The sequence below is a fragment of the Ascaphus truei genome, chromosome 3 (genome assembly GCF_040206685.1).
Source record: "Ascaphus truei isolate aAscTru1 chromosome 3, aAscTru1.hap1, whole genome shotgun sequence".
Lineage (NCBI taxonomy): Eukaryota > Metazoa > Chordata > Amphibia > Anura > Ascaphidae > Ascaphus > Ascaphus truei.
Genome location: NC_134485.1, coordinates 137,945,962 through 138,018,050, shown reverse-complemented (window position 1 = coordinate 138,018,050; position 72,089 = coordinate 137,945,962).

Here is a 72,089-nt window from a genome sequence, read left to right as displayed (position 1 = left end):
TATTCACTATCTATAATAGCAGGTGTGCCAGTATCCTATGAAATATATGACTAGCACTAGTAATGCTGCTGGGAAAATTGCCCAGTAATGCCCCAAAAGGATAAGATGGCAGCCACTGCTTAATAGAAGATGTACTAGATAAATGTGTAAAACAAGCAGTGTATTAGCTTGCAATGTCCCTGGATAAGTGTACTGTTGTCCTAAAGAGATATGTACAACCAGCAGTGTGTGAGCTGGTGGGTAAAATAACCCCAACAGTATCTCTAGAGGATGATCACGCTAGAGCATACTGTATGTCTGTAAGCAGAAAGGGAGGGTGAGCTGGGGGGTGTTATGAAAACATTCCCAATATATTGAACCCTAATTTAACCCTACACACAGGGGGTGGGACAGAAAATACAAGTCCCTAACATCTAAAACTGTGGTAGTTCTGCTGATAGTGAACCATACTTGAGCACTACCTAATAGGAGGCATACTTGAGCACTTCCTAATAGGAGGCTCACTCTCACCTGCACGCCCTGTCCCTCAAAAAGTCCTAAAACCACCCAGACCCCATACATAAGTCCCGCTTCTATATATCAACCATGTCACCTGGGGAAGCTCCAACATTGAAATAGTGGTAATAAATTACTCACTCGGTCTTTGAATTCCTCCCGTTTTTTTTCTTTTTTCTTTGCTTTGCGTGCTCCAAGCTGTTATGAAGATACAGGAGAGATGTCCTCACTGGGGAGGAGGGAGAACCAGTGGGCACTGCCGCGCAGCAAAAATAGCAAAGGCTGGACTGTGCTGGAAAATACTTTATTGTAGCATGGATTTAAAAAAGAGAGAAGGGAGAACACCCCCCGCAACTCTTACGCGTTTCACCCACCTGCATGGGTGAAACGCATAAGAGTTGCGGGGGGTGTTATCCCTGCTCTCTTTTTTAAATCCATGCTACAATAAAGTATTTTCCAGCACAGTCCAGCCTTTGCTATTTTTGCTGCGCGGCAGTGCCCGCTGGTTCTCCCTCCTCCCCGGTGAGGACATCTCTCCTAGTTCTGCTGATAGTGAACCATACTTGAGCACTACCTAATAGGGGGAACACTCTCACCCGCACACCCTGTCCCTCAAAAACATACCCCTATACACAAGGGGGGGGGGAAGGGAGAGAGATAGACAGAGGGAAAGAGGGCCCTTTTCACTTATCTGCTCTATCCCTGCAGGGGAGAGATACATTCGGGCTGCGTTGCTAGTTTGGCGTGGCTCCGTCAGACCAGGCAGAGACCTCTGTCTGGCTCTACAAACTGTCGCTCAGTGTGTGACATGGTAGCACCTCCCTCTGATGAGCATTTCACATAAGCTTCTTCTTGAGAGGGTAAGTACCTCCCATTCAGTGGAAACCTATATTTATGTGGATTCGCTGTGTGGGAGGGGAAAATTGGAGGTGGAGCCCAGACAATTAGAGCAACTAATGCTGCTGCTGTGTCAGTGGGAATGACATGCGCAGTATGAGGCTGCTGAAATGAAATCACAGAGAAACATACTGTGGACTATAAGTTTGAAATCATGGTTTCTACGCAAACATAAACATAAATAAAGCGGGCCAGAACACAATGTGGATTACATATCTGAAACCATGTATGCAAAAACAAACATAAACATGGATAAATAGATGTATAAATATATAAAGCGGGCGGGCAAAAATACAGGTGTGGGGGAGGGGCAGTGTGGTATATGAACCACATCAAGAAAAAGGCGTGGAACAAGATAAAAAAAAACGGTCCACAGGGGGCCCCCAGGCACGATCAATGCTAAGGGTTATACAGAGTATTTGTATGTGCGGAGTGATGTTGTGCTGGTGGTTGTCTACAGAAAAGAGGTGAACGAGAATCCCTCATTCAAATCATAAGGAAACAGTGTGTGGAGATTGTAAATTCACCTACTCTCCCTCTGCAGCAGACACTTTTCCCAGTCTCCCCTTCTGGGTTCCATACTGATGAGATCGATAATGCAAAAAAGAAGTCCACTCATGTCATCACCGTGGTGTGCCTCATTGACATGGCAGGCTAGCGGTGTCTCGAGATGATTCCGTATGGAACCAATGTACTCGAGAATCCGACGTCTAAATTCCCGACGTGTCTTTCCCACGTATTAATTTCCGCACACACATTTGGCCAAATAGATCAAACCTGTGCTTTTACAATTGGTGAAGTATTTCATATTGAACTGACGGGAGTCATTACTATTTGAAAAGGTTTGAGGGAATGATAGATTTGCAAGCCCTACATGTACCACACTTGTAAGTGCCTGTATGGTGTTGTGGGACCCATGTTCTGTTGACTGCACTGGCTAGATGACTACGTACCAGGCAGTCTTTCAGATTGGGCACCCTGTGCCTAACCAGTTTCAGGTTGGTTCTTAATACCGGCCGAAGATCTTCATCTTCCAAGAGCAAGTGCCATTTATTTGGTTTTAAAATATTACCAACACTGGTCCATTTCGTGTTGTAGGTTCCCAAAAAAACTTATCAGCTTCTGTTCAGTTTTTTTTTAACGATTGCTGTGCAAGAGATCAATACATTTTGACCATTTAGCTCTCGCATATGCTTTTCTAATACAGGTTTTACTGAAGCCTCCCTGCTCGAAACAGGTGGTCATTAATCTAGACTGATCCTCAAAATCTTGGTCATTGGACCAGTTCCACCTAATGTGCAGGAACTGTCCTACTGGTATATTTTTTACCAAGTGAAGAAGGTGGTGTGTATTAGCTAGAAGGCTGTTCATAGCCATTTCCTTGTGGTACATACTGGTACCCAGGTTACCATTTTCATCTTTAAAGACCGTAATATCCAAGAAAAAAAGTTTCTCCGTCTGGATATCACTGGTCAGCCAGAGATTTAAAAAAAATGTGTTAACACCAAGGAACTGCAGGAGGGACTCTCTGGTGCTTCTCCACATGATGAATATATCATCTATGTAGTGGCACCAGAGATCAATATGTTCAGTATATTACACCATGTCCTCACTGAAGACGACTGTCTCTTCCCACCAGTCCAGGTACAGGTTGGCATAGGATGGTGCACAAGTTGTGCCCATAGCTGTACCCTGGGTCTGGTGGTAGATTCGGACGTCAAATAGGAAATAGTTGTTGGAATAGTTGTTGGATCACACATAGTACCGCATCCTCGTAGGAAATCTGCTATGGCGTGGAGCCCTCTGTCATGCAGAATACTTGTGTAGAGGGCCTCAACATCAAGGCCCACAAGTAAGCACTGATGGTCGGTGGATATACCCTCCAGTTTCCATAGTACATCCTTCGTATCTTGTAGGTACAAAGGAAGACTTTCAACAAAAGGCCGTAGGATTTTGTCAATATAAATCCTTGCCTTTTCTGTCAAATTCCCCAGGCCAGAAACTATTGGTATACCCGGGAAAGGTCTCTATTGTTTGTGAACCTTGGGGAGGCTATAGAAGGTTGCGATGTGTGGTGTCCCCCCAAGAATGTATTCATATTCACGCTTAGTTAGAACTTTTAATGCCAGACCATTTTTTAAGATGGTAAATAGTCGAAACAAAACCAAAGGGTCAGAGGGGAGAACCCTATAGCAAGAGTTTTCTGAGAGTAGTCTAATCAAGATTGTCACTTCGGATAAGGACCACGATGTTCCCCCCCCTTATTGGATGGTTTGATTATTATGTCTGTGTTATTTTGTAGTTCTTAAAGTGCCGTATGTTCAGAATTGGCAATGTTTGATTGTGCAATCCTATCTGAGATTGTCAATGGAGTCACTTGAGATTTCGAGTCAAAGACTTCGATGTCGGAAATCGTGGTAAAGGCTGGGGTGAAGGTGGAGGATGGTTTGCCGTTTGTTAATGGTGCAGTATCCATGTCACATTCATTCTCCTCGAGGAGAGCAATGGCATCTTGCAAGTGTATAAGTTCCTCTGACTCAGTAGATGATAGGGCTGTGTTTCTCATCTCCAGTATATGTGCAAAAAAGCCCGGGCGCTACCCTAATGGGATAAACTAAGGGGTGGTGAGAATCTAAAAATAGAACAATACAACCTTAAATAGTAATTAAGGGTCCCCTCTCCTTCCGAAACTTCCTGTTGCTCGAGACCCCAAATAGGACCTATCCAGAGTCCTTAATGGTACAGAAAAACGAACAAAAATGGGGGAGCACAGGTTGAGGTACTAAACAAATATATCGATACTAAAGTGGTTAATAACTGTGATGTGAAATAAAGTGTAAAATAACATAAACACTTACACGGCCTTGTGTAAATGCTTTCATATCAAGGTATCTTTTCTCTTGCTGTTGTATCTTCTGTTTTTCTTCCTCTTGTACTTGACTTCTCCGCTGGTCTGAAGTGGAACTTTTCTGGTCTTCTCTGTAGGGATAGCTTGTAATGTCATCCTCGAAGTGAAATGAGATAAAAACAAACACGTCAGGGATAAAGCAGAATATACTTATGAAGTAGACGGTTGTATTTAAATCAAAAAAGCGCAGAGATATACTGCGTGCACTCACACGGGCAAGCGTGAGTGGTCTCTGGGGGGAGGTATCTTTGATTATACCTCACTCCAGGGCTGTCAAAGTGCCCTTCCTAATTTCCACGCTATAAAATAGGGAAAAAGAGGGGGGTGAAGGGACAGAAGGTGAGTTGATATGTGACTATGGTAAGGTAATTAAAAACTCACATGGCCATATGTGAGTAAGGGCTATGATAGGTATCTTTTCCCCTCCGTGGTGCTCCAAAACCAAAGACCTTCAGCTGAGTGTTGCAGTCACTCAAATATTCCCTGAGCCACACAAAGGTGCACAAAGTTGAAAGGGTGAAAAAGTCCTGATCTTTATTACACCAGCAGGAAAACGTCCCAAAAAACAACTAAAAAACAATTAAAAACACTTAGTCCAAAGCGGCTAAGAGTTGGAATGGAATAAAAAGTGCCAAAACATCAGAGAAAGTTCGTGCAGGATACTCAAGTGCGCAGCTAGCTCTCTGCGTCCGGATGGTGTGCTGTGCTCCTGCTTCCTGCTTCTGACGGTGGCTGAAGTTAGACAAAAGTACTCAGGGATAGTAGCAACGCGTTTCGCCCTTCTTGGGCTTCCTCAGGCTCCGTAGAAAGGAATGGTTGGGGTCATGGCCTTTTGTAGAGATCCCTCAGCCAATCCGATCATCTCCCTGAGTCCCTCCCTTGCTTGCAAACTGTGTCGTCACTCTCCCTCCTCGGCTGTCAGTTCTTTGGTGGCAGTGAGCGTCCATGCATCGCGCTCCCCCACTTGAATCATTAAATCCTACCACATCACCTAACAACAGTGGCATGGTACTCATATCCCTATTTGATAACGACATGCATTATGCCAGGAAAATCCTTGTGTCATGTGGACATGGTCTAACACAGTTCATCTATGTGGTTGATTAAGTAAATAAATAAATAAATAAACCTCTGCTTGAATGCAGTGTTTTGCTGGTTACTTAAAACAGCATAAAAGTCCATATTTGGTAAATAGAATTAAGTTTTAAAAGCATGTATAAATAGTTAGAATAGACAGTTATTTTTTAAACATATTGCTTATTAAAATTCATGGATAAAAGTCCTGCACATTAATACTACTTTTTTCTGTATAAATACTCAATCACATATTATTAAAAAAAAAATTCAACACATAGAGCATAGATATGGTCATATATATATATATATATATATATATATATATATATATATATATATATATATATATATATATATATATATATATAAAAATCTTATAACACATAAATTATGGTCATATGTACATCAAATCGGTGATTCTGATTAGACGTGTCATCTGAAATAGATCATGATGGAAACAGAAAAGAATCAATATTACATTTCTGAATAAATGCATAATCTTGCTCAAATTTTATTCTGAAATAACAGCTAAAGGCATTTAGAACATATGGTGACGCTTAAAGATGGACGTGTCCCCAAATGTTATAGGTCTCTCGAGACATACTGTCTACTAAATGAAGGCCCCGAGGTCTATGTCTATGTTCAGACCTTTGGGGGTCAGGGTCTTCAACCTATAGATCCAGTATGTCTCGCGCTGGCAAAGTTTCAGAAGTCTGTCCCCTCCTCTCCAATGTGGGTCTACTCTCTCGATCCCCTTGTAGCTTAAACCTTCGGGATTACCTCCATGACATAGGCTGAAATGTCTGGAAACGTTGTGTGTCATTACCTGCCTGCGTATATTGCCCAAGTGCTCCAGTATTCGGACCCTAAGAGGTCTTGACGTGCGTCCTACGTACTGGAGACCACATGGGCAAGCGAGCAGGTAAACCACAAACTCAGTTCGGCAGTTTATCATTTGCTTTATTTTAAAAGCCTTTTTGGTGGTGTTTGAGCTAAAAACTGTTCGCTCCCCCTTTGCTACTTGTCTACAGGCTTTGCAATCATGACATCCAAAGAAGCCCACCGGAGGGGGTAACCATTGCTTCTCATTTGGAGTCTTTGTGCTCCTAAATGTGCTTGGCGCTAGTTTTGCTTTGATAGACTGTGCTTTCCTGAATATTTCTCTAGGTATGTCAGGTATGTGTCCAGTTAGGATTGGGTCTTTCTGGACCACATGCCAGTGCTTTCGTATAATGTCCCGTACTCTATTAGCTTCCATACTGTAAGTAGTAATAAATGCTGAATTAAAGCTATTCTCGCTTGTCTTTTTTTGTTGTGTTTTTAGCAAATTCTCTCTTGGGATTGCTTCCAGTTTCTTAACTGCTTCGCTTATCACTCTAGGTTGGTATCCCCTCTCCAGGAATTATCCCTCTAATGTCTGCGTTTGTTTTTTGAAAATCTCGTGGTCTGAACAGTTCCTTTTGATTCTCCTGAACTGTCCAAAGGGGATGTTATTGAGCCACTGTGGGTGATGGCAATTTGTGGACAGCAGAAAATTATTCGCGTCAGTAGGCTTAAAGAAGGTCTTTGTTTTAATTTTACTTTGTTCTATATAGAAGTTGATGGAATCTTTGCTATGCTCAGAAGTGAATTCCAAATTGATATCGTTTTTGTTAATAAAATTAATAAAATCTCCTAAAAGTTCCTCGCTTACTTTCCACAGGAACAACACGTCGTCAATATAACGATGCCATGTTACTAAATTCATACTGAAAGGATTATTTGCCCATATTGTCTTCTCCTCCCAATTTGACATAAAAATATTCGCAAAACTTGGGGCGAACCGCGTGCCCATCGCGGTCCCGCAAAGTTGTAAAAACAGATCGTCATTAAACCAAAAGACATTATGGCCTAAAATAAAATTGATACTGTCTAAAATGAAGGTGCCCTGTTCTTTTTTAATGAGAGTATCTTTAGACATTAGTATCAATTTTATTTTAGGCCATAATGTCTTTTGGTTTAATGACGATCTATTGACGACGTGTTGTTCCTGTGGAAAGGAAGCGAGGAACTTTTAGGAGATTTTATTAATTTTATTAACAAAAACTATATCAATTTGGAATTCACTTCTGAGCATAGCAAAGACTCCATCAACTTTCTGGATCTGACGATCTATATAGAACAAAGTAAAATTAAAACAAAGACCTTCTTTAAGCCTACTGACGCAAATAATTTTCTGCTATCCACAAGTTGCCATCACCCACAGTGGCTCAATAACATCCCCTTTGGACAGTTCAGGAGAATCAAAAGGAACAGTTCAGACCACGAGATTTTCAAAAAACAAACGCAGACATTAGAGGGAAAATTCCTGGAGAGGGGATACCAACCTAGAGTGATAAGCGAAGCAGTTAAGAAACTGGAAGCAATCCCAAGAGAGAATTTGCTAAAAACACAACAAAAAAAGACAAGCGAGAATAGCTTTAATTCAGCATTTATTACTACTTACAGTATGGAAGCTAATAGAGTACGGGACATTATACGAAAGCACTGGCATGTGGTCCAGAAAGACCCAATCCTAACTGGACACATACCTGACATACCTAGAGTAATATTCAGGAAAGCACAGTCTATCAAAGCAAAACTAGCGCCAAGCACATTTAGGAGCACAAAGACTCCAAATGAGAAGCAATGGTTACCCCCTCCGGTGGGCTTCTTTGGATGTCATGATTGCAAAGCCTGTAGACAAGTAGCAAAGGGGGAGCGAACAGTTTTTAGCTCAAACACCACCAAAAAGGCTTTTAAAATAAAGCAAATGATAAACTGCCGAACTGAGTTTGTGGTTTACCTGCTCGCTTGCCCATGTGGTCTCCAGTACGTAGGACGCACGTCAAGACCTCTTAGGGTCCGAATACTGGAGCACTTGGGCAATATACGCAGGCAGGTAATGACACACAACGTTTCCAGACATTTCAGCCTATGTCATGGAGGTAATCCCGAAGGTTTAAGCTACAAGGGGATCGAGAGAGTAGACCCACATTGGAGAGGAGGGGACAGACTTCTGAAACTTTGCCAGCGTGAGACATACTGGATCTATAGGTTGAAGACCCTGACCCCCAAAGGTCTGAACATAGACATAGACCTCGGGGCCTTCATTTAGTAGACAGTATGTCTCGAGAGACCTATAACATTTGGGGACACGTCCATCTTTAAGCGTCACCATATGTTCTAAATGCCTTTAGCTGTTATTTCAGAATAAAATTTGAGCAAGATTATGCATTTATTCAGAAATGTAATATTGATTCTTTTCTGTTTCCATCATGATCTATTTCAGATGACACGTCTAATCAGAATCACCGATTTGATGTACATATGACCATAATTTATGTGTTATAAATTATAAGATTTTTATATATATATATATATATATATATATATATATATATGACCATATCTATGCTCTATGTGTTGAATTTTTTTTTTAATAATATGTGATTGAGTATTTATACAGAAAAAAGTAGTATTAATGTGCAGGACTTTTATCCATGAATTTTAATAAGCAATATGTTTAAAAAATAACTATCTATTCTAACTATTTATACATGCTTTTAAAACTTAATTCTATTTACCAAATATGGACTTTTATGCTGTTTTAAGTAACCAGCAAAACACTGCATTCAAGCAGAGGTTTATTTATTTATTTATTTACTTAATCAACCACATAGATGAACTGTGTTAGACCATGTCCACATGACACAAGGATTTTCCTGGCATAATGCATGTCGTTATCAAATAGGGATATGGGTACCATGCCACTGTTGTTAGGTGATGTGGTAGGATTTAATGATTCAAGTGGGGGAGCGCGATGCATGGACGCTCACTGCCACCAAAGAACTGACAGCCGAGGAGGGAGAGTGACGACACAGTTTGCAAGCAAGGGAGGGACTCAGGGAGATGATCGGATTGGCTGAGGGATTTCTACAAAAGGCCATGACCCCAACCATTACTTTCTACGGAGCCTGAGGAAGCCCAAGAAGGGCGAAACGCGTTGCTACGATCCCTGAGTACTTTTGTCTAACTTCAGCCACCGTCAGAAGCAGGAAGCAGGAGCACAGCACACCATCCGGACGCGGAGAGCTAGCTGCGCACTTGAGTATCCTGCACGAACTTTCTCTGATGTTTTGGCTCTTTTTATTCCATTCCAACTCTTAGCCGCTTTGGACTAAGTGTTTTTAATTGTTTTTTAGTTGTTTTTTGGGACGTTTTCCTGCTGGTGTAATAAAGATCAGGAATTTTTCACCCTTTCAACTTTGTGCACCTTTGTGTGGCTCAGGGAATATTTGAGTGACTGCAACACTCAGCTGAAGGTCTTTGGTTTTGGAGCACCACGGAGGGGAAAAGATACCTATCATAGCCCTTACTCACATATGGCCATGTGAGTTTTTAATTACCTTACCATAGTCACATATCAACTCACCTTCTGTCCCTTCACCCCCCTCTTTTTCCCTATTTTATAGCGTGGAAATTAGGAAGGGCGCTTTGACAGCCCTGGAGTGAGGTATAATCAAAGATACCTCCCCCCAGAGACCACTCACGCTTGCCCGTGTGAGTGCACGCAGTATATCTCTGCGCTTTTTTGATTTAAATACAACCGTCTACTTCATAAGTATATTCTGCTTTATCCCTGACGTGTTTGTTTTTATCTCATTTCACTTCGAGGATGACATTACAAGCTATCCCTACAGAGAAGACCAGAAAAGTTCCACTTCAGACCAGCGGAGAAGTCAAGTACAAGAGGAAGAAAAACAGAAGATACAACAGCAAGAGAAAAGATACCTTGATGTGAAAGCATTTACACAAGGCCGTGTAAGTGTTTATGTTATTTTACACTTTATTTCACATCACAGTTATTAACCACTTTAGTATCGATATATTTGTTTCGTACCTCAACCTGTGCTCCCCCATTTTTGTTCGTTTTTCTTTCTCATCTCCAGCCTGAGTTCTCATGAAGAACTTATGCAATAGCAGCTTGCGGGCAAAGAGGTTAGTGTCCTTGACACTCGATCTGGTTAAACCGGGCGGTGGGTGAAAAGGAAAGCCCTCTCTTGAGTATTTTGTTGTGCATATCAGTGAGGGGGAAGATAGAGAAGTTAATGACCTGTAGGTCATGTGAATCACCCTCCTTATTCAATACCTGCTCTAGGAGGGGCGCCTGCCGTTGGAGTTGGAGCCTCCTTTCTTTTTCTCTTTTGGCCTTGTGCCCTCCCAGTCTTGTGGGTCTCTTGTGTTTGCCCGAGTGTTGTACCTTTGGTGCCCTAATAAAAGGAACCTGGGGTGCTGAGAATGTGTGCTTGTTAGCCCCTTGTGTGTAGGGGTATGTTTTTGAGGGACAGGGCGTGCAGGTGAGAGTGAGCCTCCTATTAGGAAGTGCTCAAGTATGCCTCCTATTAGGTATTGCTCAAGTATGGTTCCCTATCAGCAGAACTACCACAGTTTTAGATGTTAGGGACTTGTATTTTCTGTCCCACCCCCTGTGTGTAGGGTTAAATTAGGGTTCAATATATTGGGAATGTTTTCATAACACCCCCCAGCTCACCCTCCCTTTCTGCTTACAGACATACAGTATGCTCTAGCGTGATCATCCTCTAGAGATACTGTTGGGGTTATTTTACCCACCAGCTCACACACTGCTGGTTGTACATATCTCTTTAGGACAACAGTACACTTATCCAGGGACATTGCAAGCTAATACACTGCTTGTTTTACACATTTATCTAGTACATCTTCTATTAAGCAGTGGCTGCCATCTTATCCTTTTGGGACATTACTGGGCAATTTTCCCAGCAGCATTACTAGTGCTAGTCATATATTTCATAGGATACTGGCACACCTGCTATTATAGATAGTGAATAGTAAGAACCGCTAAAACAGCTATGTGCGGTCCACTTTATTTTAACATATACTGTACCAATATATGGAACTTTTAATTTTATCAACAATACAATATGCTGAGGACCTTAATCATTACATACGTATCTCTGTGCTGACATACTTGTAAAGTTTCTATCCCATACATAGACAGTTAGTGCGTGCTAATGGACCATTATCTGTTGATAGTGTCTTTGCTACAATACTGTTCTCTTCCTTTTTTGCTCAAATGTGTAAATAGTAACATAGCTGTTTGGGTCAGAAGAGAATGGTAAAAATCAATTTAGATTTTATGCTGGATTTGAAGGACTGAAGGTCAATGAAATGCATGTTACGAGTATATAGTACCAAGGAGAGGCTGGAGAGATGAGATCAAGGAAATGGCTGCCTTTGTGGGTGCTGGAAGCAGTCCTTTGTTAAAGACCAAAGAAGGAATTGAGATGTAGAAGTTGAGATGCCCGTGAAAGAGAGGGATCATCAATATGGCATTTAAAGTCTCCTAAGAGGAGAGTTGGTGAGTCAGAAGTTGCCACCAGTTTTTTGACACTCAACAACGTGATCCCTTGGTGTAGTGATAATGTGGTTCACTGACAGCCCCCCAGGATGTAAACGTAACTCGATTTCCATTCCGATCACGTGACATGGGGAATGCGCTCTCCCTCTAGACAATTTGAATTTTTAGTTCCGGCCCTTAAAATGTGTTCAAAGGGTTAAACGCTTGCTTGATCAGTGCAAGAACTATAGCAATTGAGATTTAAGGATTTAAAACTTGACTAACAATTTCCAACATAATTGCACAAATTTATGTATGTATTGACAGCTTCTGCAAAACTGGTGGAAAAAAGATTTGTCAAACATAAAAATTGCATTATTTTCAATATATTTTTTCTTTGATTAATCTGGTGATTTATTTATTTTGCACAAAATTTGAAGCTTAAAGACTTTGGGCCAGATCAACAGAACTGATTTATTGTTGAGTTAACCTAAGTTACCATCATGTTATGGTTAACGTGTATCTTTAAAGTTGAATAACGTAATGTTAAGTCCTGTTTTAGGCCGTAATGAGGGATAATTATATGCAAAAGAGTGGAAGAGGGCGTCTTATATTGCTAGAGTGCACAGTGACTTACATTTTACCCCACCAAGAATACCTTTATACAATACATTTAGGTCATGCTTAATGCCAAGTTATTTGAAGCTAAAGTAAGGTAGTGCTAACTTAAAGCCAAAGCTAATGATATATGTAACAGTCTTTGCATATAATTCGTTTTGTTGCTATGCATTAACTTCAGTGAAAATATCTTCCCTTATTAATTTAGGTAATGTGACATTAGCACCGACTTAATGGAGCTCTGTAGATCTGGCCCATGAGACAAATTCGATTTTTAGGGGACATGTCCTCCCAATGAGGGGTATTCACTCAAAATCAATTATATGCTTGCCTTAACCCAACAAGAAACACAACTAAATGACATGGTCACCCCAAGATGCCTGTTAACAGTACAGTATTATGGTTTTGAAGTACCATTTAAACGCCAATTCTAATTAGGTGCTCATCTAAAGGTTTGAGGGTATTCTTTGCACTACAGAAGAAAAAAAATGAACAAAACAGCACAGATACTTCACATGGACTCCCCACAGGCATTTTAGATCTACTTTACTATAATATTGTGATGGGATATACACTCTTATCATTCTATTAATTCAAATAAATGTTTGTAGACATACAAATAAACACAAAGGCACTCCCTCAAAAACATACTGTAAGTACATTATCATCAATTATACAACATTTACAGTTAACCCTTGGGAAAGTTCTAGTATTAATCCAGGGCCTACATGTAGCCTTTTTTTTATAAGCCTTCTCTTTACAAGTTACACATTTTTTTGTTTGTTTTGTCACACAGTTTTGTTTTATAGAGACATAAGACTGCAATCAACACATTTTCCACCCCCTAAAGAATGGCTTTTGATTTTCCTAAAATAAGTCTTTCAAGGTAGTAGCTAAAGGGCTGGAAAATGTACACATTATGTAAAGTCGCAAGAAAGTCATTTGCACCAACTTAAAAAAACACAAATATTTTGCTGAACTATATTTTATGTAATATAGATACCCATAATTCTGTATGCAGATCTTAACATTTATTATGTGGACTTTATGAACTTCTAAGTTAAGCTGCCTTTTTATACTACATACAGAAAACAGTTTAACATAAGCGTACCATATCAGCTTGTCTTCATTTCTTTTTCATTACTGAAAGCAAATTCGGAGGTTCTACAAATTTTTTTTTTTTAGAATATGAGAATTAAATTAAATCAGTCAAATTACTGCAACAAAATTTAAAATGAATACACAAATAAAAGCGCTGTGATCTAACTAAACACCAAATGTGATAATGTGCTGTACAAGTGTTTGTGATAAGATGACCAAAAGTTGGGCCAAACTAATTAAATTAAAGTGATTAATTGATCCCTTGGTGAAAGAAAATCAAATAATTCAGCTGCCAAGAGGATGAAGCATACAAGTGCTCTCTCGTGCACTAGTGAGAAATACATGAATACAAAATTACTATATTTTTGGCGCTTAGATAAAGAAATACCACTTATCAGTCCAAATGTCACGTGGCTGTCCAAAAGCAATTTCCCAACAATGTGGATTAACCCATCAAAGTCCAAATTGGTAGGGTTCCTTGGGAGATTTCAGCAGCAATTATCCTCCTATTATAGAAGAAGAAAAACAGCAGAACGTCGCACAGCACTTGGGCTTGCTGTTGGTATATTCAAGCAGGAAAATAAATTGCCTACTTACAGGATGGTTTTTGGTACATTCAGTGGAGAGAATCTGTGCTTTAATTCCAGGATTTTTCTCCACAGACCCCACGTGGTGTTTGAAATCTTCTAAGACGCTGAACTCCACACTTTTAGTGCTCAGAATCAATAGAACATCCACCGTAAATTTACCCAGAAAGAAATAGGCAACAATAGTGCAATATAGCCACACACTTTACTAAAACAATTTAAAAAAAGAAGGTGAGATACACTTACAATGTATCCCTCCTAACCGTATAGTTACAATGTGCCGTCCACCACTTGCATACAGAAGCACAGCTCACAACAGTGCAGGTTCAGCGTCTTTCTCTCACCGTGGCCGCAGGTGGATGGGCACTTCCCAGATGATGCCACTGTCTCTTGTGTGCGACTGCTACACCTGACATCAGCACTGTTACGCTCCGCCCAACTAGTTTCATGACACACCTGTCACTTCCTCAGGGGTTTGGAGCTTATTTGTTCATGCTTATTATTTATACCCATGGATCCCAAATCAATTAACCCCCTCATGTCCTTATTGGTCAGTATACCCCCACATAATTTAAAGGGATTTAAAGGTCTATCTGGTCCTTAATAATGAAAATGTGTAAAGTCATACCATTAGCCAACTCCTGGTACAAAGAACACTTAAAATACTAACAATGAAATTAAAACTAAATAAAACTTTGGAGAATTCATATAATGCAATCAATATATAAAATATATATAAAATTAATTAAGATATTTACAAGAGACATGCTCATACAAATCTGAAAGCACTTTCACAAAGGAAAAACGAAAGATCATATTAAAAGTTACTTAATTTTGTAAGAAAGAAGCCAAATCAAATTCTATATTTAACCCTGCGAAAGTTTTTAGGGTGTAGATCCAAATGCTCTCCCTCCTTGATACCTCATTGAGCCTGTTCCCCCCTCTCCAGTTAGCCGTGGGACTCTCAATACCCTTGCAGATGAGACCTTCTGGGCACTGTCCATGCTTTCATTTAAAATGGTTGGAAACATTATGTGTCTCCAAACCCCTTTTAATATTATAGACATGCTCCACAAATCTTCTTTTTAAAGGTCTCCCTGTCCTCCCAATATATTGGAGCCCACAAGGGCACTCTAATAAATATACAGAAAAACTGGTTTTACAGTTAATAAAAGATTTGATGTCATATGATTTTTGAGTGATATTTGATATAAACTTGGTGCATTTGGTGCTATATTTCGGTGGATGTTCTATTGATTTTGAGCACTAAAAGTGTGGAGTTCAGCGTCTTAGAAGATTCCAAACACCACGTGGGGTCTGTGGAGAAAAATCCTGGAATTAAAGCACAGATTCTCTCCCCTGAATGTACCAAAAACCATCCTGTAAGTAGGCAATTTATTTTCCTGCTTGAATATACCAACAACAAGCCCAAGTGCTGCGCAATGTTCTGTTGTTTTTCTTCTTCTATAATAGGAGGATAATTGCTGCTGAAATCTCCCAAGGAACCCAACCAATGTGGACTTTGATGGGTTAATCCACATTGTTGGGACATCCACGTGACATTTGGTCTGAAAAGTGGTATTTCTTTATCTAAGCGCCGAGGATATAGTAATTTTGTATACTGCAAAATGCTGCATGTTTTCCGATTTTCAGAAGCCTATAACCTCTATTACATTTACACATCCTGTTGGAAATTTGTATATTTTTGCTAAGGCATAATCAGATTATTTTAGTGTGAAAACCCTTATCTGCTGCTGTTGTTTTTCAGCAGTGTAAGCATCAAAGGGAGTGCAAGAAAATGTTCCCATTTATTTTTTATCAGAAAGACTCTTTGAATCTACTTTTATTTTTAGAACAGTGAAAATAAAATCTTGTATGGAGTGGATTGAAAAAAAAAATCCTTTGTCACGTCCTGAATAATTTGTAATATTTGTGGTACGTTTTGAAACTATGCATGACTTATATTTGAATGCAAAGCTGGTGTGCAAAGTAATAATAACCCCATGTTACCTATATGTCTATCTATAATGGAGGTCTGATGTTTACAGTAATTCAAAACATTTAGGACTACATTAATGGAAAAAATGAAATGCTTTTGTAAAAGAAACAGATGACTAAGTTAATTTGCTGCACGCCATTGTGCGCACATTATAACCTTGCAGCGTCTTTTTTGCCATATGGGCTTGCATTGCATTTCTCTACTAAGCATTTAAAGTTTCTGTGGTAATAAAAGAGGTTTAAAGTTGTATTCCCTTCTGATCCAATGCTGATATTTTTGGAAGAGGGGATTTCTGCTTCAGAGGTTTTTCCACTTTCTACTGGAGCCTTTTTTAACCGAGTGTACATACCAATGCATGCATGGTGTTGTTGTTATGCAATGACTTGTTAAATGTTTGATACTAATGTTTTGCTACAATATGAAGGCTGCAGACATATGTCAAAACTGCATCCCACAGACTTTTGTATTTCAGTATTATCTACCCTGAATGTGTACTTTTTCTTGTCTGTTTTGTTAAAATATTTATAAAGTCAACAAAAAATAAATGTAAAAAAAAGAATAACATTATCTTGTTTTGTTTCTGTTTCATGTTCATTTTTATATACCGGCAAAAGCAAAATTGTTCTTTGAAAGTGTTGCTGAGTCTTGTTAAGGGAAAAAAAACCACTGTATCAGGCTCGTAAACTATTTTAGTTGATAGTAGTTGGTGTGCGCTGACCCTTAGTCCTTCTAATGTCCCTTACATAATAATACAAACAACCTACCAAAACAAATTTAAATTAAACCTACAAAGCAGGTTAAAATTAAGGGTACTAAAAACATACCATAACAAAAAAACAATACAATAATACCCCACATAACCGATAATAAACATAATAATAACCTAATGGGAAGGGACTTACTGACCTGTGCCGGCCACCTGTAATCTGCCGCTCTGCTTTCCCTTCAAAATCCAGCGTCAAGTGACGCCGCGGACGTCACCCACGTGACATTGCATGACATAGCATTACCATGGTAACGTGACATCATGGTTGCCATGGCAACGAGACACTGTATGATGTCGTTTGTATCTTCTGCAACGTCATTTGATGCTCGATTTTGAAGAAGAAGCAGGGCAGCAGAACGGAGGTGGCCGGCACAAGCAAGTAAGTCCCTTCCCATTAGGACCGATAGGCCGAGAGCGTGGCAATTGCAAATGGGGGCGGACATTTCTGCTACCCCCAAATTTTGCCACCTTAGGCCTGGGCCTGCTAAGAAATCTGACACTGCTCGTGACTTTGACGCGGCTGCAAAATGGCATTTTACAGCTGCCATAGTACTCTGCAGAGATGGAGATAGTGTGTCTTTAATATAACTGCAATGTAACCCACCCCTTATTCTCATACACTCTTTCAATGTGAAAAAAATCTTCAGATGACTAATAAGTATTTTTAAAGTATGACATTTTTATTAGAGTAAATTAGAGTGTAGAGATAAATAACAAAGACTTTGGGAAATAATAGAATCTGTCTACAATAATACAATCTTTTTCCACCAACATCATCTTCTGGCTAAATTGTGTACAGTTTCACCTGTAAAAGAATCAAGAAGAAAAAATGCACTAATTACACTGTACTGCTGTGTCGGTGTGTATGCAAGTTCTATGCAAACTATGGAATGCATGCATACTGTATGTGTTTCATTGAATTTGTGTGTATGCATGCTCTACGTGAGCTGAATAGAACGCATATGCGTCTCATTGGATTTGTGTGCATGCACTTTCTGTGTGAGCAGTATGGAATGCATGTGTGTTTGATTTAATTTGTGCTCATGCGAGGTAGAGGTATTGTCAATTGAATGGAACACATACATTACCTTAATTATCCATTATCACTGAATGTGTTTCCTACTCGAAGAAGGTGTTGACATTGATAAGCCTTCCAAACATTTAAAAAAAGGATTAAAACAAGGATTAATAGATAACAAAAAATTACAAAATTAAATTAATGTATTAAAAACTGTATGTATTCAAAAATTTCATTTTTTTGTCATCAGTTTCATTCGCTGCTTACTCCAACACACAGTTCTCTGATGCCATAAATGTCCATTGATGTGTCTTTAACAGTCTTGAATTCTGCAGTAGTGCCTTTATACTGCTTCTCATGACTATCTAAAATAGCTCTTCTCAAATTGCTAATAGCCTTCTTACCCCTGGAACCATCAAAGTTTATATGTCTGGCCCACACGGCATAACGTTCAAAATTCACATGGTGTTGGAAGATTAGCTGGGCAAATTGACTTGGCTGTCCCTGGCTATGTGATACATAGCTATGCAAAGTATCACCTGGCATTATTTAAAGCAGGAAGTCATCTACAGGATCCCCATGGACAGCGATCTATGTGTGTCTGCCTTCGTGGGGCCTCAGGTGGGCTTTGGCCAGCAGGCATAAATAACTGCTCTGAAATGCTACTTTCTTGCAGGTCAGTACCGTAGCAAAGGGGAAATATCCACAAAATCATCATCGCTGGATTAGTGCATCCTACCATCTAGTTATTACATGGTGGCACATGGGGGGAAGGTAGGGGAGAGGTATCCTACAGATGTCATGCTCTCTCTTTCTGCTGTGCCCATAATTGAACAGAGACTCATATTACTCGCCATTTGGCCCATCCTCTCCAAATGAAGGTTCAAATTTTTGGTCCAATGTGTTCAATCTCTGCTCCAGATGCAATTGCAGAGCACAATCAATGGCAGACCTGGGCACAGGCAGGAGTGGATTGGAAGTGAAATGTGTGCCAAGCATTTTACTTACATGCTAGCCTTCCTCCTGCAATGTCATACCAGTGTGTGTGTATCTTTATTCATTATTGCATTGGTCCTGAAGAGGGGTTATCCTGCAGTGCTAGGATCCCTCTCAGGTGGAGGTGTTGTATACTGATAGAAAACGATCACCCCAGGCTCCCAATGGCAGAAGATTAGGTCTCCTGTACGCCAAACAGGTATTCAGCATGCGTAGTTCCCTGTTTCACGGGGAAAGGTGGCTACACATATAAAATAAAAGTGTTGGTGCAGTGTTCAGTTAAATTGCTCTCTCTGCTTGAGAGGTTTGTTACCAAGTTCAATATAAAGTGTATAATAAATACAGAACCAAAGATTATATGTTTGGAAATCCTTTTTAATAAACGTCTTTCAGAAGTCTTCAGGGCAATGAAGAGGGAATGGATTCCAGCGTGCAATGTACAGGGTTCTTTGGGGGTCTCCGCTCGGCAGGTTCTAGTCCAGTCTTTTCCTCTTTGGTCCCACACTTTCTCCTCATGAGTCTGTAGAACGCTGTGGATGCCGGCACACTCACCCAGCATTCACTTCATGCTTCTGACATTACGAGTCACGCGTCCCGCGGGAAGTGGGTTAGGTGATGCTGTAACTGGTATGCGGACCTCCGATCGCCTCCCTCTCCTCTGCATGCAAAGGCTCCTGGAGTCTAAAGTACATGGGGATAGTTAGTATTTATATACTAATATCTGGACAACAGTAGTCCAACAGTTAATTGCTGTTAATTGGCCTATTGACCCAGTAGAACTGGAAAGATCAAAAAATAATAATACAGTTTTATTAAATTCATATACTGGTTAAAAACATATATGTACATTAAAAATCCCCATATTGAAGTGGCTAATAGAGCGGCCGTCAAAGGTAAGTATATCTCTCTGAAATAGATTCAGGCCGCTCTATATATACAACCAAGTGTATTGCTTAAGTTGCTGCTCAGGTCAGCAGATAAACAGTTGCGTAGTTGATATAGCTGTGAAGGCTTTATCCGTGATATGGTACATATGTTACATGAACCTTGAACAAAGATTATAATAGGGAAATATCATCTCACACACAGTCAATAATCAGCTAATGCGTGTATCCCATACTCATCAGACGATAACCAATTCAATGTCAAATACAGGTGTTTCATGATACATCCGATGTTAGAAACCTGCAGGGTGATACTCCTATTCAGTATATCTTACTATTATATTAATAGGTAACATATACTGTACATATAAATGCGGAGGGTGTGTGATGTTGAGAAGTAAGGTAGTATCTTAATTATATACCAATCTCCGTGATGTTAACCCACAATAAAACAGCATGTGCTGTACATAATATCTGTGTATATATAATTAGACTTTCACAGCTACAATGTGCCTCTCAGTCAATGACCAGTTAGAATATCATACCACAATCAATGTTGCAACATCTGGTGACTTAGTTACATATAAGAATGTAACCAGTGTTGCATATAGTATAGTGGTGTATCAATTACAAAGGGAGACCACGGCGGGTAATGAGTAAGAAAAGCACAGCTGCTGATACAAGCCTGACTGCAGCTTGAGTCGGAAGATGCCGCCACTTCTGATAACGTCACATGCGTATCCCGATGCACGTTTTGCGTGTACACAACGCTTCTTCAGGGGGAGGAGTCTACAATCCCGGATCTTGCCGGTAAGTATATATGTACTCTTCTTAAAGTATGGGTGCAGCCCTCAAATGACTAATGAAGGCGGAGCACAGACACGTGATCCAATTAGGTCAATGTGAACAAATCATTCACTCCTTTTTGTATCAAACAGAAGGTTATAACATAAGATAGAAAATTACCGCACATTTAGCGTTGGGCAATGCACCATAAGTAACATATATAGCCATTTAGAATTGTATCCTTGATCGCCTATATACATATATACATATGTGTATAAATAACCACATAATGTGGTCATTTGATGTCAATAATGACAACTATAAGGCAGACAGCCAATACATAGGTAAATATAGATTTATTTTGCTTCAATGTGTAATATTGTGGTTGTGCAGTGAAGGTGATCAATATATATGTGTGTGAATTATAATAAAAATAAACGGTGTTGTGTAAAATTAATAAATATACAGATATATATTCATAATGTCCGTGATATCTACATATAAAACCTCATGTATAAAGGGGTTAATAAAAAATGGTTCATTGTTTATATATCTCTATGATATATACTTATGTAGTAGTGATTCGTGAAGGAAATGATCTGCCCATATTGGTAAATACAGATCCATTAGAACATTAGAACTATATACTTGGATCCCCTATGTATAAAACAGATAATGCTCTCATTAGTGATAAATATAGGTTAAGTGATATTGTGAACAGATTAATATACAACCTTAATAGGGAGGTTTTATGCTGCAGTTTCTGGGGGATGGCTCAGCTGTCCAACTAATACAGAAAAAAGAGAAAAACAGCGCAAAAAAACCTCATGGTGTAGTATTTAAAGAATATTTATAGAATAAAAAAGGTGATTATTGCACGTACATCAGGATAAAGCATATAACAACAGGACATGTTTTGGACATGTTACCACTCTTGGAAACTGCTCCGTGTAGGCTCACTGTCTCTCTGGATGGTCCTCTTATCTTCAATAACCGTCCCAGCAAGGGGTGCGCACCTCATTAGGGATTCACCCCACAGTGTGAGTCTCTGGTCTCCGGCGGGTCACTCGGCGGGAAGTTCAAACCTCTGTGAGGGATCTCCCGTCAGCTGTGATTGCAACAAGCGCTGTGTTCACACAGGCCGTTCCGGGTTGAGCCGCAGTCGTCCTGACGTCATCAGACGGCGTCCTGGTCTCACTCCCGCCTGCTCGCGGATGTTGTAAGCGATGTAAGCGGTGAAAGTCCAAAAACATGTGCAGAAAATATGCTCTATGTATAAACCTCAGTGGGTATTGATAGGAATATAGATGGAACGCGCCCTTCTCCTACGCGTTTCGTAATCGATACTTCTTCCCAAAAAATAAATAAATAAATCTAAATAAATAAATAAATACATGAATATAAATAAATAAATTTAAAATACATTTTTATTCATAGTGTAGATGTGCAGGGGGTCTCCAGAGCTGAACCGCGTTGGTTTCAGGTCCGGGTACCCCCTGCTCCCCGAGATACAGGCCCCTTTATGAGGTGCCGGTATCCCTCTGCATTTGAAGGTCCCGATCACGTGACCGCGGCATGTAAACCAAGCAGAGGGATACCAGCACCCCATAAAGGGGCCTGTATCTCGGGAAGCAGGGGGTCCCCAGACCTTAAACCAAAGCGGTTCAGCTCCGGAGACCCCCTGCACATCTACACTATGAATAAAAATGTATTTTAAATTTATTTATATTCATGTATTTATTTATTTATTTAGATTTATTTATTAATTGTGCTGCTGCTGTGTGTGAATTTTTTTTATTGTGGGTAGCGGGGGTGGGTGAAGGGGGTATTAGCCCCAACGGTGGTTGTTTAGGGATTGCGGGGGGGTAGCGGGTGCACTTAACCGCTTCACGACCGTAGCGGTATTAACTGCTACGGTCGTGAAGGGGTTAAGTGCACCCGCAACCCCCCCTCAAGTCCTAAAATCACACCAAGGGCCAAATACCCCCTTTATCCACCCCGCTACCCACAATAAAAAAAATTCACGTACAGCAGCCCCACAATTAATAAATAAATCTAAATAAATAAATACATGAATATAAATATATATATATATATATATATATATATATATATATATATATATATATATATATATATATATATATATATATATATATATACAGTATATACACACACATGATGAACCAATATACAAATAAATGTAGAAGGGTTATCAAAATCATACTGTACTACAAATAACACTTCTCCATACAGACACACTACATTACAATGAATTTCCTTTAATAATCCTAACTGATCTTACAATCTAAATCATCAAATGCCAATGAAAAACCTCACATTCCAATCAATACATTGCATTTACATTGTATTTATGGTGCATAAAATCTATGCATCATATACATTCTGCAAATGAATGTGAAAAATATCATTGCAAGCTAAATACAAATACTGTACCTCCAAACAAGTAAGCTATTTTAACCAATCAAGTAAACAAAAATCAATATATAAGTACCAACCAGAAAACAAAATTTAAAACCAAGGCTAACCCTTACAATACCAAGGATTACATCTATCTAATTGTAAAAAACATTATACTCTACACACATTGAAGCATTGCAATAAACAACATACAGTACAGTACATCCCCTGTATCTCCCTGCCTTGAGTGTAATCTGTGTAAGGCCCCCTCCCCTAATGTTTCTGTTAAATCTCCCTTCCTTGAGTGTAATCTGTGTAAAGACCCCTCCCCCCTAATGTTTCTGTTAAATCTCCCTGCCTTGAGTGTAATCTGTATAAAGCCCCCTCCCCCTAATGTGTCTGTTAAATCTCCCTGCCTGTGTTGCTGTGAGTGCAGTTTATGTAAATGTGGGGAGGGGGAGTGGGTTATAACCCCACCTCCTTGACTGTGATCTGTGTAAAGCCCCCTTCCCCTAATGTGTCTGTTAAATCTCCCTGCCTGTGTTGCTGTGAGTGCAGTTTATGTAAATGTGGGGAGGGGGGGGGACCCAATGTGCATACTGTGATGTCTAACCACCCTCACCCACTACCCACATACCGTTACCCCCCCCCCCATCCTGGCCATGACCCCTCCGCTTCTGAAAAACAGACAAAAAAATTAAAACATCCAAAGTAATGTTCCCTAACCCCTTAATCACCATAGCGGTTATTAACCGCTACAGTCATTAAGGGGTTAACCCACCCTCACCCACCACTCAGGATGCCTACATACCCTCCCACGCTAACCCCTCACCCCGTGAGGCCTAACCACCCTCACCCAATACCCACAAGGGAGGCCTACCCACATACCATTGGGGAACCCCCACAACCCCCAGTACCCACAATAAAAACAATACAGTGACCCACAATAAACATCATTATATTTATTAAATACATTACCCACCCCCTGTGCCCCCCATAAATACAAGATTTATCCTTTTACAAACAGGGTTCATAACGCAGCCCCACGCGAGTTCCCGGTGGGCTGGCGGGGCACCTGACAGACCTACAGGGTACCAGCAGGGTATATACAGTATATACACACACATGATGAACCAATATACAAATAAATGTAGAAGGGTTATCAAAATCATACTGTACTACAAATAACACTTCTCCATACAGACACACTACATTACAATGAATTTCCTTTAATAATCCTAACTGATCTTACAATCTAAATCATCAAATGCCAATGAAAAACCTCACATTCCAATCAATACATTGCATTTACATTGTATTTATGGTGCATAAAATCTATGCATCATATACATTCTGCAAATGAATGTGAAAAATATCATTGCAAGCTAAATACAAATACTGTACCTCCAAACAAGTAAGCTATTTTAACCAATCAAGTAAACAAAAATCAATATATAAGTACCAACCAGAAAACAAAATTTAAAACCAAGGCTAACCCTTACAATACCAAGGATTACATCTATCTAATTGTAAAAAACATTATACTCTACACACATTGAAGCATTGCAATAAACAACATACAGTACAGTACATCCCCTGTATCTCCCTGCCTTGAGTGTAATCTGTGTAAGGCCCCCTCCCCTAATGTTTCTGTTAAATCTCCCTTCCTTGAGTGTAATCTGTGTAAAGACCCCTCCCCCCTAATGTTTCTGTTAAATCTCCCTGCCTTGAGTGTAATCTGTATAAAGCCCCCTCCCCCTAATGTGTCTGTTAAATCTCCCTGCCTGTGTTGCTGTGAGTGCAGTTTATGTAAATGTGGGGAGGGGGAGTGGGTTATAACCCCACCTCCTTGACTGTGATCTGTGTAAAGCCCCCTCCCCCTAATGTGTCTGTTAAATCTCCCTGCCTGTGTTGCTGTGAGTGCAGTTTATGTAAATGTGGGGAGGGGGGGGGACCCAATGTGCATACTGTGATGTCTAACCACCCTCACCCACTACCCACATACCGTTACCCCCCCCCCCCCATCCTGGCCATGACCCCTCCGCTTCTGAAAAACAGACAAAAAAATTAAAACATCCAAAGTAATGTCCCCTAACCCCTTAATCACCATAGCGGTTATTAACCGCTACAGTCATTAAGGGGTTAACCCACCCTCACCCACCACTCAGGATGCCTACATACCCTCCCACGCTAACCCCTCACCCCGTGAGGCCTAACCACCCTCACCCAATACCCACAAGGGAGGCCTACCCACATACCATTGGGGAACCCCCCCAACCCCCAGTACCCACAATAAAAACAATACAGTGACCCACAATAAACATCATTATATTTATTAAATACATTACCCACCCCCTGTGCCCCCCATAAATACAAGATTTATCCTTTTACAAACAGGGTTCATAACGCAGCCCCACGCGAGTTCCCGGTGGGCTGGCGGGGCACCTGACAGACCTACAGGGTACCAGCAGCCCTTTTCAAACAGGTTCTGGAGGCCTGCTGGTGGGTCCCGCCAACACCATGGCCCCCAGGTGGTCTTCTTGGGTCACCGTGGGCCACAATTGTGTCCCCACGGTAGGCCCAAGGATGTCTGGGAGCACCGGGTCAGACCCACAGGTGTCTAAGGGGCCTCGGGTGGTTCCCACGGGGGTTTGGGGAACTCACGGGTGCTCACTACGGGTCCGCGGTGCCCCCACAGAAGTGGGACCAAACAGCTTCATCTATGACACAATGAACTAGACAAAATGCAAAAGACAAATAGCAATAGACAAAAACAAAAAGCACACTCACACTCTATAGCAAATTCTATGCCCAGCATCCGCCGCTTGGTACACTACTGCAAGGTCTCCTCCTCCGTTCTGGCTCCCACTGGCGCGTCCGGCAGTGGAACCGGAAGAGGGGATCTGTACCGGATGTCCTGCAGTGTGCTGGGTCCCTCTCTCAATGACCCAGCACACTGCAGGACATCTGGTACAGATCCCCTCTTCCGGTTCCACTGCCGGACGCGCCAGTGGGAGCCAGAACGGAGGAGGAGACCTTGCAGGAGTGTACCAAGCGGCGGATGCTGGGCATAGAATTTGCTATAGAGTGTGAGTGTGCTTTTTGTTTTTGACTATTGCTATTTGTCTTTTGCATTTTGTCTAGTTCATTGTGTCATAGATTGTTTTATACTTTTCACAACATGTATGCATGTTTTATGCTCATGTCTTCCATGTTTACTTAATAAAGACCTGTTATATTGTTAACCCTGGTTTGCACACATTCTTTTTGGTCTTTTGGGAAACGGGGAGAGGAGACACTCACACACCACACCTATCGGGGGATATTTTGCTGAGACGACCAGACACCATCCATACAGGACACCACCCTCTGAGGGCAAGAACTCACATTAGGCCGTGTGAGTTTTATGTATATTGAGACTCCATTATATGAGTCTGCATTAACCCACTACAGTCTGCGTTGAGGGAGAGACACCACACAAGCCCATGTGAGTCACTGAATCCATATATTTATGTATTCTTTGATTAGATAGTGGAAAAACATCACTAACCCTTCCAGCGTATCCTCCTTCCACACCTATCCCTCCCCCCCCCCTCCCATCCCCCACACATGTGGATATGATGCACTAATACTGTGTTTTATTCCCCTTTTTTATTCGTTTTTATTCTATAAAACTCCATCCGGTTCCATCAATATCGCGAGGTCCATGAGGTTTGCGCTGACCATCTTTACACCACCACTGCTACGCTAAGAAGGACACGGGGTTACCTTCTTCAAGGTCAAGCGGCAACCACAAAACCATCAAAAAGGGCCAGTATATATTTCTATATACTTTTTTACATCACAAACACTACTTCATATCTATATTTTTATCATTTTTAATAGAGTTAAGGCGTTATAACTTTTGTTAGCCACACAATCTAGGGAGCGCCCCAGTCCAAACATCCTCTAGGTTCCACGGGTGACACATGCGGGAATGAAGCGGTGGCCTCACATCTGTGGGGGCACCGCAGACCCGTAGGTGCGGGGATGAAGATGTGTGGTCCCACTTTTGTGGGGGCACCGCGGACCCGTAGTGAGCACCCATGAGTTCCCCAGACCCCCGTGGGAACCACCCGAGGCCCCGCAGACACCTGTGGGTCTGACCCGGGGCTCCCAGACATCCTTGGGCCTACCGTGGGGACCCAATTGTGGCCCACAGTGACCCAAGGAGACCACCTGGGGGCCATGGTGCTGGCAGGACCCACCAGCAGGCCTACAGAACCTGTTTGAAAAGGGCTGCTGGTACCCTGTAGGTCTGTCAGGTGCCCCGCCAGCCCACCGGGAACTCGCGTGGGGCTGCGTTATGAACCCTATTTGTAAAATGATCAATCTTGTATTTATGGGGGGGCACAGGGGGTGGGTAATGTATTTAATAAATATAATGATGTTTATTGTGGGTCACTGTATTGATTTTATTGTGGGTACTGGGGGTGGGGGGGGTTCCCCAATGGTATGTGGGTAGGCCTCCCTTGTGGGTATTGGGTGAGGGTGGTTAGGCCTCACGGGGTGAGGGGTTAGTGTGGGAGGGTATGTAGGCGTCCCGAGTGGTGGGTGAGGGTGGTTTAACCCCTTAATGACTGTAGCGGTTAATAACCGCTATGGTGATTAAAGGGTATGGGGACATTACTTTGGTTGTTTTAATTTTTGTGTCTGTTTTGCAGAAGCGGAGGGGCCATGGCCAGGATGGGGGGGTAACGGTATGTGGGTAGTGGGTGAGGGTGGTTAGACCTCACAGTATGCACATCGGGTCCCCCCCGCCCCTCCCCATATTTACATAAACTGCACTCACAGCAACACAGGCAGGGAGATTTAACAGACACATTAGGGGAAGGGGGCCTTACACAGATCACATTCAAGGAGGTGGGGTTATAACCCACTCCCCATCCCCACATTTACATAAACTGCACTCACAGCAACACAGGCAGGGAGATTTAACAGACACATTAGGGGGAGGGGGCTTTATACAGATTACACTGAAGGCAGGGAGATTTAACAGAAACATTAGGGGGAGGGGGCCTTACACAGATTACACTCAAAGCAGGGAGATACAGGGGATGTACTGTACTGTATGTTGTTTATTGCATTGCTTCAATGTGTGTACAGTATAATGTTTTTTTTACAATTAGATAGATGTAATCCTTGGTATTGTAAGGGTTAGCCTTGGTTTTAAATTTTGTTTTCAGGTTGGTACTTATATATTGATTTTTGTTTACTTAAAATAGTTAAAATAGTTTACTTGTTTGGAGGTACAGTATTTGTATTTAGCTTGCAATGATATTGTTCACATTCATTTGCAGAATGTATATGGTGCATAGATTTTATACATCATTTATACAATGTAAATGCAATGTATTGATTGGAATGTGAGGTTTTTCATTGGCATTTGATGATTTAGATTGTAAGATCAGTTAGGATTATTAAAGGAAATTCATTGTAATGTAGTGTGTCTGTATGGAGAAGTGTTATTTGTAGTACAGTATGATTTTGATAACCCTTCTACATTTATTTGTATATTGGTTCATCATGTGTGTGTATATACTGTATATATATATATATATATATATATATATATATATATATATATATATATATATAATAGGGATTTTTTTGTGCGTGATTTTTTTTTATTGTGGGTAGCGGGGGTGGGTGAAGGGGGTATTTGGCCCTTGGTGTGAGTTTAGGACTTGCGGGGGGGTTGCGGGTGCACTTACACTGGCGACACACTTTATTCGAGCACGGCTAGTCCCGCGAATTCGGGTATACTCGGGTGTATTCAGGTTTCTGATATTTTTCAGCCAGAGTGCATTGCGTTATTTTCCGGCAGGAATTTAAGCTTTTTATTCCGGCTGGTTACAATACTGCAATGCCGTCAAAATACACATGGTGGCGCTTGCGAGGTATTCTCTGTGAAGCCGTCCCCTATAATGAATTGTAATGCAGTATATATATATATATATATACTGTATAACAACAACCCCTGTAAGCCCTAACATACAGTACTGTACAGTACTGTACTGTACTGTATATGCACATACATAAATGATACTACAGTACTGTATGGGCGGCGGGGGCGAGATGTGTTTGCAGCAGAGAGAGATCCGCTGCTCTCTCTCTGCGCAAACATCCACACATTAAAAATTATTTGAAATACATTTTTATTGATAGTGTAGGTGTGCAGGGGGTCTCCGGAGCTGAACCGCGGTGGTTTTAGGTCTGGGGACCCCGTGCCCCCCGAGATACAGGCCCCTTTAGGGGGTGCCGGTATCCAGCTCTGCGTTAAAAGCCCCGATCACGTGACCGCGGCCTGTAAACCAAGCAGAGCAGAGGGATACCGGCACCCCCTAAAGGGGCCTGTATCTCGGGGGGCACGGGGTCCCCAGACCTGAAACCTGTGCGCTTCTGCTCTGGAGACCCTCTGCACATGTACACTATCAATAAAACACATACAATATACAGTATAAATAAACACTCGTTCTTTACCTTAGCGTCTATGCGCTATGGTAAAGAAGCATTATTTTAATAATATTGTAAAGTGAGCAGGGGGTTCCCTGAGCCAGAAATTAATGATTAATGCTCAGGGAACCCCCCCCCCCCCCTGCTCCTGATCAATATTATTAAAAATACGGAAAATGCTGCGTCATTACCATAGCGGATAGCCGCTAAGGCAATGAAGGGGTTAACCCACCGTGCCCGCTTTATTGTGTGTAGTGGGGATGGGTGAGGGGGGTATTTGGCCCTTGGTGTGAGTTTAGGACTTGCGGGAGGGGGGGGGGTTGCGGGTGCACTTAACCCCTTCACGATCGTAGCAGTTAATACCGCTACGGTCATGAAGGGGTTAAGCCCTCCCACTACCACCCCCCCCCCCCGCAAGCCCTCCCCAACCATCGTTGGGGCGAATACCCCATTCACCCACCCTCCCGCTACCCACAATAAAAAAATACACACACACAGCAGCCGCCAAAAAATAAATAAATAAATGACAATAAATACATTGGAAATACATTTTTATTGATAGTGTAGATGTGCAGGGGGTCTCCGGAGCTGAACCGCGGTGGTTTTAGGTCTGGGGACCCCGTGCCCCCCGAGATACAGGCCCCTTTAGGGGCTGCCGGTAGCCCTCTGCTTGGTTTAAAGGTCCGATCACGTGATCGCGGCCTGTAAACCAAGCAGAGCAGAGGGATACCGGCACCCCCTAAAGGGGCCTGTATCTCGGGGGGCACGGGGTCCCCAGACCTGAAACCTGTGCGCTTCAGCTCCGGAGACCCCCTGCACATGTACACTATCAATAAAAATGTATTTCAAATGTATTTATTGTCATTTATTTATTTATTTATTTATATTTATTTATTAATTGTGCTGCTGCTGCTGCAAGTCGTAAACTCACACCAAGGGCCAAACACCCCCCTCACCCCCAATAAAAAAAATTCACGCACAGCAGCCCCACAATTAATAAATAAATCTAAATAAATAAATAAAATCTATGTAAAACCCCCTCCCCCTATTCTCGCTTTTAAAACGCCCTGCCTTCTCTCTAATCTATGTAAAAAAAACCTCCCCCTATCCCCCTATCCCCCTATTGTGTGTGTGCGTTAAGCTTCCCTGCAAGCTATGTAAAAAAAAACCTCCCCCTATTGTGTGTGTGTTTAAATCTGGCTGGCCTGTGTTTCTGAGTGCTGAGTGCTCTGCGTTTAAAGGTCCCGATCACGTGATCGCGGCCTGTAAACCAAGCAGAGCAGAGGGATACCGGCACCCCCTAAAGGGGCCTGTATCTCGGGGGGCACGGGGTCCCCAGACCTGAAACCTGTGCGCTTCAGCTCCGGAGACCCCCTGCACATGTACACTATCAATAAAAATGTATTTCAAATGTATTTATTGTCATTTATTTATTTATTTATTTATATTTATTTATTAATTGTGCTGCTGCTGCTGCAAGTCGTAAACTCACACCAAGGGCCAAACACCCCCCTCACCCCCAATAAAAAAAATTCACGCACAGCAGCCCCACAATTAATAAATAAATCTAAATAAATAAATAAAATCTATGTAAAACCCCCTCCCCCTATTCTCGCTTTTAAAACGCCCTGCCTTCTCTCTAATTTATGTAAAAAAAACCTCCCCCTATCCCCCTATCCCCCTATTGTGTGTGTGCGTTAAGCTTCCCTGCAAGCTATGTAAAAAAAAACCTCCCCCTATTGTGTGTGTGTTTAAATCTGGCTGGCCTGTGTTTCTGAGTGCTGAGTGCTCTGCGTTTAAAGGTCCCGATCACGTGATCGCGGCCTGTAAACCAAGCAGAGCAGAGGGATACCGGCACCCCCTAAAGGGGCCTGTATCTCGGGGGGCACGGGGTCCCCAGACCTGAAACCTGTGCGCTTCAGCTCCGGAGACCCCCTGCACATGTACACTATCAATAAAAATGTATTTCAAATGTATTTATTGTCATTTATTTATTTATTTATTTATATTTATTTATTAATTGTGCTGCTGCTGCTGCAAGTCGTAAACTCACACCAAGGGCCAAACACCCCCCTCACCCCCAATAAAAAAAATTCACGCACAGCAGCCCCACAATTAATAAATAAATCTAAATAAATAAATAAATAAATAAAGACATGAAGAGAAATAAATATATACTGTACAGTATATACACTGTATATATATATATATATATATATATATATATATATATATATATATATATATATATATATACAGTATACATATATACACTGTGTATATATATATATATATATATATATATATATATATATACATACTGTATGTGAGTGAAAAGAGAAAAAAGTAACCCGTATGGGAGCACTCAGGTATGCAATTGATATATTTGTTTATTTATTTGACACAGTGCAAAAAGGGATGAATAAACAGTACATGATTTAAAAACACTTAAAAAAGAGGCATGGACCCTTAAACACTAATGAACAGCACTAGGGAATGACACACACTGTCAACCCTAAACATGAAAAGGATAGTGACTCAAAAAACACTAGGGAGAATCAAAGTGAATCACAATACAGTAGGTTACTGGGTTTAAAGGCACCTACAGTATACAACGCTAAGGATAATGCACACTACAATACCAAAAAGTATTTTAACCAAGCAAGTAAACCAAAATCAATATATACTGTAAGTAACAACCAGAAAAGACAATTTAAAACCAAACTAACCCTTACAATACCAAGGATTACATCTATCTAATTGTAAAAAACCTTATACATTATACACAGCATTGTTTAAAAACCCCTTCCCCCCTAATGTTTGTGTTAAGCAGATTACACTGAAGGGAGAGAGATATAAAGGCCTAAAGCCCCTTCCCCCCCTAATGTTTCTGTTAAGTAGATTACACTGAAGGGAGAGAGATATAAAGGCCTAAAGCCCCTTCCCCCCCTAATGTTTCTGTTAAGTAGATTACACTGAAGGGAGAGAGATATAAAGGCCTAAAGCCCCTTCCCCCCCTAATGTTTCTGTTAAGTAGATTACACTGAAGGGAGAGAGATATAAAGGCCTAAAGCCCCTTCCCCCCCTAATGTTTCTGTTAAGTAGATTACACTGAAGGGAGAGAGATATAAAGGCCTAAAGCCCCTTCCCCCCTAATGTTTCTGTTAAGCAGATTACACTGAAGGGAGAGAGATATAAAGGCCTAAAGCCTTACCTGCATTGGTAAACCCTCCCTGCATTGGTAAACCCTCCCTGCATTGATGTCGTGTAGTGTACAGTATGTAAATGTGGGGAGGAGGGGGGCCCAATGTGCATAATGTACTGTGAGGTCTAACCACCCTCACCCCCTACCCACATACTGTACCGTTACCCCCCCCCCCCCCCCCATCCTGGCCATGGCCCCTCACGCACAGCAGCTCCACAATTAATAAATAAATCTAAATAAATACATGAAGAGAAATAAATATATACTTTACATATAAATGTGAGTTTATAACTAAAATAAAGAATATTATTTCTAGGGGCCCTAGAACAGAAGTTCCCACGCCAATTTCGCGCTCATTGCTCTTTTTTTTGCTCTTTTTTTACAATTTTGCTGGTCTTGCGGCTTTGCAGTATGCAAGCAAAAAGCGCAGTGTATGAAGTCTGGGTGAGCGCTTTCCACATTTGATGCCTACGGCACCTTCCCATTTCTACACACTTCAATACCTGCACAGTTGGTAGCGCTTTCCATCCCAGCTACCATTCTGGATTTTCACCTCTCACAGGCCATTCTTGCCCGAGTCTGTCCTATCAGACAGGGGCATTAACCTGTATCCACACCACCTGGACAATTTCTCTCTGTCAGAGACTTGTGCTATTTATTTTATATATTTTTGTGTAATTATTCATGCAAATTTATGCTCATTTCATATGTGGTTTTCAACATAAAGTGGCTGCTGGGCCTGATCCTAACTCATACAGTATACAGTAGCGCTTCCCTGTTTGTTTGTTTATTGCAAGCAAAAAGCAGTTTGTAGTACTGAGTGTGAGATAAATTACTGTACTGTATTTATCAGTGTTGATCAAAGAGAGTTGATCAGAAGGATTCCCCTTATATACAGTACGTAGAATTAATAAAATTGTATTATTTTCCGATATCCGCAGTGATTCTGGTCAACCTGACAGATTTTTAGTAATACAGTATACTGCAAGACCATGTGTTGTCTACCCTTTACTACAGTATACTGTACTGTATGAATGACAATAGAGTGCTGTATACTTTATAAGGGGAATCCTTCTGATCAACTCTCTTTGATCAATACTGATAAATACAGTATCATATTTATACCCCTTTAGCACCTGTCGTTCCATCCTATGCACCCATTTACTGTACAATGGTGATTGCGGTCGTATTCACGTACTTTATGTGAGATAAATTAACCAGTTCTTTTATTGCTGAAGTCGCCACAAAATACTTTTATTTACAAATACAGTACAATACAATGGTGAAACATTTCAAGTTAACAGCAATTCAAAACATCAACACACAATAATACATACTTTACAGTACTGTATACTGTACTAGTATATTTGGGCCTTGTCTTTGGGGGTTTATTAATGCAATTATTAGGGTGACCTGGCGTTGGAAATACTGACACAGTACAATCCTTTCTGTGTGTCTCCCTTTCTGAGTGTTGAAAGTCACCAGGTCCTCATCTAGTAGAGTACATTCTCGAATACCTTTAGAATAAAAATACAGTATATATAAATATACAGTATAAATATTGCACAGTATACTGTAATGTTAAATAACCCATCCTGTTCTTTTTCCCTTCATACTGTAACAGTATCCTCATTGTGTCTGCGGTACAGTAGTTCATTGAGAGAGGAGAGGTTTTGTGTACATCATTACTGCTGTTTATATACTGTACATTTGACTGCACAAGCAGATTTGACGAACACAAGGCCCCCCCTCCCCTCTGGTGCACCCTTTTTCCTGGAACGACAAGAAAACAAAAACTTTGTTCAGTTACTGTACTGTACTGTATGTGCGTACTGTATTATGGTAGACCTACTGTACAGTAGGTGGCTGGTGCAGCTTTCTCTGGAAAGAAAAAATGGAGCAGTTAGTAGGCAGTTACTGTAGTATGTCAAACTAGTCTACTGTACTGTATACTGGAACTACTGTAAACTCTGACTATTGGGAAAGCTAAAATCTGTGCCATACTTACCTGTATCATAGTGTACCTACTGTACAATACTACAGCACTGTACTACTTTCCTGATGCTTGTCCATTGCGCGCGATGACAATGGGCAACACAGTGGCAATATGGTCTATATATTTATTGCATCGTTCCTCGGTGAGTACATCGTTCCAAAAACTCATTATGGCTGTATACAACTCGTCCTTCTTGGAGGGTTTCGCCACTTTACGGATGTGGTCCTTCAGCTGATGCCAGACCATTTCGATCGGATTGAAGTCTGGTGATCTGTGATTGGAAAGAAAGGACAATTAGTTTAAGAGATACAGTACACAGTAAAAACAGTGGGGAACATATAAATGGGACACGGTCTACTACACTTACTCCGCTGGCGTCTTCACCCAGTTGATGCCGCGCTCAAGGATATGCGCCGTCGACGCGGTGTGCTTGGGATCATTGTCCTGGTAAAAGCGATGACCATTGGGAAAGTCTTGTGTGATGTATCGCACTATCACGGGCACAATGTTGTCTTGGAAGAAATCTTTATTCATGATTCCTATAGCAAGAAAAGAAAAGTGCTCAATAGTACAGTACAGTGCATACGGTAAGGCAACACTAGTCAAGTACAGTGCATTAGGCGGCATTATATTTGAGAAATTGTACCTTCAAAGACGACAATGCATCCCGGTCCACGCCTAGAGATGGCACCCCACACATGCAGCTTCACAGGGTGTTTTGGCCGTGGCTTCAAAGTTATGCGGCCTTTTTTGTGGAACGCAAATCTTGCAAATCTCTCCAGCGACACAGTAGACTCATCAGTGAAGATGCAATCCTGGAAAGTCTCACCGCTGTCGATCCATGCCTGGGCCTGGAGCACTCTTTTGATTTTGTTTGCGTCCCGTATCATGGGGTACGCTCTGTAATGACAATGAATAAAAAATGTTAGCGTCACAGCGCAGTACAGTTTGCAAAACAACATTTTTACTTTACAGTACAGTACCTCCTGTACTGTCCACTACTAACCTCACACGTCCATATTTCCATCCAATTCTGCGTCTCATCTTCTTTATGCTGCTCTCGGATACAGTCAGATTGTGGTTTTCCTGAAGAGTGTTTTTAACCCTTAATGCGCTCCTCTCATCATTCTCCTCACTTATTCTGTCCACCAGAAGAGTAGTCTCCCTACAATGCAAAGAAATTATATTGTGTTATTAATATGCAGCAATATAAAATGTATACTGTATACTGTACATGTAATGTTGTAATATACAGTAAATATAAATATACAAAAAATGTATACTGCTGTACTATAAATATAAATAGACAAAATATACAGTATACAGTACTGTTGTAATATAAATATACTATATAAATATACTGTTGTTATACTGTATCATAATAAATACACATCATATACTGTATATTCCGTTGTCAGATGAATTGCAATATACCAAAAGTGTATACTGCTGCACAAAAAATATAAATTGACCACACATACAGTACACTACAGTATATACTGTTGTAATATAATAAATATACTATATAAATACGGTATACTGTTGTTATATCATAATAAATACACATCATATACTGTATATTCCGTTGTCAGATGAATTGCAATATACCAAAAGTGTATACTGCTGCACAAAAAATATAAATTGACCACACATACAGTACACTACAGTATATACTGTTGTAATATAATAAATATACTATATAAATACGGTATACTGTTGTTATATCATAATAAATACACATCATATACTGTATATTCCGTTGTCAGATGAATTGCAATATACCAAAAGTGTATACTGCTGCACAAAAAATATAAATTGACCACACATACAGTACACTACAGTATATACTGTTGTAATATAATAAATATACTATATAAAACAGTTTTCTATATTTTTTTTGGTTAAGTTTTATAAATACAGTATACAGTACTTACGCATTTGTTACCCTTGGTGCCTTTTTGCGGTCTCTGTTTTTTCCTTGTGCATGATAGCACACAGTGCTTGATGGCACAACGAGGCCAGAAGCAGTTAACCAGCGCTGGATATCTGCAATTCGTTGTCCGCTCGTGTACATCTCCTTCATTCTCATGCTGAGATCCTTTGAAATCTTCTTAACAGGCATTGCTGCGAGTACTGTAGAAAGAAATACAAACACAAGAATGTGTATTCGATGTTTAGTCGATGTGTATTCAATGTGCAGTGAATCCACAAAATGGATGGTGTATTTATATGTTAATGACTCACATAACAGACCACCCACTTTCAACACCTGTACCTGGCCACCATGCATAAAAGGTTGTACACGTTGCATAGCCCACCACTTGCTGATCTTTATCTGAGGCATTGTCCAGATACTGCATTGTGCCTCCCGCTTACATGGAGCATCCCCGGTTCTATGGACGAAAGAATCATCTCACCTCTGCTGTGCCTGCCACACTGAAAAAGAGAAAGGCAGTTACCGTTCCCAAGCCAAAGGCAAAGCGACAGGCTAAGGCCAACAAAGAAAACCTTCTGCTGACCCCAAAGGCTAAGGCTTTTAAAACACGTCAGCCTTATTATGTGAAGAAGAAATACGGTACTGTGCTCGGTTCGCAAGACGCATGGCAGCCAACTCACCGAATCCGCAGACCACTTGCTCCCATATGCTTCGACGACTCTGCTGTAGCTGTCCCGGAAATCTTCAGCCCGGCTTCTCCACCCCCATCTTCTCCGGTTCCATCTGAAGATGCTGCTGCCTCTGAAATCAACGGGTCACTGTCTCCTTTGCTCTTGGACGACTCTGCTTCTCTCCCGGAAATCCAGCGGTCACCTTCTCCATCCCTCTTCCACCACGCTGCAGCTTCTCCTGTACCGGGCATCCCCAGGTCACCTCTTCCACTCTCCATCGATGCCGCTTCTCTCCAGGGAACCCCCATCTCATCCTCCGTTGCACCCATCCCCCCAGATCTCCAGATGCCATGCACAAGCAGCTCGTTGGACCGGATCCTGAATGGGCTAAGTGTGGATCTCCCCGGGAATTCTAGTGTGCTGGCAAAGCTAGATCTGCTTCTGGAGTCGGTGCTACATATGGAGCAACGGATGGATCAACGGATGGACAAGATAGAGGCAGACATAGCGGGCATACATTATTTGCTCGGTGTTAATGCCCCTGTTTCCCCGACGCTGGAGCAGGGGGGTGACATGGATGTGATGCATGGTACCTTCGACCCCCTTCCATCACCAAGCACACCCCCTCCACCAGAAGATACAGTGTACTATGCTATTGAGGAGGACATGACAACCCCATCTAGACCACGCCAGGAGACAACCCGGCGACCACTACCGGAGGAAAGCTTCCTCCCAGACACCCTACCATTGCCCATCGCCTCAAGTACACCCGCTCCCAAAAGACTTCCTACACCCGCTCGCATACAAACAGTGCCCGACATCTCCCTGTGCGATCTGACACCGGCGCTGAGGGAGAAGTATAGGGTGAGGAGTGCTGGTATACCACACAAGTATGCCTTGATCATATTTAAACACCATGTTCCCTACACATTGTACTGCGAGTGGGTGTTCAAAGTGAACTATGATGGGAATCGCCAAAAAAATGCCCTTCCTGCCAATTTAAGGAAAAAGATTGTGGAAGAAATGCAGCGCTATTACCCTGTTACAGATCCTGTAATGAGAGGCGTTAGAGACTGCATTAATGGCGTTTTGCGCCATGCAAGGCATCGGCCATGGCTGGAAAATGGGGAGGACTTTCAGTGAGACCATACTGTAATGTTGTGCTGTACTGTACAGTACATGTTTTACCCTATAGTACCTGCTGTACTTAAACAAAGGATACTGAATGTTGTTGTGTGTTGCACGGTTTTTGTACTGTATTTGTAAATAAAAGTTTTTAGTGGCGACTTCAGCAATAAAAGAACTGGTTACTTTATCTCACACACAGTACTACAAACTGCTTTTTGCTGCCAGACTGCAAACCCGCAAGACCAGCAACATTGTAACAAAAGAGCAATGAGCGCGCAATTGGCGTGGGAACTTCTGTTCTAAGGCCCCTATAAATAATATTCTTTATTTTATTTATAAACTCACATTTATAAACCCCGTCACCCACCCCCGCTAAACACAATAAAAAATAATCACACACAGCATCCCCGCAATAAATAAATAAATAAATACAAATAAATACATTTGAAATACATTTTTATTGATAGTGTAGATGTGCAGGGGGTCTCTGGAGCTGAACCGCACAGGTTTTAGGTCTGGGGACCCCGTGCCCCCCGAGATACAGGCCCCTTTAGGGGGTGCCGGTAGCCCTCTGCTTGGTTTAAAGGTCCGATCACGTGATCGCGGCCTGTAAACCAAGCAGAGCAGAGGGATACCGGCACCCCCTAAAGGGGCCTGTATCTCGGGGGGCACGGGGTCCCCAGACCTGAAACCTGTGCGCTTCAGCTCCGGAGAACATCTACACTGTGAATAAAACACACACATCATTAAAGAATCATTCTTTAGCTTAGCGGCTATGCGCTATGGTAAAGAAGCAGCATTTCTGTCTTTTTAATAATATTGTAGAGTGAGCAGGGGGTTCCCTGAGACAGAAATCTAATCTCAGGGGACCCCCTGCTCCTGCACAATATTATTAAAAGTTCAGAAACGAGGCTTCATTAGCATAGCGTATAGCCGCTAAGGTAATGAAGGGGTTAACGCATAATAACCAATAAATACATTCAATACACTACCCACTACCCATGGCAACCTCCGCTGCTGTACAGTAAAACAGAGAAAAAAAATAACACTTTCAAAGTAATGTCCCCTAACCCCTTAATCACCATAGCGGTTATTAACCGCTACAGTCATGAAGGGGTTAACCCGCCCTCACCCACCACTTGGGACGCCTACTGTACATACCCTCCCACTCTAACCCCCCACCCCGTGAGGCCTAACCACCCTCAACCCTCACCCACTAACTACCCACAAGGGAGGCCTACCCACATACCGTTGGGGAAACACCCCACCCCCACCCCAGTACCCACAATAAAAACAGTACAATCACCCACAATAAACAGCATTCTATTTATTAAATACATTACCCACCCCCTGTGCCCCCCCCCCCATAAATACAAGATTTATTCTTTTACATTCAGGGTCCATAACGTAGCCCCACGCTAGTCCCCGGTGGGCTGGCAGGGCACCTGGACAGACCTACAGTTTACCAGCAGCATTCCACAGGTTCTGGAGGCCTGCTGGTGGATCCTGCCAGCACCATGGCGCCCAGGTGGTCTCCTTGGGTCACCGTGAGCCTCAATTGGGTCCACACGGTAGGCCCAAGGATGTCTGGGAGCCCCGGGTCAAACCCACAGGTGTCTGCGGGGCCTCGGGTGGTTCCCATGGGGGTCTGGGGAACTCACGGGTGCTCACTACGGGTCCGCGGTGCCCCCACAGAAGTGGGACCACACATCATCATCCCCGCACCTACGGCTCGGAGGTGCCCCCACAGAAGTGGGACCACACATCGTCATGCCCGCAGACTACGGGTCCGCGGTGCCCCCACAGAAGTGGGACCACACATCATCATCCCCGCATGTGTCACCCGTGGAACCACCAGCCTGCTACCCTTTAGGATACCCGAGGATTCCCCGCGGGTGGTCTCCAGAGGTCCCACGCAAAACCACGGAAGTAACCCTGAATGTAAAAAAAATAAACCTGGCCTATACATTCAATACATACACCCTCCCCCCCAACACCTACAGTACAATAATGTGCAAAATAACTATTATCCAGATATGAATAATAGATTAATTGCCCATTATTAAAAACATTAACTAGCATATACAAATAAATAAAGTACTACTGACCTCATCAATACGAAGTGTCCGACGCCAGCGCCTTCCTTCTCTTGCCCACACAAAACATAGCCAAAACCAAGCCAATACATTGCAATTACATTCAGATATCAATTAACCCCTTAAACACCTTATCGGATAATAACCGCAAAGGTAATTAAGGGGTTAAGCCACACAGGCACGATACCCACCCTTCACCCATGAATTTGTACTGTGGCTTCATCATGCAACTATATATATATATACTGTATATATATACATACAGAGAGACAGAGAGAAAGAGAGAGAGAGAGATATATACAGTATATATATATACACACGTTATATACACACCCATGATAAACCAAATATACAGTACAAATAAATGTAGAAGGGTTATCAAAACCATACTGTTCTACAACCAAACACTTCTCCATACAGACACTACATTAAAAATCAATTTCCTTTAAAAATCCTAACTGATCTCACAATCTACTGTACTGTATATGATCACAAACCAATGAAAAAAGTCACATTCCAAAATGCATAAAATCTATGCACCATACTGTATACATTCTGCAAATTAATCAACGTAAACAAAAATCAATTAGCAATCATTATTTAGATCTCTAAACATTTCACACTCAATCATGAACAATGAAACCATTAACAGATTCACGCCTAGAGCAGAACAATTAAGCCTTTGAAAAAATATAAGTACCGACAAAAATACAACCTTTCCAAACCAAGCCTACAGTACCTACAGAATCCCTGACCTTCCTCAAACACACAATACAATACCAAGGAATAATACATCTATCTAATTTTAAAATACTTTAAACTCACAAAATAATTAAAAACACATCTAATCCAGCTTTTAAAACATCATCATTTCTTACCCTGAATGTATACTGTACAGTATATCTCTCTAGACATATATATTGTACATACATACATACAGTGGCAAGAAATGATATACCACAAAAAAATAAAAATACACAGGTTAAAAAACCTTTTGAAAAAATTAACAAGTTAAATAAAATACATTTCTTTACTGTAGTTCACTTACCATTACTTGCCCCCACCGACTCCCGTTGCCCAGCTTACTCACGAACCAATCCACGATCAGGAACCCATAAAATAATAAACCATTGAAAATAATAAACATTAAACTAAAAATCCAAACCAATCCACGGGTCTTCTACTTGTAATACACCTTCATCTGTATTCTTCTTTCTTCTATCTCCTTCCGGGCGGGGCAGGGCGTGGTCTTCTTTCCATCATCGGCCACGCCCTTGTCTTTTTCCTTCTCCGGAGGTCCTTCCTCCGCGGCGTCTGGCTGCAAAATGAGACGACATAGGCTTTTAAAGGCCTATGACGTCACATTTTGCGTCATGGTTCCCACGGTCCTGATTGGACCGTGAAAACCATGTGTGTTGGCCGATAATAAAAAAATGATGACGTCACTTAAAGGGAATGAAAGCACAGCCAATCAGAATGGCTTTGCTTCAATTGCCTTTAAGATGACGTCATGAAAAGGCACATGGCCGTGCACACATGGTACTAGAGCCAATCAGAGCGTGGGAACTTTATCCCTACTCTGATTGGCTCTGGTATACCATGTGTCAGGGGCTTGGGGGAGAAAGGATGTGACGTCAATGAAAACCTGTCACGTGGTACGGTAGCCAATCAGAGCGTGGGAACTTTATCCTTATTGACGTCACATCCTTTCTCCCCCAAGCCCCTGACACATGGTATACCAGAGCCAATCAGAGTAGGGATAAAGTTCCCACGCTCTGATTGGCTACCGTACCACGTGACAGGTTTTCATTGACGTCACATCCTTTCTCCCCCAAGCCCCTGACACATGGTATACCAGAGCCAATCAGAGTAGGGATAAAGTTCCCACGCTCTGATTGGCTCTAGTACCATGTGTGCACGACCATGTGCCTTTTCATGACGTCAACTTAAAGGCAATTGAAGCAAAGCCATTCTGATTGGCTGTGCTTTCATTCCCTTTAAGTGACGTCATCATTTTAATTTTTGTCGGCCAACACACATGGTTTTCACGGTCCAATCAGGACCGTGGGAACCATGACGCAAAATGTGACGTCATAGGCCTTTAAAAGCCTATGTCGTCTCATTTTGCAGCCAGACGCCGCGGAGGAAGGACCTCCGGAGAAGGAAAAAGACAAGGGCGTGGCCGATGATGGAAAGAAGACCACGCCCTGCCCCGCCCGGAAGGAGATAGAAGAAAGAAGAATACAGATGAAGGTGTATTACAAGTAGAAGACCCGTGGATTGGTTTGGATTTTTAGTTTAATGTTTATTATTTTGAATGGTTTATTATTATTTTATGGGTTCCTGATCGTGGATTGGTTCGTGAGTAAGCTGGGCAACGGGAGTCGGTGGGGGCAAGTAATGGTAAGTGAACTACAGTAAAGAAATGTGTTTTATTTAACTTGTTCATTATTTCAAAAGGTTTTTTAACATGTGTATTTTTTTTTTTGCTTGTGGTATATCATTTCTTGCCACTGTATGTATGTATGTACAATATATATGTCTAGAGAGATATACAGTACAGTATACATTCAGGGTAAGAAATGATGATGTTTTAAAAGCTGGATTAGATGTGTTTTTAATTATTTTGTGAGTTTAAAGTATTTTAAAATTAGATAGATGTATTATTCCTTGGTATTGTATTGTGTGTTTGAGGAAGGTCAGGGATAGATAGCCTTGGTTGTACTGTACTGTAAAGGTTGTATTTTTGTCGGTACTTATATTTTTTCAAAGGCTTAATTGTTCTGCTCTAGGCGTGAATCTGTTAATGGTCTCATTGTTCTTGATTGAGTGTGAAATGTTTAGGGGTGTAAATAATGATTGCTAACTGATTTTTGTTTACGTTTGATTAATTTGCAGAATGTATACAGTATGGTGCATAGATTTTATGCATTTTGGAATGTGACTTTTTTTTCATTGGTTTGTGATCATATACAGTACAGTAGATTGTGAGATCAGTTAGGATTTTTAAAGGAAATTGATTTTAATGTAGTATCTGTATGGAGAAGTGTTTGGTTGTAGAACAGTATGGTTTTGATAACCCTTCTACATTTATTTGTACTGTATATTTGGTTTATCATGGGTGTGTATATAACGTGTGTATATATATATACTGTATATATCTCTCTCTCTCTCTCTCTCTCTCTCTTTCTCTCTGTATGTATATATATACAGTATATATATATAGTTGCATGATGAAGCCACAGTACAAATTCATGGGTGAAGGGTGGGTATCGTGCCTGTGTGGCTTAACCCCTTAATTACCTTTGCGGTTATTATCCGATAAGGTGTTTAAGGGGTTAATTGATATCTGAATGTAATTGCAATGTATTGGCTTGGTTTTGGCTATGTTTTGTGTGGGCAAGAGAAGGAAGGCGCTGGCATCGGACACTTCGTATTGATGAGGTCAGTAGTACTTTATTTATTTGTATATGCTAGTTAATGTTTTTAATAATGGGCAATTAATCTATTATCCATATCTGGATAATAGTTATTTTGCACATTATTGTACTGTAGGTGTTGGGGGGGAGGGTGTATGTATTGAATGTATTGGCCAGGTTTATTTTTTTTACATTCAGGGTTACTTCCGTGGTTTTGCGTGGGACCTCTGGAGACCACCCGCGGGGAATCCTCGGGTATCCTAAAGGGTAGCAGGCTGGTGGTTCCACGGGTGACACATGCGGGGATGATGATGTGTGGTCCCACTTCTGTGGGGGCACCGCGGACCCGTAGTCTGCGGGCATGACGATGTGTGGTCCCACTTCTGTGGGGGCACCTCCGAGCCGTAGGTGCGGGGATGATGATGTGTGGTCCCACTTCTGTGGGGGCACCGCGGACCCGTAGTGAGCACCCGTGAGTTCCCCAGACCCCCATGGGAACCACCCGAGGCCCCGCAGACACCTGTGGGTTTGACCCGGGGCTCCCAGACATCCTTGGGCCTACCGTGTGGACCCAATTGAGGCTCACGGTGACCCAAGGAGACCACCTGGGCGCCATGGTGCTGGCAGGATCCACCAGCAGGCCTCCAGAACCTGTGGAATGCTGCTGGTAAACTGTAGGTCTGTCCAGGTGCCCTGCCAGCCCACCGGGGACTAGCGTGGGGCTGCGTTATGGACCCTGAATGTAAAAGAATAAATCTTGTATTTATGGGGGGGGGGGGCACAGGGGGTGGGTAATGTATTTAATAAATAGAATGCTGTTTATTGTGGGTGATTGTACTGTTTTTATTGTGGGTACTGGGGTGGGGGTGGGGTGTTTCCCCAACGGTATGTGGGTAGGCCTCCCTTGTGGGAACTGATTGGGTGGTTAGGCCTCACGGGTGGGGGGGGGCTTAGTGTGGGAGGGTATGTAGGCATCCCGAGTGGTGGGTGGGTGAGGGTGGGTTAACCCCTTCATGACTGTAGCGGTTAATAACCGCTATGGTGATTAAGGGGTTAGGGGACATTACTTTGTATGTTTTAATTTTTGTGTCTGTTTTGCAGAAGCGGAGGGGCCATGGCCAGGATGGGGGGGGGGGTTAACGGTATGTGGGTAGGGGGTGAGGGTGGTTAGCAATGCAGGGAGGGAGATTTACTGGTAACAGAAACATCTCTCTCCCTTCAATGTACTGTAATCTGTTTAAAGCCCCCTCCCCCCTAATGTGTGTTTCTGTAAAATCTCTCTCCCTTCAATGTACTGTAATCTGTTTAACAGAAACATTAGGGGGGAAGGGGCTTTAGGCCTTTATATCTCTCTCCCTTCAGTGTAATCTGCTTAACACAAACATTAGGGGGGAAGGGGTTTTTAAACAATGCTGTGTATAATGTATAAGGTTTTTTACAATTAGATAGATGTAATCCTTGGTATTGTAAGGGTTAGTTTGGTTTTAAATTGTCTTTTCTGGTTGTTACTTACAGTATATATTGATTTTGGTTTACTTGCTTGGTTAAAATACTTTTTGGTATTGTAGTGTGCATTATCCTTAGCGTTGTATACTGTAGGTGCCTTTAAACCCAGTAACCTACTGTATTGTGATTCACTTTGATTCTCCCTAGTGTTTTTTGAGTCACTATCCTTTTCATGTTTAGGGTTGACAGTGTGTGTCGTTCCCTAGTGCTGTTCATTAGTGTTTAAGGGTCCATGCCTCTTTTTTAAGTGTTTTTAAATCATGTACTGTTTATTCATCCCTTTTTGCACTGTGTCAAATAAATAAACAAATATATCAATTGCATACCTGAGTGCTCCCATACGGGTTACTTTTTTCTCTTTTCACTCACATACAGTATGTATATATATATATATATATATATATATATATATATATATATATACACAGTGTATATATGTATACTGTATATATATATATATATATATATATATATATATATATATATATATATATATATATATATATATATACAGTGTATATACTGTACAGTATATATTTATTTCTCTTCATGTCTTTATTTATTTATTTATTTATTTAGATTTATTTATTAATTGTGGGGCTGCTGTGCGTGAATTTTTTTTATTGGGGGTGAGGGGGGTGTTTGGCCCTTGGTGTGAGTTTACGACTTGCAGCAGCAGCAGCACAATTAATAAATAAATATAAATAAATAAATAAATAAATGACAATAAATACATTTGAAATACATTTTTATTGATAGTGTACATGTGCAGGGGGTCTCCGGAGCTGAAGCGCACAGGTTTCAGGTCTGGGGACCCCGTGCCCCCCGAGATACAGGCCCCTTTAGGGGGTGCCGGTATCCCTCTGCTCTGCTTGGTTTACAGGCCGCGATCACGTGATCGGGACCTTTAAACGCAGAGCACTCAGCACTCAGAAACACAGGCCAGCCAGATTTAAACACACACACAATAGGGGGAGGTTTTTTTTTACATAGCTTGCAGGGAAGCTTAACGCACACACACAATAGGGGGATAGGGGGATAGGGGGAGGTTTTTTTACATAGATTAGAGAGAAGGCAGGGCGTTTTAAAAGCGAGAATAGGGGGAGGGGGTTTTACATAGATTTTATTTATTTATTTAGATTTATTTATTAATTGTGGGGCTGCTGTGCGTGAATTTTTTTTATTGGGGGTGAGGGGGGTGTTTGGCCCTTGGTGTGAGTTTACGACTTGCAGCAGCAGCAGCACAATTAATAAATAAATATAAATAAATAAATAAATAAATGACAATAAATACATTTGAAATACATTTTTATTGATAGTGTACATGTGCAGGGGGTCTCCGGAGCTGAAGCGCACAGGTTTCAGGTCTGGGGACCCCGTGCCCCCCGAGATACAGGCCCCTTTAGGGGGTGCCGGTATCCCTCTGCTCTGCTTGGTTTACAGGCCGCGATCACGTGATCGGACCTTTAAACCAAGCAGAGGGCTACCGGCAGCCCCTAAAGGGGCCTGTATCTCGGGGGGCACGGGGTCCCCAGACCTAAAACCACCGCGGTTCAGCTCCGGAGACCCCCTGCACATCTACACTATCAATAAAAATGTATTTCCAATGTATTTATTGTCATTTATTTATTTATTTTTTGGCGGCTGCTGTGTGTGTGTATTTTTTTATTGTGGGTAGCGGGAGGGTGGGTGAATGGGGTATTCGCCCCAACGATGGTTGGGGAGGGCTTGCGGGGGGGGGGGGGGGGGGGGGTAGCGGGAGGGCTTAACCCCTTCATGACCGTAGCGGTATTAACTGCTACGATCGTGAAGGGGTTAAGTGCACCCGCAACCCCCCCCCCCCTCCCGCAAGTCCTAAACTCACACCAAGGGCCAAATACCCCCCTCACCCATCCCCACTACACACAATAAAGCGGGCACGGTGGGTTAACCCCTTCATTGCCTTAGCGGCTATCCGCTATGGTAATGACGCAGCATTTTCCGTATTTTTAATAATATTGATCAGGAGCAGGGGGGTTCCCTGAGCATTAATTTCTGGCTCAGGGAACCCCCTGCTCACTGTACAATATTATTAAATCTCTCTCTGCTGCAAACACATCTCGCCCCCAGTATGTGCAGTAATTTACTGAACATGTACTGTAGAATAAATGCATACAGTAGTTTTATTTATTCGGGTTTATTACACAGTATACTGTATGGCCGGAAAACATCAGCATACAGTACAATATAATCCATCGAAATCCCCCCATTAGCCGTTTTCTTTTCTGAGGAAAAACAAAATGAAAAGTTTTAATGTACAGTAATGGTCAGCCCCCTAAAGAAGTTCCCAGCCAGCCCCACCAAAATAATACGGCAAAAATACAGTACTCACCATACTGTACAGTACAGTATTACTAAATTTCCCATTCAGCTTGCGCTGGCGCCGGCCCACTTCCAGTCCAGCTTTCATCATTTTGCAGAGGGACTAGCCCACCTGTAGTCAGCGGGAAATCGCTTAGGTACATGCAAGCTTCATCAAAACTGGCTGCGAAATCCATCTCAGATTTGTCACCGACGGCGGGACCATGATGATAAGCTGGTGCTGCTGCTGGTTCTGGTTCTGGTTCTGGCGCATTGCTTGGCAGGGACTGTCGCTTCTTATTTCGTTTTAACACGACCCTTCGCCTTTTGCCGCCTCCATTATCATAGATACGGGAAAAACCCTGTGACACACACCAATACCCTCCAACAAATTGGGGCTCAATACGGTGAAAACAGGGGTCACTACATAACCTTTTCCTTATTGCATGCTTCAACAAATGAGGAGTTGGCGAAAATCTGTAAAAGTCATAATTTTCGATAAAATACTGATAAATTTGAACAACTGTTGCCATCTTATCCTCTGTTGCATTTATAGCGGCCCATATCAAATAAGCATAACTTCTGTCAGGTTTTTGGAACACGGGCTCCACTTGTTCACTCATGTCTCTGTAGAATAGTGTAAGTGAAAATGATCTTTGTCTTTATTTAATACATTACTGTATGTAAAGCCTAAATTGATACATTTTTTGCAACTATTCCTTCAGTCTCAAGGACAAGTTACACAATAGCATACTGTACTGGGATAAAGTAACTTTTTTTGGAAACGAAACAACTTGCAAAGGCCACACATTACTTAAGTCATGAGTTTATGCCATCTGGTGGACAATCGAAACATCGCAGCCTAGTAAATCATTCTCATTATCATTTAACAAGATCAGGCCCCCGTCAGCCAGGCATGAACCGTGGCTGGGAAGGCAAGCGCAACGAAGCATGCAAGAGGTGAGCAGTGGCGGATTCCAGGTTTCTGCCAGGTACAAACCAGGCATTTGCTCGAATAAAGTGTGTCGGTGCAGTAACCCCTTCATTACCGTAGCAGTTAATACCGCTACGGTCGTGAAGGGGTTAAGTACACCCGCTACCCCCCCGCAAGCCCTAAACAAACACCGTTGGGGCTAATACCCCCTTCACCCACCCCCGCTACCCACAATAAAAAAAATTCACACACAGCAGCTGCAGCACAATTAATAAATAAATCTAAATAAATAAATAAATACATGAATATAAATAACTACATTTAAAATACATTTTTATTCATAGTGTAGATGTACAGGGGGTCTCCGGAGCTGAACCGCTTTGGTTTTAGGTCTGGGGACCCCATGCTTCCCAAGATACCGGCCCCTTTATGGGGTGCCGGTATCCCTCTGCTTTGTTTACATGCCGCGGTCACGTGATCGGGACCTTTAAATGCAGAGGGATACCGGCACCCCATAAAGGGGCCTGTATCTCGGGGAGCAGGGGGTCCCCGGACCTGAAACCAACGCGGTTCAGCTCCGGAGACCCCCTGCACATCTACACTATGAATAAAAATGTATTTTAAATTTATTTATTTATATTCATGTATTTATTTATTTATTTAGATTTATTTATTTATTTTTTGGGCGGCTGCTGTGTGTGAATTTCTTTTATTGTGGGTAGCGGGGGTGGGTGAAGGGGGTATTAGCCCCAACGATGGTTGTTTAGGGCTTGCGGAGGGCTAGCGGGAGAGGTTAACCCCTTCATGACTGTAGCGGTATTAACTGCTACGGGCGTGAAGGGATTAAGTGCACCCGCAACCCCCCTGCAAGTCCTAAACTCACACCAAGGGCCAAATACCCCCTTCACCCACCCCCGCTACCCACAATAAAGCGGGCACGGTGGGTTAACCCCTTCATTGCCTTAGCGGCTATCAGCTATGGTAATGAAGCAGCATTTCTGTATTTTTAATAATATTGTGCGGGAGCAGGGGGTCCCCTGAGCTTTGATTTGTGGCTCAGGGAATCCCCTACTCACTGTACAATATTATTAAAAATACAGTCATGCTGCTTCGTTACAGTAGCACATAGCCGCAATGGTAAGGAACGAGTGTTTATTTACTGCACCGACACACTTTATTCGAGCAAATACCCAGTATGTACCTGGCAGATACCTGGAATGCGCCGCTCCTCACCTCTGACAAGCCCCGTTGCGTTTGCCTTCCCAGCCTGGGTTCATGCCTGGCTGACGGGCGGCTGATCTGTTAAATGATAATGATTAGGATTTAATAGGCTGCAATGCTTCGCGTGTCTACCAGATGGCATAAATTCATGAATTGTAATGCAGTATATATAGATATACTGTGCAGTATTGCAGCCAGCGGGAATAAAATGCTTCAATCCCTGCCTGGAAATAACCCAATATACTCGGGCAGAAAACAGTCACAAACCTCAATACACCCGGGTATACCCGAATTCGTGGGACTAGCCGAGCTCGAATAAAGTGTGTCGCCAGTGTATATATGTGTTTTATTCATACTGTAGATGTGCAGAGGGTCTCCGGAGCTGAACCGCTGTGGTTTTAGGTCCGGGGACCGCCTGCTTCCCGAGATACAGGCCCCTTTAGGAGGTACCAGTATCCCTCTGCTTTGTTAACATGCCGCGGTCACGTGATCGGGACCTTCAAATGCAGAGGGATACCGGCACCTCATAAAGGGGGCTGTATCTCGGGAAGCAGGGGGTCCCTGGACCTGAAACCAACGCAGTTCCGCTCCGGAGACCTCCTGCACATCTACACTATGAATAAAAATGTATTTTAAATAATTTTTAATGTGCCGATGTTTGCGCAGAGAGAGCAGCGGTTCTCTCTCTGCTGCAAACACAGCTCACCCCCGCCGGCCTATAGTATCATTGATGTGCATATACAGTACTGTATGTGTACAGTACTGTATTTTTGGGGTTATAGGGGTTGTTGTTATACAATATATATATATATATACTGCATTACAATTCATGAATTTATGCCATCTGGCGGACATGTGAAGCATTGCAGCCTAGTAAATCCTGAACCATTATCAATTAACACATCAACCGCGCATCAGCCGGGCATGACCCCTGGCTGGGAACGCGGCATGCTCCGGGTGAACAGCGTCGCATTCCAGGAACAAGCCAGGGACAAACCGGTGACTTGTTAGAATAAAGTGTGCCGCAACAGTATATGTTTTTAACCAGTATATGAATTTAATAAAACTTTATTATTTTTTTTTTGATCTTTCCGGTTCTACTGGGTCAATAGGCCAATTATCAGCAATTAACTGTTGGACTACGGTTGTCCATCTATTAGTATACAGCATTGAGTGCTATAAATATGGGCAACCTTTCTGATCCTCTTTGGATCAACTCTGTTTAGATAACTATATTACTCCCCCAAGCACCTGCTTAAAGTAAAGTTCTTACTATTTTGCTTGGTTTTATGTGGTGTAAGCGGTCTCATCCATCTACACTGGCGACACACTTTATTCGAGCTCGGCTAGTCCCACGAATTCGGGTATACCCGGGTGTATTGAGGTTTGTGACTGTTTTCTGCCCGAGTGCATTGGGTTATTTTCCAGGCAGGGATTGAAGCATTTTATTCCCGCTGGCTGCAATACTGCACAGTATATATATATATACTGCATTACAATTCATGAATTTATGCCATCTGGTAGACACGCGAAGCATTGCAGCCTATTAAATCCTAATCATTATCATTTAACAGATCAGCCGCCCATCAGCCAGGCATGAACCCAGTCTGGGAAGGCAAACACAACGGGGCTTGTCAGAGGTGAGGAGCGGCGCATTCCAGGTATCTGCCAGGTACATACTGGGTATTTGCTCGAATAAAGTGTGTCGGTGCAGTATATGTTATTAGAGGTTTTTGGACAGCTATTGTCCTGTACTGTATTTTGAGACCAGCTCCCAACACTACAGAGTATAAGTGAAATACTCTTGATCCACATTGTATCTCAATTAGGTACCTGTAACAACAGTAGCATGTCAAGTTTTCTGACTGACGGACAGGACTTTGATAACTGGTTGAGTGAAGTCATAGAGATATTTTCTACAACCTCTAAACCTAATGAAGAGGTACCCTTGGCTGATATCAATAGTTTTTTTGGAGATTTGGACAGAACATATAGCTCAAGAGCCAAGATCAGGTGGGAGGTAGTGAGTCTAGAAAACTACCTGAAAACTGAATTGGTTCCGAGGGGATTACGGGTTAGACTCTCACCTTCACACCAGATCACAGACACTAATTTTATTACGGATTGGGAAAAGATTTTACTCCAATGTTCATTGCAACTAATGAAATTACTGGTTGATTATGAGTCAAAAAGGCTAGAGAAAGTGAAATCTGAAATCACTGTCTTATTGACAGATATAAAAAAATGGCAATCTGATCCAAACTTTGAAACATTAGAAAACAAATTAAAAGCGAATATAGACAAGTTGACTAAAGATATTAAAGAGAGGAAACATAAAAAGTTCATACATGACTTTGAAGATTTTAAAGAAGGTAAAATCTTTCGCTTCAAAACTAGATATCAGCCAAGTAAAACCTACTCAAAAGTACAAGAATCATCTACCGAATGGGAAGCCTCTGTCAGTGACACAGAACAAGACACAGGCACACATATACAGGACATTACCAATTTAGATAGTGATGCTCCCTTTCCCTTACCTTATAGATCAGGATCTTTTTTAGAGAATATGGGCCTCTTTCCCACTCCAGTCACAATATTAAGACGAGGAGGGGAAAGGGCAGATTTTCTAAGAGATCGGCAAAAATGGGCATACCAGGAACCATCCAAGAGGAGAGCCTCACAGAGACGGACAAGACGACGCAGGTGATTAATCTCTCCTGTAAAATCTTGAACCCAAACCATGTTAGTGTGTTATCTAAGGGTTTGTCTTTTTGAATGCGTTAAAGATCTAAACTTATTCTGTCGTAAATTAACATTACATAAATTCTTTATAAAACGCAGACACTGGCAAAATATGAACACCCCTTTAGAATTCCTTAACACACAAGACATGGATAACATAGACATCTTAGAACAACTTAAAGAGGAAAGCCTCAGACCCCCTGGTGAAGGCCCATTTACTGATCTGAAATGGAAATCGTCGCTTGTACCCCCAAGTGACTGTAGTACTAATGTTGATGTGCTCAATAAACTTGTGACAAGAGATCTAAAGAACATACCAGTCATCAAAGGAACACATAATCTGACATAGTCAGAAATATTGGCCCTAAGGGATTTAGAACAGGACAGTACCATCATTGTCAAACCATCTGACAAAGGTGGAAATGTGGTCATCCTGAATCAGGAAGACTATATACAGGAATGCAAACGTCTACTCTCTGATGCGAAGTGTTATTCAATTTTACGAACAGACCCTACTACACTCTACCTTAAACAACTGACTGAAATACTTAATAAAGGTTTGGACCAAAAACTTATTTAAAAAAAAGAATTTGAGTTTATGTTAATTAAGACATCCAAAGTTGCCACCTTCTATCATCTACCTAAAATCCATAAAGAAACTAGACCACCACTGGGAAGACCCATTGTCACTGGCATTGGCAATTTGACCTCCAAGGTAAGCATTTATCTTGATAGATTTTTACGCCCATCTGTGGATATTTTGCCATCACACGTCAGAGACACTACAGATGTCCTACGTATGATAGAGGGTATAACTTTAGACCCAGACACACTGCTAGTGGGTCTAGATGTGGAGGGTCACTATTCCAGTATTCCACACGACTATGGAATAAAAGCCGTGGCACACTTCTTGAAAGCTAGAAGTACAGATGGTGTACCTCACAATGAATTTGTCCTAAAGTTGTTGGATTGTCTTGACCCACAATTTCTTTCTGTTCCACAATACACGGTATCATCAAATACAGGGTACTGCTATGGGGACCACCTGTGCTCCCACCTACGCCAATTAATACCTAGGCTGGTGGGAGGAAACAGTGGTCTTCATAGAAACAAACACAAAGAACACTGTATGACGCAAAGACACTGTGCATACAGATAAGGCCCTAAAGAATGCACACAAAGTCTGATAAGAGAGAGCACCCTGCTGAACGTGCAGTACAGCAGAGAAAAACTGGACCAAACAAAAATAGTTGTAGTGTTGAAATACTTTATTAAGGATAACTAAAAGATGAATTGGTACCAGAAAATGTGGTGAATGAAGTGCTCATTCCCTTTGGGGGGTCTCAAATTGGCAAAGTACCAAAAAATACAAAATAGAACTATAAACATAAGCACTGTAAAATTCCAAAAAGCGCTGACACCTATGCCTGTTGTATCAAGGCTATAGGGGCTATTTCTGGTACATGACGTCACTAGAATGCTATAAATTATAAACGCTCACATAAAGCACTAGTGTGTATATAGGCTCGTGATTATATGAGGCCACGCATAATAGTATATACTGTAAAAGTAATGACAATGGCATACAAAAATGATCAGCAGTGTAGGTATAGGTAAATACTAACACTTGCTAAATTTCACACAATTAGAAGCTAGCAAAATATGTCCACTCAGGTAAATGGTCAAAATGACAGATAAGAAGTGTAGCAGTGAAACCCCACACAAGCTGACCCTGTTGGTTAGTAACACAGACAGAGCTCTGTCAGAGCAAATTGGTTGCGGGCAATTTTAGTCGATAAGTAACTGGGTTAATCTTTTCCAGTATAGGAAATGGTCCGATATATCTGGGAGCTAGTTTCGGAGATGTGACCTTTAGAATGTTCTTTGTCGATAACCATACCCTTTGGAGTGTAATTGGGTGGTTCCTGATGGTGGCGATCGGCCTGTTTCTTTTGCATAATGGTGGCCCGTCTAAGGTTATTCTGGATCTTCGCCCACGATGCCTGGGATCTGAAATCCTTTCCTCAGCATCCGGAACTTCTGTACTGGGACCTGACTTGGGAAGGACAGAAGGGTGAAAGCCATAGTTACAGAAGAATGGAGACTGTAAAGTGGACTCGCTCCTGAGATTATTGTGCGCAAATTCTGCCCATGGGAGAAGATCAAGCCAATTGTCGTGGAAGTCAGATACAAAACAGCGGAGAAACTGCTCTAGAGACTGGTTGGTCTGCTCCGTTTGACCATTAGTCTGCGGGTGGTACCCAGAAGAGAAATGAAGTGCCCCATTGAGTTTCTAACAGAAATCCCTCCAGAATTTGGACACAAACTGTGAACACCGGTCAGAAACTATGGTTTGGGGAGACCCATGAAGCCTGAAGACCTCCCTTATGAATACCTCGGCTAATTTAGGAGCACTGGGTAAGCCCTTGAAGGGAATAAAGTGTGCCTGTTTAGTGAAGCGGTCGACCACTACCAATATTGTGTCCATCCCCTTGGATTTAGGAAGGTCAACGATGAAGTCCATCGCGAGTTGTTCCCATGGTCGATCAGGAATGGCAAGGGGTTGCAGAAGTCCCGGAATCTTACAGTGTGGTGTTTTATTTTGTGCGCAGGTGAAACATGCTGCGACAAAGTCCCGAATGTTTTTACGCATGCCAGGCCACCAGAAGGTTCGCTGTAAGAGCGCTATCGTTCTTTTGGTCCCTGGGTGACCTGCAGTCTTGGAGGCATGCCATCACTGCATAACCTTGTGGTGAAGAGTCGGGGGTGTGAATAAGCATCCATCTGGCACTCTAAGACCTTGAGCGATCTGGTCTTGAACCTTGGCAATCTCTGACATGGCGTCGAAGGTGTTGGCCGAATGGACACAATTGGGGGGAAGGATAGTCTCTTGGTGGTCCTCGGTTATATCCTCCACTGAAAACTGCTGTGAAAGTGCATCCGCTTTCACATTTTTGGAGCCTGGGAGATAGGATATGAGGAAATTGAACTGGGTAAAGAAGAGAGACCAACGTGCTTGCCGGGAATTTAAGCGACGGGCAGTTTCAATATATAGCAGGTTCTTAGGATCCGTAAGAATGGTGATGGGGTTCTTTGCTCCTTCCAGGAGATTACGCCATTCCTCCAAGGCGTTCTTGATTCCGAGGAGCTCACGGTTACCTACACTGGCGACACACTTTATTCGAGCTCGGCTAGTCCCACGAATTTGGGTATACCCGGGTGTATTGAGGTTTGTGACTGTTTTCTGCCCGAGTGCATTGAGGTATTTTCCAAGCAGGGATTGAAGCATTTTATTCCCGCTGGCTGCAATACTGCACAGTATATATATATATACTGCATTACAATTCATGAATTTATGCCATCTGGTAGACACGCGAAGCATTGCAGCCTATTAAATCCTAATCATTATCATTTAACAGATCAGCCGCCCGTTAGCCAGGCATGAACCCAGGCTGGGAAGGCAAACGCAACGGGGCTTGTCAGAGGTGAGGAGCGGCGCATTCCAGGTATCTGCCAGGTACATACTGGGTATTTGCTCGAATAAAGTGTGTCGGTGCAGTATATCATAATTATGTTCTGCCGCAGAGATTTTTCTAGAGAAGAATGCACACGGGTGCAGGCTGGCCTGTGGGCTTCTTCTCTGGGACAAGATAGATCCAGCTCCTACATCCAAAGCATCCACCTCAAGAGTGAAGGGCGGTCCAGGATTAGGATTCACTAAGATAGGAGCTGAGATGAAAGCTTTCTTAAGGACTTCGAAAGCCATGATAGCTTCGGAGGACCATTGTGCTGGGTTAGCTTTCTTCTGGGTAAGGGCTGTGATGGGTGCGACTACGGCAGAAAAATTCTTTATAAACCTGCGATAATAATTGGCGAAGCCTATGAACCTCGGTACCGCTCTCAGGTAGGCAGGGCGGGACCAATTTACGACTGCTTCTACTTTTGCTGGGTCCATGGCAAGGCCTGTGTCCGAGATGATGTATCCCAAGAATGAAGTAGATGACTGGTGGAACTGGCACTTCCCCAGCTTTGCAAACAGATGGTTCCTCCGTAACCTCTGAAGTACTTGTTTAACGTGCCTTGTATATTCCAGAGCGTTCTTGGAGAAAATGAGAATATCGTCCAGGTAGACCACCACATGCTGATGTAGCAAATCTCTGAAGACGTCATTCACGAAGTCTTGGAAGACTGCGGGGGCATTACAAAGACCGACAGGCATCACCAGATACTCGTAATGCCCATCCCGCGTGTGTAAAGCCATCTTCCATTCATCCCCTTGACGGATCAAAACTAGGTTGTAGGCGCCTCGAAGGTCGAGCTTGGAGAAGGTAGTGGCTCCTTATAACCTGTCAAAGTTCTGCAATCAAGGATAGTGGGTACCCTTTAGGTTTAGGTCCCAACCAGGTTCTATTTTGATGGTTCCTGTGATGACTATGTACCAGAATATCCTTAAGATTTCTAGACCGCCTGCATACCATGCTTGGTGACGTTTTCAAGACCTGTTTTAGATCATTGTCCTGTGTCAGAATGTGCCCGTGCTTGGTTAGACTCTCACGTATCAGTTCCCATTTATCATTATAGGTGCTGATGAACCTGACCACTTTCTCACCCGTATTATCCATAAATGGGCGGGGTTGAAGCAATTGGTGACTTTGAGTACATACAGCCAGATGATAGGCCCTTTTGACTGTTTGTTTACTGTAGCCCCTCTCCAGAAAACGACCTCTCATATCAGTGGCCTGTCTCTTGGACTCAACAGTATTGGAGCAGTTACGCCTCAGGCTTAAAAATTGTCCCGTAGGTATACTATTAAACATATACGTGGGATAGTGACTAGAGGCCATGAGAAGTTTATTGGTGGAGGTGGGCTTAGGGGAAATCATGCTTTCCAGTACACCTTCCTTGTTTTTGGTAATTGTGAGATCTAGAAAGTCAATGCTATGCGGACTAGATGTATATGTAAGTTTCAAATTGAAATCTTTAATATTCAGTATACCAATGAATTCAGTCAATAGGCTAACAGTCCCACTCCAAATCAACAGGATATCATCTATATATCGTATCACATATTAATGTGTTCGACATACCTCTCGTTGTTTTCCATGAACACCACTGTCTCCTCCCACCATCCCAGATAAAGGTTTGCATAGGTGGGAGCACAGGTGGTGCCCATGGCGGTACCCTGTACCTGATGATAAAACTTGTCATTAGAGAGGAAATAATTCCGAGTAAGCACTAGGCTCAATAGTCTAGTAACAAATGCATTATGGGGCCCAGCGTGTATATCTCAAGCTCTCAAAAAATAGGATACCGCTTGTATGCCTACATCATGTAGAATACTCGTGTACAGGCTCTCAACATCAATACCAACAAGAAATACATGTTGTTCGAGAGTAATGCCTTCCAGTCTAGTTAAAATATCTGTAGTGTCCTTCAGATGGGAGGGGAGAGAGCTGACAAAGGGTCTCAAAAATTGATCTAGATACACGCTGATATTAGATGTTACACTCCCCACCCTGGATACAATAGGTCTACCTTGTGGTGGATCTTTCTTTTAATGCATCTTTGGTAGATAGTAGAAGGTAGCCAGAGTGGGATTCTTTATCAGCATGAAATGAAATTCATTCTGTGATATAACTTTATTTTCCAGTCCCTCCTTCAGAATCTGAGAGATTTCCTCTAGGAATATTTTTGTTGGGTCAGAGGATAAAACCTCATAACAGTGAATAGCACTGTGGATATTCTGAACACGATACATAAAGCTTGGCCCCCTGCAGATGCACTTACCAGAACTCCCTCCTACTGTCTCTGTACGTTCTCCCTACCTAACAATTAGACTGTAAGCTTCTCGGGGCAGGGACTCCTCTTCCTTAATGTTACTTTTATGTCTTAGTTTGGAGTGGAAAGGGAGCGCTCCAGTCAGGGACACATCATGTAAATAAAAAACATAAAAAGCAATAATTGTGCAGTATGTTAATTCAAATGTTAATCGGACGCAGTTCTTGGCTCTTGGGGCAATTCTACTTACAGCAATAATGAATATTTAAAGCCTGTATCTGACTTAGTCAGAAGATGTGTAGATTGTTGGTATTGTGCTATCAATTATTCCCCAGACTTTTCTCCCGCAGTTTGGGCTGTTCCAGAGTTGAAGAGACTCAAAATCCCATATGGCAATATGTAAGTGAAGAGATAAAAAAAGCCCAATGGTGCAGATTGCAGAAACAATAGCTTTTATAAAAGTAATGGGTAAATAGATGTACTCACACTTTGTACATATACATTGTACACATAAAGGTGTCTTTCGAAGTATAGTATAGGTGTGTGTAGCGGTGTTTGTTCTCTCCCGATCCTCCTGTGTGTCCAGCCGCGCCGTCGACAGTGGCGTCTGACGTCACTTCCCTTTCGCGGTCAATCGCATCAGCTTGGAATGGATTGTGACGTGCTGGAGGGAGGTCTGTAGGGGAGTTCCAGCGTCTGGCGTCTTCTCGTGAAGGCAGCTGCAGCAAGGCTCTACGCGTTTCGCTGTTACTCACAGCTTCGTCAGGAGCAGTATAATGTGTCATGTCTGTGTCTTATATTTATACCAATACATAATTGATTATATAATTGCTTAATTGCTCATGCAAAAGCATTTTAGTTAAAACTTCCAATCCACATTTCTATTACTAATTTTACTCCACAGGTTCGCCTTTACATAGGCACAAATAACCCTGTGGTCCAAAGAAATAAACTTTATTTAAATCATCATTAAACACAATATTAATACTTAAAAATATGCACATAAACAACAAGAAAAGGTTAAAAATCAGATGACTAAAATATATACTATATCACCAATGAAGATTGGTCTTCATATAATTGGTACTCTCATTATTATTAAGTAGTTGGAGGGAGGAATAAGAGGAATAACACGGGGGAAGAAAATGGAGAAAGAAAAAAAGGAGTAGGTCAGAATTTTAAACATAATTAATATGTCATGCATAAGAGACAAGGCTAAATGTATGTGAGCATATGAGGGAGTGAATTTTGCAAAATTACATAAATAGATATCTACTATAAAATAACAATAGTTATACAAATATAGCATACTTCTTTAAGAATATCTATTTGTTTTAAAATATTGATATAAATGTATTAAGATATCATCTCAGATATTTAATTCTTAGACTAAAATATATCCAACTTTACACATATAAAACCATAGTGGATCATAAAAATCTAAAAAATTACTACAAATTCTTACACAAAGATATGCGATTATCTGAATAGAGGTGCATAAAATAAGGGGCATATTGAAAGGACATAAGAGGATCGAAGCATATATATATGTGGGCTAGCAGGAATTAAGATAACATTTTAAAAAAATTGTAAAAATTAGTTACGTATGTAAAAAAGGTAAGATCTCAAAATCTGAATTCAATCCATGTGGAATTAATGTATGTAACTTGTGAATCCAGTACATTTCTCTTTTACTTAGATCTACCTCTCTGCTACGCCCCCTCCAATGTTGTTTTACTCTTTCGATAACAGTAAATTTGAGGCTCTCTGGATTAGATTGATGATATTTCGCATAGTGTTTAGAAACACTATGAGTTAAAATGCCCCTTCTTACAGTATGTTACTTAGATGTTCTATGATGCGGGTACGTATGGGTCGTGATGTTTTCCCTACGTATTGTAACCCGCAAGGGCATTGAAGGACATAAATAACGAAATCTGTTGAACAGTTTATATATTGTTTAATTTTAAATATTTCTTTGCTTTTAAAATTCATAAAACTTGTTTTGTCTTTCATTTTATATTTGCAGGCTGTGCATGATCCACATCCATAAAAGCCTATCAGATTTTTTAACCAGCTTTGATTGTCATCTTTCTTATTCTTTAAAGCGCTTGGTGCTATTAAACTTTTAATATTTTGAGCCCTCTTAAAAATTATTTTTGGCCTGTCCGGTAAGATTTCATTTAAAATGGTATCTGATTTTAAAATATGCCAATGTTTGCGTATGATTTTTCCTATATTTTTTGCTTCTTTATTAAAAGTTGTAAGAAAAGCTGTATCGTATGTATTATATTCTAAATTTGAAGGTTTTTTCTGTGGTTCTAAAAGGTCTTTTCTTTTTAAGTTCTTTGCCTTTGTTAGTGCCAGATCCAAAGTTTCCTTACTGTAATTTGTTTCTATAAAACGATTTTCTAAAATCTTACATTGGTCTTCAAAAATGTCATCTTCTGTGCAATTCCTACGGAGTCTCCTATACTGACTGTAGGGAACTCCATCCATCCATTGATGGTGGTGACAGCTTGTTCTTAAAATAAAATTATTACAATCAACGTTTTTAAAATGTGTTTTTGTTTTTATTGCACCTCCTTCTATATATATATTTAGATCCAGATATTCAATAAAGGTATCGCTAATTGTATGTGTGAATTTAAAATTAAAATCATTTTGGTTTAAATTTAAAATGAATTGCTCTAGACCTTGTTTGTCTCCCTGCCAAATTAAAATAATGTCATCAATGTAGCGTCGCCATAGGACAAGGTTCTCCCCCAGCTCGCCCCTGGAACAGATGGTTTGGTCTTCCCAAAATCCCATGAAGAGATTTGCGTAGCTGGGGGCAAACCTCGTTCCCATGGCGGTGCCACATTTCTGAACATAAAATATGTTGTCAAACAGAAAGAAATTCTTATCTAAAATGAATTTAATACTATCAAGGAGAAATTGGATTTGCAGATCTTGTAATTCTGGATCGTTCTTAAGAAAGTATTCAACGGCTTGGATTCCTAAATTATGAGCTATAGAGGTATATAATGAACTCACGTCTATAGTTGCCATTAAATAATCGTTTCTCCATACGAATGTGTCTAAAATTTTAATGATGTCGGAGGTGTCCTTTACGTACGAGTTCATCTCTTTTACATATCCCTGGAGGAAATTATCGATGTATGCTGATAACTTCGACGTGAGCGAATTTATTCCCGAGATTATCGGCCTACCGGGTGGGTTTTGAAGACACTTGTGAATTTTAGGTAAAATATAAAAGATTGGAATTTGGGGATTCTTGTTAAGTAGAAATTTATATTCTGATTCCATTAAAATACCCAAGTCCCTTCCTCTTTCTAATAACACAAAAAGATCTTTATTAAATTCTTCTGTCGGATTTTTATTTACAATTCTATAGGTGTCAGTGTCACCTAAAAGACGGCTAATCTCACTTAGATAATCCTCTCTGTTCATTATTGCAGTTCCGCCACCTTTGTCGGCTTGTTTGATAAATATATTTTCATTTTTAATAATTTCTTCTAAGGCTTTCCTTTCCTCTAAGGTCAAATTATTTTTTGTTGTAGTTTTGGAGTTTTTAGAGAGTGCTTCAAAGTCTTTCACAATGAGGTCGTAAAAAACCTCCAGATGTTTTCCTTTATAATATGTGGGGTTGAATGTTGACTTATTTTTTAATGTGGTGTGTTTAAATTTACTCTTATCTTGCTCTATTACTGAATTGCTGGTGTGTAATCTAGATTCTACATTTTTACTCTGAAAAAATCTTTTGACCGTGAGTTTACGGAGATAACGATTAGCGTCTAAAAATAGCTCAAAATTATTGGGCCCTATCGTGGGTGCGAATGAGAGTACCTTTGAAATTAGTTTTTGTTGAGGTATTGTTAGTTCAACTTTGCTTAAATTAAAAATGTTTTTTGTATCTGAACAGTTTCCTTTATTTACTCTTTCCCTTTTTTTTCTTCTACCTCGTTTCCCTCTCTGATGTTTTCTCTTTTGTGGTATGGCTTTGGATCCCTCCTTTCTTTCGGAGGTGTGTATGAGTTCGGTATTTCCCAAACACTTATGGTTTTGTCCATTTCTAAAAAAGAGTCATGTCCAGTGGCCCCAATTGGTGACCTACTGTAGACCTGCTTGTTTTATGCTGTTTATCCAAATGATGTCTATCTCTTTCTCTTTTTCTTTCATCTCTTTCTCTTTTCATCTCTTTCTCTCTTCTTGCCTCTTTTTCTTTCTGATATTCTTTATCTTTCAGTTCTTTCTCTCTCTGTTCCAATTCTCTCTGTTCTCTATGATAGATGAAATCTCTATCTCTCTGTTGTTCTCTATGTCTAAAGATTTCCCTTTCTTTAAGATATTTCTCCTTATCTTCTTTTATTCTTGTTTCCTTCTCTCTCTGTCTTTCCCTCTCTCTCTGTCTTTCTCTCTCTCTCCTTCTGTCCTCCTCCATCTTGAATTCTCTCTCCCTTCCTCTCTCCCTCTCTCTTTGATGTTCAAAGTCTCTACGTTTGTCCCTTTCCTCAAATATAGTTTTTTCGGTCCGTATATTGCTTTTATGTCTTAAGCACTTATTCCCATGACCTGTTATTTATATTACCTGTTAATTATTTGATTACCACATGTATTACTACTGTGAAGTGCTATGTACATTAATGGCGCTATATAAATAAAGACATACAATACAATACAACAGTTGGTATCTGAAAGTCGTCGTAAGCTCTCTTTGACGTATGCTTCCTTGTTTAGCAGGACCACATTGCCCCCCTTGTCGGAGGGCTTGATAACTATGTCACTATCCATTGTTAAATCCATCAAAGCCGTATGTTCCTGAAAGGTAAGGTTATGCTTATCTTGTCTCTCTGTGAGTGACATGATGCCATTCGTCACCAATTTCATAAAAACATCCACATTTGAACAGGTTTCAATTGATGGTGTAAATTTGGATTTAGCTTTAAGGTTGGTAAATGGTCCCTGACCCACTGGGCATTCGCTCTACTCGTGTAGTCCCTCTAAAACCTGAAGCAGATTGAAGTCTTTGTCATTAAACTCCTCCATAGGAGTATTGATGCTGGCCTGTTGTTGGCGTCGTTTAAAGAATTTGTGTAAGCATAATTTGCGGGCAAATAAGTTCAAATCCTTAATGCATTCAAATTTATCTATCCTATTGATGGGGCAAAATGTAAGACCCCTCGCTAGGACAGAAATATGATCTTGGCTCAACACCTAAATGGAAAGATTGATTACCTGTGTCCCTTCTGCTTCCCTCTCCTTGAGGAGGTTCTTGATTGTTTCTCCCCATTTCTTTCTGTCTCTTAGCGAGTCTGCCCGGCCCCCTTCTTGTCTTTCTAACCCTGGTGCGTTGGACTGGGGGCCTAGTCTCTCTAAAAAAGAGGTGGTACTGAGGGTTGATGTAGGGGGTCTGGACCCTTGTGTGGATGGGATGGTGTCCCTTAATGGTGCAGATATATCAGGATCAATGTCGCTAGCTGAAGTTTCACATTCACTGTATGACTGATGAGTTCTTTCCTGAGTATGTACTTTCAAACGTTTAAGTTTTTGTCTAAATATTTTATTGTCCCTAAAGTCAATAAAATCACGTTGAAATTTGCGTTGCTTCCTCTCAGTTATTTCATTCTTAACTTTCTTTATATCAGATTTCAATTTATTTTCTAGTATCTCAAAATCAGGTTTTTGTTGCCAGACGTTCAAATCAACAAGTAATTTATCAATCTCACCATTTACTACTTCCAATCTTTTGGACTCATGTTCAATAAGTAGTCTGTTGAGGTCGCATGAACAGGTCAAAAGTACACCCTCCTATGCTTTAATAAACCCTTCATTGATAATCTGGTGAGAAGGAGATAAATATACACGTAGACCTCTTGGAACCAAATTTGAGGTCAGATAGTTCTCTAGACTTGTAATTTCCCACCACACTTTAGTTTGAGTACTAAAGTTTTTATACAAGTCAGAGAAGAAAACGTCAATGTCATCAGGAGAATCCTCTACTGGTGTGGTGAAATTAGTGAATAAATTGGAAGCCTGTATTTTCCATGCCTCAAAATTAAGTTTAGTTGTCAAAAAGCCTGTCATGCTGGCCAGAATGGGATTGCTATATATAATATAACACCCTAAAGAAAGGTGAAATATTATCCAGAAAACACTGTGTCAATGGGAGCTGTTATCAAATAGAAAGGAGCATAACACATAGCCCCAAGATACAGAACAAATAAAGGTGATGATAACGCTCAATACCACACAAATAATCTAAAGTAAGCACCAGGTGCATAGGGAAAATTAACATAGAATGCAAAAAGATGTTGACCAAGGTCACATAAGTCCCTTTTTAGCATGCACTCATGGTGCAACAATAATGAATAGTAGGGAGGATATAGTAATCCTTAGAGGAGCCTAACTGATGCCAGTCACCCACAAAAGGCAGGGCTATATGGCGACAGGACGTCTAACCTGTTAAAATGAAAATAATAAACATTTATAGAGATGAAGCCTGTAGACAGCTCAATGATATTACATCATATAAAAAAATCTCTCTAGATCCCACTAACAATTTTCAATGGGAACTCAAGGATTTGTTAGAATTTGGTCAGATACTTTATGTCCTCAATCCCAAAGAATTGGACTTCCTGTACCCCACACATCCAGTGGTGCCCATCTTTCACCATCTCCCAAAGATCCACAAATCACTGACACGTCCGCCAGGAAGGCCCATCGTGTCTAGTATTGGATCTTTGGGAGATGGTCTTTCACGCTACATTGATGCACATTTGCAACCAATTGTTCAAACTCTTCCGTCCTTTCTTAAGGACAGTAATGATTTAATTGACAAATTGAAACATGTACAATGGCAAAGTAATTACAGATGGGTTACCTTGGATGTGGTATCTCTCTATACAGTCATCATACACCAACAAGGCATTGCGGCTACATGTTATTTTCTTGACGTTCCAATTTATCACCGGCACTTTGCACTTTTCTTATTGAATTGATCACATTTCTTTTGACACACAATTATTTTAAGTTTGATGCACAGTTTTATCTCCAAAACACTGGTACTGCTATGGGCACATCTTTTGCACCTTCCTACGCAAACTTATTCATGGGCTTTTGGGAATCACTATTTATTTACAATGAATATAACACAATTAGACATCACATTAAATTCTGCACACGTTACATTGATGATCTACTTTTAATTTGGGATGGTGGCACACATTCACTTCAAACATTTATGACAGGACTCAATATCAATGATTATTATTTGCAATTTACTTTTGAGCACAATATACAACATTTATATTATTTGGATATGATGCTGTATATATATTTACATGGGAATATACAAACCACTTTATACAGGAAGCCCAATTCAAGAAATTCATTTCTTATGGCCAGTAGCAACCACTCTAAACCTCTCAAAAGAGGCCTCCCCAAGGGCCAATTTTTGAGGCTGAGGAGGTTATGCTCAACGGAAGAGACTTTTGAGACACAAGCTCAAGATCTACTGGCCAGATTTTTATCCAGAGGATATAAAAGTACTGACCTACATGAGGCGCTCAATGTTGTTAGGGCTATGGATCGACAAGAATTATTGTCCTCATACAAGAGATCTGACAAAACTAAATCTGCCAATATCAACAAAACACCATTGTTTATTACTCAACAGAGTCAACAGGCAGATTTGATCAGATCCATAGTACTAAAACACTGGGACACTCTACGTTTAGACAAGGACTTGGTTTCCACAATAGACAAAAGACCCAGATTTGTCTTTAAGAAGGCTAGATCTTTAGGAACATATTTATCTCCTTCTTTATTTAGTTCCAGAGACTCCCGTTCAAAATTGGGGAAAATTCCGAGAGGATTTCATAAATGTGGATTCTGTGTAGTGTGTCAATATGCACATCCTATTAAATCAATTTCATGTGTTAAGCCCAAAATCTTCAAATCCATATAAACCTTTATAAACTGCAATACTAGTCATGTTGTTTATCTCTTGAAATGTGGTTGTCAAAAAGTGTATGTGGGATGCACTATAAGACCTCTCAAGAAGAGGATCATGGAACATGTCAGAGCTATTAAAAAAAGAGATTTATTACATCCAGTTCCTAGACATTTCTCGGAATGCCCCAAAGGTGGCATTCAGAATTTTTCATTTTTTGGTCTTGAACATGTCCCTATCCACAATCGTGGTGGATAGGGACATTAAATCAACGAGAAATGTTTTGGATTTTCTCTCTAGATTCCATGTATCCCAATGGCATTAACGTTGACTGGGAACTTGTACATTTTTATGAGAACATTCCCCATGAGAATACTTTCCATAATTATAGCTTCTATGTCATAGATTTTGTGACTTTAGGTTTGGTTACATCTTTACATCTAATTTAAATTTAAATTTAAACCTATATATCTTCTCAAATTGTTGTTTGGTTTAAGCTATGTGGTAGAATGCCTTTGTTTGAGTAATACATTATTGGTGCAGAATGAGTTATATCTTTATATAATTTTATTATATATGCTCAACTTGCTGAATTATTGAATTCTCCTTTCATTACACAAACTTCAATAATGATTTATTTTGTAATGTTTTGTATCATCTAATACTTGTAAGGTACTTTCATAATCTAGAAATTATGTTTTTTTGTTCCATTATGGTTCATTAATTGCTAATATATGATCTATGATTGACATTACATTTTGGTTAATCATAATATGTTATAATATGTATATATGTTTCAGTTTTTTGTACAGTTAAATTTCTCAATGGTTATCTTTTATCAAAAAAGATTTTTTCATACAAAATCTGTTACATTGATATACATAACTAGATTTTTGAGTTTACATATGTTTCTTTCTTTTTAATAATATTTTAACAATATTATATACATGAGCTCTTCTATGTGTGTATGATGGACACTAAAGGGTGATATATATATATACAGTGTTCGACAATGCTATACATTTACATGCCCGGGGCGAGTGGATTTAACCTCCGGGCGAGTAAATATTGGCCAAAGCAGCACACGTGTTTGTTTTTTTTAATTTTGCGCTGAAATTTTCCCTGAATGCGCTGAAAAAAAAAACTCCCCCTACCTGAAAGCTGATTGGCGCGCGCTCCCAGGCTTTTTGAGCGTGCGGCCAGGCTCTATATGAGCCCGCCCCCAACGAGCGGCCATTCTCTCTGCCTGGAGATCTGTTGGAGGGTAAGTACTCTCCAATCTCTCCATGCTGCGGCCCCTCTGCTCCTTCCCTGCGATCCCCCTGGTCCCCACATGGCTCCCTACTACCCACCGCAGCCCTCTGCTCCTGCCCTCTGTGCCTCCGCATTAGCTCTGCTGTCCCCTGCTCCTGTCCCCTGCTTCTGTCCCCTTCCCCTGCTCCTGTCCCCTTCCCCTGCTCCTGTCCCCTTCCCCTGCTCCTGTCCCCTGCTCCTGTCCCCTTCCCCTGCTCCTGTCCACTGCTCCTGTCCCCTTCCCCCCCCCTCGATCCACTGATCGCTGCCCGGGGCGGGAGGTCCCCACTGCTGCAGCCCGGTTGGCGTACGTAAGGGGCCCTCGCCACATGCCTCTGTCCCACCCGTCTCCCCAAAATTTACGAGCTTCATGGGGGGAAGAAGCAGCCTGCAAAGCTGCTTGGCACGGCACTGCGGGACATGCCGGCGAGGGGAGCAGGGCAGTGGCAGCCACGGCGGGACTGACTGTCCCCTGAGGCACCCGCTGGGGAACACCTCGCCACGTGCCTCCAACCCACCCTGCCTCCCCAAAGCTTCCACTACACCAAGTGAGGTATGGGGGGGGGGGAGGGGGGAATGCTGACCTGCCCGCCTAATAGCTTCATGCCCCCGTGGGGGAGGGGATGTGGGGGTAGCGGGGTGGTGCTGGTCGCGGGCGTTCCTCTCTTCCGCCCCCCCCGTGTGTAGAGTGAGAGAGTGTGTGTGTGTGTGCATATATATGGGAGAGAATGTGTGTGTGTGTGTATATGGGAGTGTGTGTCTGTGTGTGTATATGGGAGTGTGTGTGTGTGTGTGTGTGTGTGTGTGTATATGGGTGTGTGTGTGGGTGTGTGTGGGTGTGTGTGGGTGTATATGGGTGTGTGTGTATATGGGAGTGTATGTACATGGGTGGGTGGGTGGGTGAGTGTGTGAATATGGGTGGGTGGGTGTGTATATGGGAGTGAGTGTGTGTGTGTATGGGAGTGAGTGTGTGTGTATGGGAGTGAGTGTGTGTATGGGAGTGAGTGTGTGTGTATGGGAGTGAGTGTGTGTGTATGGGAATGAGTGTGTGTGTATGGGAATGAGTGTCTGTGTGTATATGGGAGTGTGTGTGTGTGTGTGTGTGTGTGTGTATATGTGAGTGAGTGTGTATATGACAGTGAGTGTGTGTGTGTGTATATGGGAGTGAGTGTGTGTGTGTGTGTGTTGTTTGGGAGTGTGTGTGTGTGTGTGTGTTTAATTGGGAGTGTGTGTGTATATGGGAGTATGAGTGTGTGTATATGGGAGTGTGTGTGTTTATATAGGAGTTTTTGTGTATGGGAGTGAGTGTGTGCATATATATGGGAGAGAATGTGTATGTGTGTGTGTATACACTGGCAACACACTTTATTCGAGCTCGGCTAGTCCCACGAATTCGGGTATACCCAGGTGTATTGAGGTTTGTGACTGTTTTCTGCCCGAGTGCATTGGGTTATTTTCCAGGCAGGGATTGAAGCATTTTATTCCCACTGGCTGCAATACTGCACAGTATATATATATATATACTGCATTACAATTCCTGAATTTATGCCATCTGGTAGACACGCGAAGCATTGCAGCCTATTAAATCCTAATCATTATCATTTAACAGATCAGCCGCCCGTCAGCCAGGCATGAACCCAGGCTGGGAAGGCAAACGCAACGGGGCTTGTCAGAGGTGAGGAGCGGCGCATTCCAGGTATCTGCCAGGTACATACTGGGTATTTGCTCGAATAAAGTGTGTCGGTGCAGTATGGGATTGAGTGTGTGTATATGGGAGTGTGTGTGTGTGTGTGTGTGTGTGTGTATAGGAGTGTGTGTGTGTGTGTGTGTGTATGTGTGTATATGTGTGTGTGTATGTGTGTGTGTGTGTGTGTGTGTGTGTGTGTGTGTGTGTGTGTGTGTGTGTGTGTGTGTGTGTGTGTGTGTGTGTGTGTGTGTGTGTGTGTGTGTGTGTGTGTGACACCAGAGGTACCCCCCAATCAGTCAACCCCCCCCCCCACCTAGTCACCCCCCCCACCTAGTCAGTCAAAGTCACCCAGTCAGTCACCATCTCCTCACCCAGTTCCCCCCATCAGTCAGTCCCCCCCTATCTCTTCTCTCTCTCTCCCCTCCCTGTCTTTCTCCCCTCCCTGTCTCTCTCCCCTCCCTGTCTCTCTCCCCTCCCTGTCTCTCTCCCCTCCCTGTCTGTCTCTCTCCCCTCCCTGTCTGTCTGTCTCGCTCCCCTCTCTGTCTCTCTCCCCTCTCTGTCTGTCTCTCTCCCCTCTCTGTCTGTCTGTCTGTCTCTCTCCCCTCTGTCTGTCTGTCTCTCTCCCCTCCCTGTCTCTCTCCCCTCCCTGTCTAGCTCCCCTCCCTGTCTCTCTCCCCTCCCTGCCTCTCTCCCCTCCCTGTCTCTCTCCCCTCCCTGTCTCTCTCCCCTCCCTGTCTCTCCCCCCTCCCTGTCTCTCTCTCCTTCCTGTCTCTCTCCTCTCCCTGTCTCTCTCCCCTCTCTGTCTGTCTGTCTCTCTCCACTCTCTGTCTCTGTCTCTCTCCCCTCTTTGTCTGTCTGTCTCTCTCCCCTCTCTGTCTGTCTGTCTCTCTCCCCTCTCTGTCTGTCTGTCTCTCTGTCTGTCTCTCTGTCTGTCTGTCTCTCCCCCCTCCCTGTCTCTCTCCCCTCTCTGTCTCTCTCCCCTCCCTGTCTCTCTCTCCTCCCTGTCTCTCTCCCTTCCCTGTCTCTCCCCTCCCTGTCTCTCTCCCCTCCCTGTCTCTCTCCCCTCTCCCCTCCCTGTCTCTCTCCCCTCTCCCCTCCCTGTCTCTCTCCACTCTCCCCTCCCTGTCTCTCTCCCCTCTCCCCTCCCTGTCTCTCTCCCCTCTCCCCTCCCTGTCTCTCTCCCCTCTACCCTGTCTGTCTCTCTCTCTCCCCTCTCCCCTGTATGTCTCCTTCCCTCTCCCCTGTTTGTCTGTCTCTCTCCCCTCTCCCCTGTCTGTCTGTCTCTCTCCCCTCCCTGTCTGTCTGTCTCTCTCCCCTCCCTGTCTGTCTTTCTCTCTCCCCTCCCTGTCTGTCTGTCTCTCCCCCCTCCCTGTCTGTCTGTCTCTCTTCCCTCCCTGTCTGTCTCTCTCCCCTCCCTGTCTGTCTGTCTATCTCCCCTCTCTGTCTGTCTGTCTCTCTCCCCTCTCTGTCTGTCTGTCTCTCTGTCTGTCTCTCTGTCTGTCTGTCTCTCTCCCCTCCCTGTCTCTCTCCCCTCTCTGTCTCTCTCCCCTCCCTGTCTCTCTCTCCTCCCTGTCTCTCTCCCTCCCCTGTCTCTCTCCCCTCTCTGTCTCTCTCCCCTCTCTGTCTCTCTCCCCTCTCTGTCTCTCTCCCCTCCCTGTCTCTCTCCCCTCCCTGTCTCTCTCCCCTCTCCCCTCCCTGTCTCTCTCCCCTCTCCCCTCCCTGTCTCTCTCCCCTCTCCCCTCCCTGTCTCTCTCCACTCTCCCCTCCCTGTCTATCTCCCCTCTCCCCTCCCTGTCTCTCTCCCCTCTCCCCTCCCTGTCTCTCTCCCCTCTACCCTGTCTGTCTCTCTCTCTCCCCTCTCCCCTGTATGTCTCCTTCCCTCTCCCCTGTTTGTCTGTCTCTCTCCCCTCTCCCCTGTCTGTCTGTCTCTCTCCCCTCCCTGTCTGTCTGTCTCTCTCCCCTCCCTGTCTGTCTTTCTCTCTCCCCTCCCTGTCTGTCTGTCTCTCTCCCCTCCCTGTCTGTCTGTCTCTCTTCCCTCCCTGTCTGTCTGTCTCTCTCCCCTCCCTGTCTGTCTGTCTCTCTCCCCTCCCTGTCTGTCTGTCTCTCTCCCCTCCCTGTCTGTCTGTCTCTCTCCCCTCCCTGTCTGTCTTTCTCTCTCCCCTCCCTGTCTGTCTTTCTCTCTCCCCTCCCTGTCTGTCTGTCTCTCTCCCCTCTCTCTCTGTCTGTCTCTCTCCCCTCCCTGTCTCTCTCCCCTCTCTGTCTCTCTCCCCTCCCTGTCTCTCTCTCCTCCCTGTCTCTCTCCCTCCCCTGTCTCTCTCCCCTCTCTGTCTCTCTCCCCTCCCTGTCTCTCTCCCCTCCCTGTCTCTCTCCCCTCCCTGTCTCTCTCCCCTCCCTGTCTCTCTCCCCTCCCTGTCTCTCTCCCCTCCCTGTCTCTCCCCTCCCTGTCTCTCTCCCCTCCCTGTCTCTCTCCCCTCTCCCCTCCCTTTCTCTCTCCCCTCTCCCCTCCCTGTCTCTCTCCACTCTCCCCTCCCTGTCTCTCTCCCCTCTCCCCTCCCTGTCTCTCTCCCCTCTCTCCTCCCTGTCTCTCTCCCCTCTCCCCTGTCTGTCTCTCTCCCCTCTACCCTGTCTGTCTCTCTCTCTCCCCTCTCCCCTGTATGTCTCCTTCCCTCTCCCCTGTTTGTCTGTCTCTATCCCCTCTCCCCTCCCTGTCTGTCTCTCTCCCCTCCCTGTCTGTCTGT